At 38.2% G+C, this 72,089-nt stretch overlaps 4 protein-coding genes across 7 annotated transcripts; 1 reads left to right on the forward strand and 3 right to left on the reverse strand.

Annotated features, from left to right (window-relative positions):
- Positions 1-10,867: 10,867 nt before the first annotated feature.
- LOC103696033 (calcium-binding EF hand family protein) lies at positions 10,868-28,417 on the reverse strand. Of its 4 annotated transcripts, XM_088715191.1 has the most exons (11): positions 28,067-28,208; positions 27,357-27,441; positions 24,167-24,271; positions 21,765-21,832; positions 19,815-20,038; positions 19,575-19,658; positions 14,666-14,879; positions 12,314-12,490; positions 12,113-12,232; positions 11,424-11,752; positions 10,868-11,310 (listed from the first exon to the last, which is right to left on the reverse strand). In XM_088715191.1, exons 4-10 carry the CDS (start codon positions 21,783-21,785, stop codon positions 11,540-11,542), a joined length of 1,053 nt encoding a protein of 350 aa, XP_088571317.1. In that variant the 5' UTR covers positions 21,786-21,832; positions 24,167-24,271; positions 27,357-27,441; positions 28,067-28,208; the 3' UTR covers positions 10,868-11,310; positions 11,424-11,539. The 4 variants fall into 4 exon arrangements, with proteins under 4 accessions (XP_088571317.1, XP_088571315.1, XP_088571316.1 ...); XM_088715189.1 differs by lacking the exon at positions 27,357-27,441 and having other exon boundaries at positions 28,067-28,206; XM_088715190.1 differs by lacking the exon at positions 28,067-28,208 and having other exon boundaries at positions 27,357-28,050.
- A 7,734-nt stretch (positions 28,418-36,151) lies between these two features.
- Positions 36,152-37,810, reverse strand: LOC149768199 (uncharacterized). Its single transcript, XM_089929331.1, has 2 exons — positions 36,796-37,810; positions 36,152-36,387 (listed from the first exon to the last, which is right to left on the reverse strand). The coding sequence occupies exons 1-2, from the start codon at positions 37,808-37,810 to the stop codon at positions 36,152-36,154; spliced, it is 1,251 nt and encodes a 416-aa protein (XP_089785457.1).
- Positions 37,811-44,720: 6,910 nt separating this feature from the next.
- Positions 44,721-45,652, forward strand: LOC120112901 (uncharacterized). Its single transcript, XM_039133014.3, has one exon. The coding sequence runs from the start codon at positions 44,834-44,836 to the stop codon at positions 45,398-45,400; it is 567 nt and encodes a 188-aa protein (XP_038988942.1). The 5' UTR covers positions 44,721-44,833; the 3' UTR covers positions 45,401-45,652.
- Positions 45,653-48,155: 2,503 nt separating this feature from the next.
- LOC103696035 (Major facilitator superfamily protein) lies at positions 48,156-56,884 on the reverse strand. Its single transcript, XM_008777535.5, has 3 exons — positions 56,376-56,884; positions 49,020-49,921; positions 48,156-48,855 (listed from the first exon to the last, which is right to left on the reverse strand). Exons 1-3 carry the CDS (start codon positions 56,700-56,702, stop codon positions 48,369-48,371), a joined length of 1,716 nt encoding a protein of 571 aa, XP_008775757.3. The 5' UTR covers positions 56,703-56,884; the 3' UTR covers positions 48,156-48,368.
- Positions 56,885-72,089: the final 15,205 nt, after the last annotated feature.

Raw genomic sequence — 72,089 nt, forward strand, 5'->3', positions numbered from 1 at the left:
AACCTTTTACTATTAGACCAAGCATGACCCCTGTTAATATACTTTCCTAAGTTTTATTTAATAAAATAACTATGAGTGATTAATATTCTTAATGCATTTGATTAATATTCTTATTTCTAGCAAAATAATCATCTTAGTGAATCTTAGTCCAAGTCTTCTGTCAGTCAAGCAGAAACTAGTCTTGTCCGTGTTTCCTCTCGAGACAGTATGTATTAATGCAACTAGACTAGTAAATCATATAGTACACAGACCTTCCAAGGTACACAATTTAGTTATTTCAGGTGGATTTCCAATTGATTCTATCTTCTTGAAGAGATATCCTAGGCAAAATTCTTACCCTAATTAATTTCAATGAACAAAGAACCATTATCATTTAACTGAAAAAATCAACAGTCTTTGATCTCAATTGTTTTTGGACATTGGGAATGAATATTGAAGTCTCAAATTTTCTTGTCAAAGCTCAAATGTTATGAAATGCTTTTTTATGACATGATGTTATGTCATTGTTGAGTATGACATTGCATCATGTGAAAATCAAGGACAAATTTGATGAAGATACATGGAGGAAATCAGAAAATGAAGATAAAAAATTTGTTGGAAGTTTCCATCTACAAGCTCCTTAAATCAATCTTATATGCGAGATCCTTTTTCAAAATGAGGGATGTGATTCTTTTTGTGGAATCACCAAGACTAACCAAGTGTACAAAAGAAATGTAGAGATGATCATGTAACATACTAAGTGTTGTAATGTGCCATTTAAGAATCACAGAGAATTGCCAAGTATGGTGGGCAGGCTGATGCTAATCGGGTTGGTTTTGTGTTTCATACCAGTTTATCTCATGTCCAGCACAATTGTCTCGAAGACTGTGTTGATAGGGATTGAGCGGCTCCTTCAGAGTTTTCTGTAGGGCTTGCATGGTGGTGGCCAGGGGGTGCACCTACTAGCTTGGGAGAGAGTTTGCATGCCAATCCATGAGGGAAGTTTAGGAGTGCAGTCCCTCCTGGATAGGCGGGAGGCGATTGGTCGCCCCATGGTGAGGCTTGTCCTTGAGCCACAGAGGTTTTCGAGTCAGGTGATGGCAACTAGGTATGGCCGTGTGCGGATTGATGGAGCGGCTCCAAGCAATCGGAGGTGTTCCTACCTATGGCGGAAAATTTGCAGGTATGTGCTTACTGCCTTGGCAAACTCCAAATGGCTGATTGACAATGGGCAGAGTGCGGATGTGATGGAGGACCCTTGGGTGGATTTTCTTCCTTTGAAACTTTGGCTGACCATGGTCAGCGTCAAGGCGGCGGATGGACTCTTGGTTTGCCACCTGCTTCGGTCTGAGGGGGCGGAGTGGGATGACAACAGGATAGATCCGTTGTTTGGTGAACATCTTGTAGAGCGGGTCCAGTCGCTTCCGATTTCGGGGTTGGCTCAGACATGAGGGTTTGGAGCATGTCTTGCAGAGACAGTATGAGGGTGGGGGACGTCTTCCGCACCCTCCAGCTGGAGCATAGCCTAAGGCTGGACTTCGCCTGGATCTGGAGATTTGGTTCCACTCGCGGGTGGCACTCTTTTTGTGGAAAGTGGGCTGAGGGCGATTACTGACGAGACTTGAGTTGAGTAGGAGAGGGCTGGGTGTCAAACCCCAGTGCCCGGATTGCCAGGTGGATAAGAATGTGGAGCATACTCTATTTCAGTGCTAGGAGAGTCTAGAGGCTTGGCGGGATCCCCCTGGCTGCCTGGAGCCATCTGGTCCCCCTCTTGCAGGCATTCGTCGTTGGGCTGACACCCCTCAGACGCAACAGGTGGCCATGGGGGCGACCTATATTGTTTACCATATCTGGTTGGCCAGGAATACTTGGACATTTGGCGAGAGCAGCTCGTTCTTGAGGTTCGTTTTGGAGTGTGCCCGAGTTCAGGCTGTGGAGATTACTTGTGCAGACCCTTCGTATGGGCCTTTGACAGTTCGGGACATCTGAGGCTCTTCTTTTGCTCGTGCAGTGCCTCAGACGATGTTTTTCACTTGGAAGCGTTCACTCCTGAGTTTTCTCGAGGTCAATTTTGATGGATGTGTGTGTGATGGCGACAGGAGGGGTGGTGCTGGTTTTGTCATCAAGGGCCTGGACTATAGGGTGGTGGCTGCTAGAGGCTGTCAGATCTTCGATGTCTCAATCCCTGGAGTAGAGCTGAGGGCGGCATGAGCTGGCCTAAACAACACTTGGCAAGGGTTGCAGGCTTCCTTCGTCATACTTGAGGGAGGCTCAGCCACTGTGATTGGATGGATTCAAGGTGGCTTTAGCGACGGTGGAGGGGGCCATTCCTTGATTCGAGACATACAGGCTATGTTAGAGTGGTGGTGTGGCCTTCTAAGCTAAACACATTTTCAAGGAGGCAAACTGGGTCGCAGATTGGGTGGCGTTGTATGTGGCTACTCACTCTGGGGGCACCTTGTAGGTTGGGGAAGCAGAGATGCCTAGAGCCCTTCGAGATTTGTTGTGTTCTGATCTTATTGGATGCAACTGTACTATAATTGTATGAATCATCCATTATAGCAAAAGAAAAAAGTATCGTGTCAACTAAGAATTTTGATGTTGGAGACATCTATTGTTATGTGATAAGACTTCATAAAAAAAGTAAGAAAAAAAAATCAAACGGAGGAGATTCATAATGCCTTTGAGCCTGAAGCATATTGTTATGTCCACTGAAAATTATACTTGAATATTTCTTTAACTTCTGCAAGTTTGCTCATATAAAACAAAATTTTGGGTTTTAGATAGTAAACAGGTGATCACAAGTTTGTAGCACTTCCTAAGTTCCTTGTACGTAGACTCCATGTAAAATCAAGAATCTAGAAGACTTGGGAGTTTTTTTCTTGTAAGAGGTGTGCATTTTCTTAAAACTTTCTTTTATTGGTATCAAAGCTGTAACAATGAAATTTGGTTGCGATCTCATTTTGTTGCGCAAGCCTAATTCAATTTGTCTGGCAGCATGTTTTGATGCTTTTTCATATGCTTATATTTATAAGGTCATGTATTGTATAGGGGAATTTTTTTCAATTAATAACTTGCTGTATTTAGGTTGAATTCTGCAGTGTCACAACTAATATTTCTTCCACCTCTGCATTTGCAGAAGTTGGCTTTTTTTTCCCCATCTTATAAGCTTAAATTAACCTTATTCCTACCTATAATTTCTACATAAATGCTTCTCCTAACCTCATTCCCGAAGCCACTAAAAGCAAAATTTCTTCTTCTTTTCTTTTTTCTTAACAAAAATTCCAGCCCTTTCTTGGATATTTCTTTTTCTTCTATTTGAAGGATTATTTTTTTTCTCTTTCCTTGGCAATGGACCACATTGTCCTACTTATGCTTATTTTGCAAACTCCAGGATGTTTGGTTTGACCTACTTTTAATGATACTTAAATCCTCTTCTAATTGGATTCAAGCAAAATCCAGACAACTAATTTGTTTGCCAGTCGAAACAATGAAATTTCTCTCTCCAAATTCTGTCTAAATCTGCTTATAAATTTTGGAAATCAACCTATTTCGTATTTGCAATATCCTAGTTTCATCTATCAGAATTTGAGGCTTCTTTCAGAATGGAGCTATACTTGATCAGAACTGAATGTTGAGACCATCTCAATAAATTTGTGGTTACTATATATTATATTAGTGCTGATCGCAGTCCTCTTTAACACACACTGTGTGGTTGGTAGATTTGTTGTTCATCGATCTACACAACCTCATGTTTACTGGTACACATGATCCCATATTTGCTATGGTTATTTTAATCTACACCATAAAATTGGTCTTCTGCCTCTTCAAATCAGAAACAATTTTGGATGGACAATATCTGAGCCATAATTGGGGCCGATGTAGCTGGCTATTGTATTGTCGAACGATTTTCTTGGAACTCCAAGATTGATCATAATGGTTGATGTTTTTGAGTGAAATGCACCATTTCTTTTAGCAAAAAAATAAAGAAAAAGGTTTTTCTGAGTGTCTTGTCAGCCTCTTTCCTCAGCTCTCAGTGATATCTGAGGAATTTATTGAACTCCCTATGTGCAATCTCCAGTCATCTCTGTTCCTATTGTGGATGGTTTCATCTATTGCAGCTGTTATCTTGTGTCGCCTTCTCAATGTGATCTGCAGAAGAACTCATTTCTGAAAAGGAGTAATCTGCAGTATCAAAGATGTGGAGACCAAGAGAGCTATGGTTTTTTCATAAAAAGAACATTAACTCTGATAAGATTTCGGGGCCAACTCTTCCTTTGTTGCTTCACTGGCTGCTTGGTCATTTCTTGTGTAACTTTATTTTGATTCTTGAAATTGGCATTGCCTTATTGCTTGATCAAGCACTCTATAGCTGACTATATCACAAAAGGTTTCCTTGCTTTTCTTGTCAGATGTTTGAGGGTGTTCATTATTTCCACTGGTTTTATTTGCTCTGTGTTTAGCTTCCTGAGTCATCATTGATTCTGTTTCATTAATTACTCGTATCCCTTTGTCGCCTATGCCAAGTTAACTAGTTGCTTAGTGTGACAGCACCAGGCACTCTAATTCTGAAACAAGCAAGGAGACTTGTACACAGCTGACAAAGGGATAATGTTTCCTAAATTCTTGCTCCAAGTTTTTTTTTTTTTTTTTTTTGTCATATCACGTTCGAGATTTTATCAAAATTATAAGTAACACCTTATCCCTACTTATGAATCGACCCTGATAATATTAATTTAATTAACAAAAAGAACCTTGCGTTAGGGTTCCATCAGCAGCCCCAAAGAAGCTGTTACTATGGGTGTTAGTGAGGAATATTAATTTAAGAGGGTTTCATCGACAAGATCGAGAAGGGTATCGTTTTTGAACTCTCGATGAGAGCCGCGGCTCTTTTTAGTGAGAGGAAGGGAGGAAGGGATTGGGGAGCCTGGGCGGCGCGGCTGAATGGATTGGGGAGCCTGCGCGGCGCGGCTCTTTTTGTTCACAAGAAAAGAGGAAGGGAATATCTATGCGGTAAGAAGGCCGCATGAAATTAATTCAATATTGTGCGGCCAAGCGCATACAATTGCTATGCGGATAACGAAAATATGTATATAAATATTTATGCGGAAAGTGGGCACCGATGCCTGCAAAAAAAAAAAAAAAACTCTGCAGACACAAACGTGCATGGAAAGCGTATGCGGGCTTTCGCATGTAAAAGTACACCATGTGCATAAAATATATGCGGATGTAACCGCATAGAACAGTCTACGTGGAAAATGGTGCGAACGCGTGCATAAAATATCTGTGCGGAAGTGGCCCGCATATAACGTAAATGCGGTATCAATGACAACATAAATCCGTATAGAAATATGCGGATACCCCCTTTTGCAGTGCGGACCAACGTATGCAATATCTATGCGGAAAGAAATCTGCATATAACAACCTACGCGGACTACCGTATTCGAGACGAGTGTCTTCAGGGCCTAGAAAGAGGCGAGCACACGTTGGTCCAGATAGCAATGAGGAATCGAAGGCCGTGGCGGAGGACGAGCTTGTCGTCGGTGATCTCTCCCATCACCGTCGTGATCGAAGATGTGGTGGAGGCGCACGGTTCCGAGTGTGTAAAATGCCAGGCACGAAAGGATGGAAGGGCCGCAGTGCCACTTTATCACTATGAAGTTTCTATGCGAGGAATGGGACCGCATAGCTCGCCTAGATTAACCAACGAAGCATGTTCTCCAAGTCCAAGTTCCTCCTTTTTTTTTTTTGTTGTTTTTTTTTAATACGGTAGAAGATTGCTTCCTTTTTAGCGAGAGCCTATCTAGAGGTTGAAAATTCTATAACATTTATAAATTAAACTAGCAAAATTATAGAATTATAGATTAGGCTAGACTTATATTCATCAATATTTGGATTTGGATTACAGGCTAAGCTAGATTTATATTTATAGGATTAGACTGGGCTAGCTTAGTCTGTAATTCAAACCTACTTTTAGATATTTATGAATATAAATCTAACCCAGCCTGTAATCATATAATTTTATTGGTTGTACTGGCTTAATCTACGAATTTTGTAGAATTTTCAGTCTAATCATCCAAACAAATTTTTAGCACCCAAGAATTCCTGAAAGATAATAATTTGGGTAATTTAAAATAATCTAGATTTTATCACAACGGCCTATTTAGAATAATTTAGAATAAAGTCTCCTTGTGAGAGTAACAAAATGTTGCAAATGTTAGGTAATATAACCAGTATCCAGCGTCTCAACTTCAAACTCCCTCATCTGCATGCAACTCCTTTGGTTGGAGGGTGAATCCTTTGAAGATGATCAAGAGCCCATCCGTGCAAACTTCAGCTTTCAAGAAATTCACTTGAACTCCCCACGGCACATTCTCGACAGCATCCCTGTATTCAGTAATAGAATTTTAAATCAAGATAACTTCCAATAATCTGATTTTGAACATCATATTGCTCGAGGGGTTTCACCAGAGATTTCATTCTTCATGACCTGTGCATCTCAGCAATGCCCTTGAGATAAAAAAATCCATGGGAAGCCCGAATGTGATGATGAACCAGGATCACTAACTAGCCGGAGATTTGTCACCATCCACTGAGATAATTTATAAAAAAAAATGCAACTTGACGCTATTTTGGATGGTTGCTGCAATGCTAAGTTGACTATGAGTCAATCCGATCTTCTTGGTTAAGTAACCTGAACAACATTCTTGTAACTGCCGCTTAGGAGCAATAAATTTCTGGGAAGACAACTTTTTTTTTATTATATTCTCTTGTTTGCTCCAGGAGGATCGCCGGATTCCATATATATCATTTCGACTACTGTAGCGAGAATTGGACAAAAGTGAGATCCACTATTATAAGATGATTTAGAGAATTTATAGTACAATCAAGCTGTTCAGAATAGATAGGTTAATGAAACAAACTATTACACCATTCAATATCCCATGCATTTGTATCTCTAATGTTCAACTTGTTTCTGTCTCCTATATATTTTGTATTCTCTTGCCATGTTCTGTGATGCAGCTAATCTCTCAAAACCTATATGGAACTAATCTTTGATTAACCATATAATTGTAATACAGAAAAGTAAATAGTTTACTCCAATATCTCACTTTAGAAGTTAATATGCTATTCATTTTTAAACCTCTTATTTATATGCTTTATAAAAAATCTCTCTCTCATTAATATCAAAATCTAAATATACTAGACATAGATATTAATATTATAGATGAAAAGAAACAACTTCATACCAAGTGCATTGATTTCCACTCAGTCAATGATATTTCCATGAACTTGCTTTTACCTTGAGTTTTCTATATAACTTTGGCATACATGTTTATTTCTCTATCTACATCAAAGAGTACACATATTGAGCTGGCCAGCTCATGACTTGTAGATATGGGTGGAATTTGTGATGACCCTACTATACTGTTATTGGGTGGGCCTGGGCTACAAATTTAAGCCTATTACTGCAAAACTCTGCCCAAGCTTTTGTTTGGCTGACTTAAATAGATAATTGGTAAGCGTGATAATCTGGTCAATCCAAAGGCAGCAGTATATTATGTGTTTGAACTAAACCGGTCGGAGTGCCCAACACACGGCCATTTTTGCCCGCATCAAACATTTTCCTGGCAGGGCGGGGGCTCAGTGGAGGCTGCTACGTGGGGGTGGGCTTGTCCCTTCCTCCCCCCTACACCCTTTTCATTAGCAAAAAAAAAAAACTACACATGTATATCTATATTACAAAATCATAAATTATATAACATAAATAAATTTCTGACAATAAACAATCACGACCGTTAGATTTAGTATATGTAATCATGAACATCTGTGACTTTATCAAATTCTATAAACTCACGTTCAGATCTTTTTCACAAATAGTGAATTCATGTTCAAATTTAGATTCTCTATCCGGCCACAAGAACAGTTAGAGTCTGGGGCAACATTACGAAATTGGTGACTTTTGACTGGGAGTCAACCTAGCTAGGCAAGAACCCAGACCAAAAAGTAAGAGGACTAGTACTACTAGAATAGGTTCTTCCCTTGATAGAACCCTTATTAGTCATTGAATTTTTGTATCCTCTAATTTATATCTAATTTATTCTTTTTAAATTTGTTTTATATGATAAATATTTATTCTTATTGTATTGACTTGCAGGTTAACTTGATACTGAATAGAACAAATGACAAGAAAACAAGTGGCTCACTATTATGGGTCAACCTTAATTACATTTTGTAGATTTCTAATATTAAAGATCTATGAATATGTTCAATCTTTAGCATTATTTGTTATGAAATTATTATTTTCTTTTGTTGAAATTGTGGAATTTTTAATGAATTCAAAGGTCTCAACTAAAATATTCATGAAATAAAGAAGCGGTTGAGCTCAACATCCCTAACGAACTCAAAGGCTCGAACCACACATGGATGGCAATTAGGAGAATAAGTGCAAAGTGGGGATTAAGTGCAATGCAAAGGGGACCATGGATATGATATGCACCCTCCTAATCCTTGTCTTTGGATGGTTTGCACCATCATGAATGATTACCTTAAGCCTTTCCATAATATATTAATATGATAATTAAATTATTTTATACTACTAATTATATAATCAAGAAATCTTTTTAATTCGTGTATGGGTAAGGGTGGAAATTTATGATCCAATCCATCAACTTGTCCTGCAAACGACCCATAAGCAAGTTCGAATTTAGCATAAATAGGTTTGAGTCAAGTGTAATTATATTTGGCAGATTTCTAATATTAAAGATCTGCAAATATGTTCAATCTATCGACTATCTTTAGCATTATTTGTTATGAGATTATTACTTTTTATTGTTGAAATGGTGGAATTTTTAATGAATTTAAAGGACACAACCAATATATTAATGAAATGAAGAAGCGGTGGAGCTCGCCATCCCTAGCAACCTCAAACCACACACGGACGGGAATTAGGAGAATAAGTGCATAGTGGGGAATAAGTGCAACGCAAAGGGGAGCATGGGTTTTACCCAAAAAAAAAAAGGGGGAGCATGGGACTAGTCCTTGTCTGTGGATGGTTTGCAGCATCAAGAACGATTACCTTAAGCCTATCCGTAATAAATAGACATGATAATTAAATTATTTTATACTGCTAATTATATAATCAAGAAATCTTTTTAATTTGTGTTTGAGTCCGTATGCGTTTAAGTGTCCACTTTATTAGCAGTATTATAAAAGCTCCAATAGTCAGACTATTTCATTCAAACGGCATGGTTTCGATCCTCTTTGGATTTCCTAACCAATTCCTTTCACCACGACCTTGCACGTTACTTCCTCTCGCATAATGGGATAACCTCCATCACAACAATTCGTTCTCCAGCCGAGTCATCCATAACATCCATGCAGTCCACCAAACTTCAAGGAAAACCTATATCCCCCATAAGGTTTACCACATAGCCATGTATGCCTCCAATCATAGCCACTTGTTCCTATAAATCTTATTCATCAAGTGCTTATGTTGATGCATCATTACAAAAATGTCACGACGAAGCCAGCCTGCTTTTTTTTTTTTTTTTTGCTGGACCAGATGATTCATACAACACGTGTACGGATGCACCCAATAAAATCGAAAAACAAATATAACGAATCTCCCGAAGCAGCTCCCCATCCTCCACCCACAAAGTACTACCAGCATGATTAGCCATCCTAATGAACTTTTTGACTTAGTTCCTATTTAAAAAATGTTATCCATATACTTTAAAAAAAAGACATTCTTAGCCATTCCAAAAAAATATATATACAAGTTTTATGAAATGCTCGATAAGTATACAAGCACTACATAAAAATTAGTAAATAGTTTACAGAATTTTCTTCTGTTTGAAAAAATGATTCAAGGTCGAATAATGAGCTATCCATTCTATAAAAGCTTTGCATTTTTATAAAAAAATGTCTACAAATAACGAGAAGATGGAGAAAAAAAACCAAATATTAATGATAATCTAATAAATTATCTCATAGCATACAATAATAGATAAAATTAGATATTTTCTTGTACATTACCTCAATATAAGAAGAGACATGCAATACTCTAGGTAGGATCAAGACAATGAAAAACCTCTAGAGGTTTCTGTTGTCTAAGTCATCCCAATTCCCACCACATTTTCTTAAGGGCTCGTTTGGTTCGCGGGAAGTATTTTTCCTTCTAGGAATATAATTCCTGGGAATCAGATTCCTAGGAAGAGGATACCTAGGAAAGTACTTTTGGCATGTTTGGTTAACCATGGGAAAGTGACAAATTTCCAAAGTGCTTATGTTTGGTTGACCATCCACTTTCCTAGAAAAGTTATGTATAATTCCTATTATGCCCTTAATAAAAATTAGGTCTTTAATGCCTCTTTAATGCTTCTTTAATGCTGAAGGGTCTTTTTGGGAAAAAATAAAAAAAGAGTGATTCCCACCTCATGGGAAAGTAACTTTCCCATGTTTCTCATGGGAAAGACTTTCCCATGAAATGTGGAAATCATATTCCCATGGGAATACAACTTTCCCATCTCTCTCCTTTGAAAACTCCAACCAAACAAGAGGCATTTATTACTTTCCCGTTGACCTCACTTTTCTCCCTCCTTTTCCTGCGAACCAAACGAGCCCTAAAAGATGCCACGCCCCAAGCAAGTTTGCCTGAAAGTTTAATTTCTAGTGCTGATTGAACACAATAGCGTAATCTCACCCCCTCAGTTTTCAATTTGATTCTCCGGTAGAAGATTTCCAAATATCTGGACATTGTTAATCATAGTGGTGGGTCTCCCTCATTTCTCTCTCTTTTTTTCAATATACACAATGAGGGGAGGAGGAGACGAGAAAAAAAATAAGAGAAAAACAAAGATGATGATGATAACCCATGCGACATCAGTTGTATCTTCAAGAAAGGCAAGAGATGAAGCATTGAATAACAAATAAATTACAAAAAGATCACATATAAATACAGTTGAGGAGAGCCACAACCACCTACATAAGTAATATTTACAAAAGAGTAGGCATGAACTAGGATCCTTTATGGCGCGTGTTTTGCACGAAAGAGGGTTGCCTAGCAGCCACCATGTCATCCATCTTGGAAATGCACAGCTATTGCTCATCTTGCAACCTGCCATGTTCAGCACCCAATATAGTGCTTTCTATTCCCGAGGTAAGCAAAAGCCATCCATTTCCGAGATGGATGACCTCTAGATATTTACAGCTAAAACATATACAATTAGAGGATCTGAACTCGAGCAGGCATACCCCTACAGTGGTGCCAACTGCCAAAGAGGTTCCATATGACTTCTGGCGTCCCAACATTAAAAGCATCTCCTGACCCTAGATATGAACAGGATTATATGTTAGCCGTTAACAATAGGATCAGATATTTATTACTTAATTCTACTTCCAACAATCAGAACTACATAATTATTCTGCTTAGTTTCCCATACCTTGATACGAGATTATCAACTAAACCATCCCCCTAATCCACCAACATTACTGAAACGAGTGAGATCCTCCTACCCTAGTGAGTCCAGCTTGGTGCAACAGCAGACTGCGCCAAGATCTACATAGGGATTTGAGGTACGGAACACCTTTTGCAATTCAACCAGCAAGACAACAGCCCTGCAAGACCTGTTGCAGTTGGCTGGCGAATGGCACTTTCGCGCTTCTGTAAAGCTCTTACAAACTCCTCCGAGCTTAAATTTCCATCACAATTTGCATCAAATACGTGGAAAATGACGTCAACAACATTGTCAGTCACAGAGAGATTGCAGACCTATCAGCATCAAAACAAAACAATGGCATCAGAATGGTAATCCAAACCAGGAAGGCAACTAAACAAGTCATTTAAAAATAATAGATAACAGCTTATCTAGCACCAAGTTGGTACAGATCCATTTGGTCATTGGTAAAGCATCTCTTTATGGGGGCTAGAACTAAATCAGGAACACCAGCCAAATAATCTAGGCATTATCTAGAGGTTTGTTCGACAGGTCAACTGAACAGTTGAAACCAAAGGATAGCACATCAACTAGACGCTGAGATTGTCTACCCTCAGTTTAATTAGTACTAATTCTCGTATCTTAAAATAACAGAAATATGTAATGGATGGGAAAAGGGAACCAATGAGACTTACATGGGATGCTGCTCTTTTGAAATCTTGCTTTGTCAACAAACCATTTACTTTGCCATAACCGAATATTGCTAAAGTCAATGCTTGTAATCTGTCTCGTAGCTCCGCAAAAGTCTTAAATTCCTGAAAGTTTCAACATGTGTGAGGCATATAAGAAAATGTATATTAGGTCAGAAATGTGAAGATATGGAGGAAATGTCTGACCTCAAAGGTAATGCGCATATCTCGGAGGTGTGGGTTATTGTTCAATTCATCTACTCTATCAAGAAACATGTTTATATGGTTCATGTCAGCACAAGCTACCATAGACAATGCAAAATCCTTGGCAGAAATGGTTCCTCTTGACTTGAAGTCATAATGAGCAAACTCCAAGCGCACAATCTGGAGAAAGAAAATGTTCTTACAGATGATAGGAGTTTCTGAATAAAATTCTAACTAAATCAGCATATACATTGCAAGATGATTGATATTGCAAGATGATTGATAAACAGACAGCTCAAAGCAAGCATGAACAATAAACATGTCATGGACATGTAATTTTAACCATCTCTAATGCAATGATATTCATATCAACTGTTCTCAAAGTTTTTTTTTTTTTTTTTTGTGCGGATAAATGAAAAGAAACAGAAGGGAAATCTGCTAAACAAATTTTGAATGCTCAAAAACTTCGCTCTATCAAAAGCTCATCAAAATCTAACTTTTAAGAACACTCACAAATAAGGTGCCCCATATATATCTAGGCTTTCAATTATTTAAAAGCAGCGATGCAAACATCGGTGTCATCGCAGTTGTAGAATATTAACATACAAAATAATATACACTTCTCATGAAAGCAAACAGTTTTCAGTAAACAATAACCAGAGAAACAAAGAACATGAACAAATTAATCCCAATTGAATGTAATCCAGCTATCTTGAACCAGATTAATGGTTTCAGAATAAGCGGAATCTTAGTCCATAATGACTCACAATCTCGAATCTAATACTCCAGCACAATGACAAATATTGACTGGAATGATCAATCATCTGCAGCCGGATATTTGTCCATGCAAATCTGTCATTTACGAAAGACATATTGTTCATACTGACACCCTCAGCCTGTGTTTTGTTGCTAGAGAAAACAAGGAGAGAGAAATGAAAATGGAAGGAGTAAGATTACATCTGCAAATTTCCACCCATATATTCATTTCCTTTCATCCATTCTCTCATCAATCAAATGGAGTCTTATAAACTTTTGTTTAGAATCCCATATTAAATGCTCTGTAAGCCATCAACTCACTGGGAGAACAATTTGTCAGGTCAAATGGAGATTGCTGTGGAGGCTTGATGCAGATAGTACTTCAGATGACTCTCTGACTTATTTTCATCCACATCCATTCATTGAGTGGTTTTACAATCTTGAAACTTGTGAGGAATCAAGTCAATGAGCAGCTTAAATCTAGTAAAATGTCAGCAAGCTAAACTAACAACCAACCATGTATAATGTAATTCTAGATTCTGGTCTACATGGTTTTTATTGGCCATATATATCCGTTCTAATTTTTTATCTTTAAGCCCCAGCAACTTGTGTCAATCAACATAACCTAGAAACAAACACAGGTGCCATGCAATCCATACAATCTTACATCTATCATAGTTGAAATGATCATGGACTTTTAAGATGACCTTCAAAGAATAAATTATTTGCAAATTTTAAATATAATGAATTATTTAGATATGAGTAAGGCAAAATCTGTGTTGCAAATTTTGAAGAAACCTGACAGTAGGGTACTAAATGTAGCTAGAATTGAAATGGATTAGAATGAGACCACAATCAAATGATGTCCAAGAAATACCAGTTTGATTAGTTTTCTCTATCTTACATGAATTATGCAAAACAGAAAATAGACAAAGACAATACAAAATCCTTTTCTTTATTGCAGCAGCGGGTCATCAAACTCGGTCCTGCTTCAATCAGATATTTAATATAATGAACCGCATGACCATAATTTCGGAAATGAAGTTTTCAAGGTGAAAAAAGGGTCTGAACTACTTGTTTTCATCATTCTTTCCCTGCTTGCCTACTGAAATTAATCCTTACTCTCAGTTCTCATTTGTTCAATAAAGTGATTTAATTAAATAAAATGCATTGATATGACATCCTATCAAAAAGTCACTGGAAAAATAGTTAAGGGTGATTGTGCAGGTGAGACAACTGCAGTCTCACAATCATGTTATAACACCATCAAATGAAGTTGCAACTATTTAACATGGTTTTTGAAACCTTTCACACTGATTAATTCTACTAAGTTTTTTTTTCTTTACACTGATCTCTACATTATTCAGTAACATACATAAAGATGATAAAGACAATGTATGGCCATAAGAGAATCACAAACTTCAACCCCCCCCCCCCCCCCTCAAAAAAGAAAAAAAAGGAAAAAAAAAAACTCACAAAAATAGGGAGAAAAAAAAGGAAAAGCTCTATTTCAAAAGTTAATTAGAATCAAGAAGTCTCGGCATTATTGGACGTACTCTTTAAAACCAATCTAAAAGGGATATGAAAAATGAGAAGTACCTCATCATGCAAGTCCCTCAGAAAATGAACAAATTTATCATGTTGGAGGTGTCCCTTTCCATCCTTGCCAAAGAAATACTCCACTAGACCCCCATTTTCTACAGATCCACCAACTTTCAGACCAGTACGACGTCCATCCCTATGACTGGCTCCTTGTCTATTATATGAACGCAGCAATGCCATCACTTTCTTAAACTCTTCTCTTTCTATCTCTCTGAAAACAATACAGGATTATTCAGTTTTAAAGTGATTACTGGATAAAAAGGTAACTACAATGTGTTCATACCCTCTACTATCAAACAACAAATAGTGATGATGGAATATGCTGATATACAGCGGGTCTTTAACAGGATGGACAAGAGTTTAACTGCGCGCAAATGGTCACAAGTAAACCACAAAAAGGTAAAACTCCAACTTGATAACATATTTATAAAATCAAATAAAATAAAATGAAAAAAATGCAATAGAGTTCTGTATCTACCAAATAGTAAAACAAAGAAGACATAGTAATACAAAAAAGGAAAGGATTTAAGCTTCAGTAAAAAATAGAAATTATCCAGAAGTCACAAGTGAAATATTGCAAACTTCATGCAGGCATATCTTAATATAGGAGACTGAAAATCTTACCATTTGACACAGAGAAGCCATTTTAGGTTAGATAGTAAAGAAACATATAGTAGACATAGAAAGGACAATTTACTAATAATGTGCATGAAAGATTTCTTAAAGGGAAAAAGTTACTAGAGCTCCGAACCGTCCTGGTTCCGCCCCAATTCGGTTCGGTATGGGGTGAACCAGACAGTTCAGCATGCAATGGTTTGCACTCTTTCAATGGTTCATCCATTTGCATCAAGGTATGGACCACACTGGAACATGACCTATGAAATGGAAAGTAAGCAATCCAATAATGTGAATCACCTATCAGTCAAGGAGAAATCCTTCCAATTCAGTTGTAATGGGCATTGCCCTCACTTTGCTCCACATTTCATTGAGTAGGTCATGCTAAAAGCCAAAACATAATTGTCTTCATATTTGTAAGGATAAGAGGTGTCGAGATGTCTACGACTATCCAAGCCCTAATGCATCCAACAAATATCTTGGGTTGTAGAACAAGGTGATAACAAACATCCAACAAGAGAACAATGCTTATAAATAAACAAATAACAAGAAGCAAAGGAAATTGTGATTATATAAAGATGCATACATCCATGAGAAATGAGAAATCCACAATATAAATAGAAAGTGCAATCCAAATTACAAGAGCTAGAAGACTCGCTACTAGATTATCATAACAACAGATGAAACTAAAACATTTGAAGCAGAGTCACACCTAAGAGAAAACCTGCACAACAAAGACTACAAAAGAAGGCAAGATCAAAGAGACATGCACAGGAAAATGTCTGAGAAAATTCATGATATCAACAAGAGAACCAAACCATCCATCTCTCATCATCCTCTCTCCTCTTTCTTATCTCTTTATCTTTTTCTCCTTTTTTCCTGAGCAATCTCTCTCACACACATATTCACCCCCATTATTTTGCACCATGTGGGCCCTCCTTATAAGGATCTTGTCCTCTTTCATATGAGACAAGAGATGTCACTATCCCTCATTGCTCGCTGGATGGAGAAGAGTGCCACTTGGACTCAGCTTCTTTTAAGTGAAAATGAGGCCCTTCTTGCCAACATGCTTCACATCGGCTTCCATTGACAAGCCAACCTGAAGAACAAGTAAAAGCTAGCTTGGCCCATGTTTCTTCCTTAACGTACAAGCTAGCTTAGCTCCTCATAGAACACAAAACTGAGGTTGACAAAAATATGCTCTTCCTACCACTATACTCCTTCAGTATACTTGGAATATACCTGCAATTGTTTACATTCAAAGGCAACCCAAAGTGGCTGCCCTTTCACCATCAGGCAAAATATCACATCTCTATCCTAATATAGGAGCCATCAAAACCCCACCTACAATCAAGTTTACGCTTAGGTGGTATGCAAAATGCTGCTCTTCTCAATTACCACCAAAACCATAATGCTGTGTCGGCTTTGATCGTTGTGATAAGTGGGCTCAACCACCACTTCTGCATCCAAAGAAATGACTCTTCTTTTTGGTACTCATCATGGACCATCCCACCTAATGGTGATCATGTTCCTTGGAATGATAAGGTTGCTTCTTGCCCTTCACCTGGGTTATGGATCTTGATGGATCGGCTTAAGATCCGCTTTCAATTATCCTTGCCTTACACTAGCATCTTCAGATACAAGCAATTATCCTTGATCAAACCTCTAGCTAGGACTTTTCTGATCTTATTTAATGAAAGCTGTTACTTCATTTTATCCTTATCATAGGAAAATGATCACCATGTGGTCGCACAAAGAAGCAAGGTAGCAAATCAATAAAGCCTCATTTTCTTTCTCCATCTCAAAGTTAACACTTCGAAGATAATTCAAGATCCTGTTATGCTTCAAGAACAGTTTGTTGGTGAGAAGGCACAACTTTCCTAACTTGGATGGAAACCCATATCAGTTTCCTTGTCCATGATGTTGTATGTCACCTCATTGGACACACAATTGTATGGACTGCCTGAATCTTTTGAAGCTCCTGCCAATCTTCATTACTTGTTAATAACCAACCTTTTAAATTATCCTTGTAGCACCTTATGGAGAGTTGGGGACTTCGTTGAATATCTCCAGATGCTAAATTTTCCTTCCTATCAAATTTTGCATCAAACCAGGAGGAGGCTGCAAAGACTTCTAATATGTTCAGTAAATTTACCTAAACCTTGATCTAGTATTATTTATTGGGGTTTCTACAAAATACCTAGTACTGATCCCATCACCACATCCCTTAGGTAGCAAACAAAGTGATAAGTATGCATCCCACAATAAAGTCTTATGATAAATTAATAAACACAATTAAAAAAAACAAAGTCACTGGAATTCATGTGGTTTAGCAAAGAGACTTACGTCCACAAGCGGGTGACAGATCCAACACAAAATAATAAATAAAAAGCAATTACTTTCTTTGAAGCCATGCCTACAGTACTACTTTTGCTCCCACTGTCTTCCACCAACATGGCATAATCTTTGTCTTCAAGTACCAACTCAAAGGCCAACATATGTACGACTTATTAATAGTTTGAACTTTGGAGTATTAGCCATTTTCTGAAAATTAATTTAGTGCTTCCTTTAATAGTCAAAGCAGAAATGAAAAAAAATTGTCCAAGTTGTTCCTCCTCACTTTAAACCACCATTTTTCTGATATTAGAATTCCTCAGGCAGAGTCTCTAAATATTGCGTGATACTATATGGTCAAAAAATTTCGAATAGACTACTAAAAGAAGCAACTAATGTTTTTCTGCATCTCTAATCTGCCAAACACCATATCTCCAGATATACTTCTTAACTTATTCAGGCTTTGACATCACTAAAATCTGTTAAGCAATCTTTCCTAATCTCTTATTTGTAAACAAGTTGGATGTTGCTGTTCAGATATTTGATATATCATGCAAAGATTCTTAGCTCTTTAACATGTTTTGAATACCTTCAAATTCCTGTCCACTCCCTCTTCCTAAACATAGAAGCCCTAAGCCTCCTCCAAGGTAGGAAAAAATAACAAGCACCTTCTTGTCTAACTCCAAAGTTTTCTTGTTAAATTAGCGAGTCTAACTGCTTCTCCTTTCTCATAACTGCTATAAAGAAGTGAATCTTCCTATTAGCCAACAGAGCTTTTAGATATCATAGCAAGTTCCTCTCTTGTCCAGCATTTCCTTGGTCAAGAATTTGGAACCACTTCCCAGGAGGCTACTAGCAGGTTGACAACCAGTCATAACGATGTACTTGATCTTTTTGTGCAACTTTCTCAACATTTACTTCTATTCTGATGCCAACTCTCCATTTCATTGGCGAAAAGGATTGAATGATCATGGTTTGAGCAAATAGACATGATAAGTTCCTCAGAAAAATAAAAAATATTACCCACTAATCTGGCTTCCATAAGAAAAAATACACTGTTCAAGGAGAAAAAATAACATAATCAACAATCAATGACAAATTCTATAGCTGGATTGCATCAAGAAGATGTATACATTATATGATGCTCTTCTAGGACAATGCTCCTATATCCAACAATCTGAAAAAACATGAGGGCAAAACAGGGTGGGAGAAAGCTTGCTCCAAGAATTTTAGAGAAAAAGCTGAAAGCATACATAACAACCAAGTTTCAAACAAAAGCCATGACCTGAATCAGTATGAAGGTTTTGATAAACCCTTCTCCAGTGCAGCAAATCAGAAAATCATTTATCTATGTTATTCTTATAAAAAATCATTCAAATTAATAAAAAGTAAATACCAAATACAAGCATGGCACTAAGTGGGTTCGCATAAGGTGATGACAAAGGCATCAAAACCACTGGCAATCTTTGTTTCTTAACTTGGAAGTACTAATCACACATTATGTACGCATTCTAGGAGTCCCCCACAAAAATTTCACAAAGCGGACCATACACGTCCAAATCGGTATGAGGTTGAGCCATTCTAATACTGAAGAGACTAGTAAATTTTCCAATTTATATGCCTTATAAAGTTTGTATGTTAGAGAACCAAAGAAGATAGATATCTTAAATTAAGATATCAACAAAACATAATTTGTTTATAGTATAACTTTATATTTTTTTGCTATAATACTTGATATGAAAGTCCAACATCAGTTTTCCTAACAAATTAACTATATCTGCATAAATAAATTAGAAATATTTAGCACATGATACATAAGTAGCAAAGAACATCTAACAACAGAGAATAATGAAAAGTAGCATCTGGATATTGCAAGATTGCAATGAAGAAACATTCATTCTAACATACTTCAAACTCAGAAGATACAAATTCAAATAATGTAAAGAGCAAATCTTACCCATTAGTGTCGAGATCAAACATTTTAAAAGTCACACTAAAGCTTGATATAGGAATGCTAAGCAATGTCACAAAAAAGATATACCTGTTAGAAGTGAAAATGAAGAGTGTCAAGAAAGATCAATTTACATGTAGCGCTACCCAGAACTTTCAACTATCATAAAGTTTTTACAGATTGAAAATGTGGATACATGCATTTGAATTTTAGCTTGACGTTGCAAAACTAAAGTCCTCAACTTACTCTGGGAAGGATATCAGTCCATCATTATTAGTATCAAAAAGCATGAAAAAGGGAGATGGAGCACAGTGCAACTCGCTAGGATGACGCTCCCCTCTAAGATGTCCTTCTCTAATAATATTTGATTCTGATGGAGGAAATACAGGCACAATCGCTCTCATCAAATCTGTGGGTAACATAAATATTTCCCCTTCTGGACTCCGAACAGATGCAAAGTATTCAAAAATCTGGAAATAAGAAAAGATTTTTGAGTATGTTGATGTTTGCCCATGAACCATAACATATAGGATGCTATTTAACAAAATATGGAGTATAGTTAGCGAATATAATAAAAATTTAACGAATATTTTACAAATCATATAACTCTATTTTAGTCTTCATTTAGAAGAGAAAATCAAACTAAAACATAGCAAAACAAATAAAGCAATAATACTCAGGAAGGATTTTTTTCAAAAAAATATACCATGTGCATGCATTATTGCAGTGAGGTACTCCAACATTATCGTAAGAGTGACTCAGGTATAGCCTATTTCCCTAGATAGTCGCAAGTATAAATGTTGGATCAGCACATATATCATAGCAATAACACACTTAAAAGGGGATGAGCCTTAGTGCCACGGATAGGTGACTCCATTGTGACCCGAAAGTCAAGGGTTTGAAACACGAAAACAGCCTCTCTACATGCAGGGGTGAGGTTGCGTACATCTAACCCTCCTCAGACTCTACAATGTCAACTGCCTCATGCACTAGGCTGCCTTTTTTAATGGCACATGACAAATGAAAAATTGAAGTATATGATGCACAGCCAAGTATGGGTCAGAAAAAGAAAATGCAAAAGCAATAAAGGTCAAGTTTAATATCATGTTGAATGTAACTTAGTTTGAAGCATTGCATGCCTCCATCTTTATATCTTCTACATGAATACATAGTAAAAGGAAAATATAAAATCGAATACAAAGATCCTGTTAAGCAAATAATGGTGTAGGAAGATGATAAGAAAGCAAATATTAATGTAATTATATTGTTTCAATAAAATCTAATTTGAAAAGTATGAATACTTGCCACAACTGACCTTAGTTAAGAAGCTATCTTAATGCTTTTTTTTAAAACCAAATAAAGAAGGATTGACAAAAAGTTCTTACAAAAAACTTTAGAAAGATAATCTACCTGCTTAGCTGAGTGGGTGGTGATTAAAAATATCATTTTATAACACTTTTAACCGTAGATGTTGATGATCATTTTATAACCGATACCACTGGTTCGGCTTGGTTCACGCATCCAAAAGCCCCAAAAAAATTTGGAACCGGTACGGGCTGGTACGGTTGGCCGGCTCGGACCGGTACCGATTTTTAACACCGAATCGGACTGGTTAGAGCCAGTACCGGTTCGGTACAAGCTGAACCAGCTGGTACGGGCCGGTTCAACATTCCTTGCAAACAACCAAAGTTAGAGAGGCCAATAATTGATAGGAGGATGGAGGAACAACAGGCTGATGATAACGGATGTACAAATTTTTAATGACCAAAAACACCCATAGACTTCATATACACAGTTATATACACCAATTTAATTACTCCATGCTCTTTTTTTTTAATAGGGAGATGCAAAAGAAAATTTTATAAAACCCTGTCCTTGAGTTAGGACAAGATACATTGGAGAAAGTTGGCAATCTAAATTTGGAATAATAATTCTAGAATTTAAAATAGAAATTTTGAAAATATGCTCCTATAAAACCGGCTGCTTTGCTAGATAACACTTTTTTTCTAAATATGTATCAAAATACAAAAGTTACCAAAAAAAGATTTGTGCTGTTATATTTAAAAACCAAACGAAGATGAACACTAAACATGTTCAATAAGCTTATGAGTTCTTACCATTCCAAAAAAGAAACAACATGTACTAGAAACTCTCTGGATTACTTCAATGAACCAAAAGCAATATTCCATAAAATACCTTTTCAGGAGGACTTAGCATCCTTATCCGTCTCTCATAGTTAAAAAACACCCTTCTGCGATACGAATCTGTAAATGCAAACAAGAAAAGTATCATGTTATAGAGCATATATTAAAATTTTGTTGCATAAAAATTGGCCTGCTGAAGCACAATTTGACAAGATTAAAACTCAGATCAGATCATAAAGGGGGTTAAATTGAATCAGATAAGATTGTGGATTAGATTACAGATCAAGATTCTGAAACTTTCAAAAGAATTAAAATTACAATAACATGAAAGTTCGAAGAAAGAGTCAATTATAAGTTACATGGGAAAATGGATTCAAGTATCTTGTCATGCCAATATCAGTCCATACCATAAAAGTCCAAGTTGATTATGCTAGACTTGTTTGGAACTCAATGAAATGGACTTTGGCCACCACAAATCCACTTCATCTGGTAGAAATCCTAACATGTGGCTTGGAATTTGATTGGTGTAACAACCTCAAACCTCACCCAAAAGGCCTAGCTGCGAGTTATTATTTGAATTCTTTAACCCTATATAAGGATCCAAGATATCCTCGGCACACAATCAATGTGGGACTAAACACATGCCCTCATATGTCTTGGCATACTCTCCTTGTTTAAGACTTGGCATCCCTACCAAGCTAAATACCCAATCCAATCATAAGCAAATCACAAACACCACAATAGGCTTGTGGTTAGCCCCAAAAGAGCCCATGCTACAATGTCCCTTAGTCACACATGGGCCATGTGTCAGGTTTGATCTGATATCCTTTGTAATGGCCTAGGACCTCATCAAAAAGGGCTAAGCCATAAGATATTATATGGGTTCTTTAACCTTGTATAAGCACCCAAGATCTCCTTAACGCATAAAGGATGTGGGATAAACATGCCTGCGTGGTCCTGGCAACTAGCATTGGCACTACATGCAGTAAAATTCTTAGATGGAAATCATCACGCATAAAGATGAGAAGTTTCCACCACCACATGCTCATTTATAGAACATTTAGTGAAATGAATATCATGTATGTATGAGTAATTTTTAGTCTCGGTATCTGATGCTGTAGCAATAGCTTGAGGATACGGGTCAATTGGTACGATTCACCATCATACTAACATATGGTGAGTTATTCGAGGCAAGATACCAACTGTACCATGTCTTGGTTCAATACCATCGAGCCACCATGCCAACCAATCACTTATCAGGCTGGTACAATATGCCCAATATTGGGCCTAGGGGTTTGGTACAAAAAACTTTATATACGACTATAGAATTTTTTAGGGTATCCTCAAATGACTCGAAAGATTATGGAGACATAGCCTCAAAACAAATTAAAATGATTAACGATATCTCCATCATCATCATCATTTGTTGAATTGATATGTAAAACCAACTCCTTTTGTTTGGCTTCTAAAAGAAGAAATAAAATCTTCTTCCTCATCCTATAGTTTCACATTTATCTGGCACCATATAAAGTAAATTTTCATGATCCCGCAAACAAAATAAGCCATTATTTTGAAATTGTTCAATGAAATGCAATTCACCACTCCAAAAATATCAATTTAGTTATCCTTCACGTAAAAATTGTAAGGGAAACATGAAGAATTACCTTTAGCTTTTAACTCATCAAAGACCCATATTTTCTTCTCTTTAAAGCTTAGAAATTAAAAACCCTAATTGGAATACTAATATTATGCTCAACAAAGCCATTAGTGATAAAAGAAGTCAAGCTAAAAGTCAAAAAAAAAGGTCAAATGGATCTTAAGAGAATATGCTTTCCATAAGGTCACATGTGTATGATATGATCAAGTTGTATCCAATAATGCAAGACAATTTGCAATAGAAGTCTAGAATTTATAATACTCTCTGGTCCTCACCCAGGGATAGATCCATACAATTTTGGTCCATTTTAATTCAGAAACAACCAGGATCATGGATCATAAGATCCTGTAACATGAAAGCATAAGAGTGCATGATGCAAAGAAAGGAGGCAATAGATGCATCTTCACCATGAATATAACTAAACTAAGACAAACTTATAGTAACTTACATAATCAAATTCACTAAGTTGTAAATTTATCCCATCAGTCTATAACCCATAAAATGCTAACAAAGGATAAGACAAATAATTTCATTGGTGAAGCAAAACCTAAAAGTTTAGCCAACTCTCCAATGGATCATGAATCATGGGCTTAACTGTAGAGTTCACTGTACTATTCAAAATTGCCCCTATACTTACATCAATAAATTACATAAATTTAAGATCCTGTCATCAACAATAACCATAATATATGAATTTCTGCAGCACCAGTTGTATGAGACTGGCTGATTTCCCTGCCAGTAATACCATAATAATAACAAGATGAATCCCAGAGATATAAAACAAGCATACTGCATACCTATTCATCAAAGCATCATTCTTAGAATGAGTTGCACATCATATGGATTGAACATACGTGCATCATACGGATTGAAAATAGTCCAATGCTTAATATTCTACAGCCCTGAATATATTTATATTACCAATTAAAATGTTTGTTTAATAAAGAAAATATATGAGAAAAAACAATTATGATTGGGCATAATGAATTGTCATTTGCAAACAACTTATAGTACAATAAGATATCTAATGAAGGAAAGCAAAATGAAAAGGAATAAACATTTTATGCTGGTTACATGAGCTAAATATTTATATTCAACAATCTGATATAAGATAATTATATCGATGCATACCCAAAGAAAAAATAGAAAAAATAGAAAAAAAATTACCTACAACAGATCATGTAAGGAAGAATAATTTTCAATGAACATTTACTTTTAGACATATGGACCCTTCACTGTAAGACAAAAAACATTTCTACCATGAATAACAACATTAACTTCTTTCAAAAATCAGAGATGTCTTAAATTTTGTCACTGTAAATTAAGTTTATTAGATTATTATCAAACAATAAGTACAACAATCAACAATGTCTAATCTAATTTTGTAACTCAGATAAATATTTCTTCTTCTCTTATTTTCCTATTTTTCCTTTTTTATTTATTAAATATACTTTTTTCATATATTAACCACTATAATGATTTAGCTAAGAAGTCAATGCAAAGCCAGAAAAGGACGTGCATTCTAGATGTTTTCTCTAAAACATTTCATGCACTATCAAAAATGGAAGAACCCCTATCCAAAAAGCAGAGAAATGAAGAAGTGACATCCAAGCCCTTGGTCACAATGCCACCTCCATGCCCTCAGTCACCGAGCCAACCTTGTACACTCGGAAGAAAGAACCCCACCCAGCCTTCCAAGTTCTCCCCCCGCTACCACAAAGATCTGACAGCGAAGACATCCTACTCCTTGCAGAAGACACCATCATGGAAGGCATGGTTTCCTCTTGTTGCCTAACCATGGCTGAAGGAGGGGGCATTTCCGGGCAACGTTAGGGTAGCCGAAATAGATGAAAGGATTTTCTTCTTAAACCCAGATAGCCAATTCAAACAAAATCTAGTTAATGCTGATAATTTTAGGTCATTTGAGAGTACAAAAATTAGATTCCATTTAGCTTCCAATCGCATTCCATGGTAGTAGGTGTGATGAGATAAAGAGTTAGATACTTAAAAACAGATTATGTACACAAGATAAAGTACTCATTATAAGTTGGAAATATCCCTGGCTTACCGCATATTCTCCTCAACACAAGGATTATTGTTTCCAGAAAAGCTCCTCAATACAAATATTAAAAAGAAAATTTATACATCGTCATATCCTAAGGTACCTATAATACTGGAAGCCAACATGATAGAATGATGTCCATTGCTATACTATCCATAACAACTAGTATCATTCAATATCAACTTGTACGTGTGCATAGTGCTTTAGATGCAAAAGTGTGGATTGTTCATGATGGTCTACAGCCTTTCTCAGTTGTTCTTTTCTTTTGTAAAGTCTTAAAGTTGCAATCTATCAATAGAGTGCGATAATGATGTAATATGAATCAACTCAATAACTTAGAATCATGAATTTTCATTTTTTTTCCCTTCATAATGAGGATTTTAATATTGGGGTACAGACCCATACCAAATGTGACCTGGCATGGTACATATGCAATATGCTGGCCTCATGCCTCAGTACAAATAAGCATATTTTTTCATAGAAAAAGGTGTACCAAGCGGTAACAGGATCAATATCAGCAAGATACAAGGCGGTTCAGGCCTAGTTTACTTAAATCAGGGCACATAGGGGTCCCATGTAGCGGTCTTGGCCCCAAGCCAGTATGCTCAACTTTTCGATCACTGGTTTTAAGTCTATTCTTTTGATACAAATTTCAAATCTACCTAAATCAAAAAGAATATGCATACATCATATAGTATTTATTATTTTCCTAGTTGCTCCAAGTAACATTTCCATAATTTATTTCCTTTACAGTATTTTTTAATCTTTGAATTTGATTTCGACCTGTAGAAATCAAAAAGACCACGACATAAAACTAAGAAGCACCAAAAGGACATGGTCATTGATGACGAAACAGACTACAAAGGGAGTTTGTCATGCTCATGACTTCTATTGATGGATGTCTATACATTTTTCTGGATATATTTCTCCATCCTATGTATCTTCTAACTAATCATATATATATCATTTCATACTTACCATTTCATATATATACGAGCAAACAATCTAAGATCTCTATTGCCAGCAAATATCCTTCAGAAGCAACCCTACATCATAACATTCAGGAGTTATGTTCATTGTAACGAGTGTTCCATGTCTATTGCCATGCTTTGAAGCACATAGTATGAGACAAGGAGTTCGTTTCCATATCCAAAGAGTTCTTTCCATGTCCTCTCTCATAATTTTCATCCATGTTAGTTTAGGTCTTCCCCTCCTCTTTCTGCACCCGTCATGGTCATTTGAACCATCACGATCATTAATATTCAACTTTGCACAGCCTACTTTGATCCTACTTAAGACATTTAGCTATCTTCCCATCTTCTCTTGCAATAAAAACAAAGTAGCAAATCAAGCGGATTTAGTGACATCATGTGCCTTAGTTGAATTGCATTTTGGTTCTACATCTCCACATGCTTTCATTACATAAATCGTATAAGTCATAATTATGCCTTATCACTTCTGCATAGACTAAGCCCTACTGCTGAAATGGGTTATTTCCGGTTGTTTTTATTGTGAATATATTCATACAGCATTCATTTTTTTATGAATTTATGAGGTAGCTCTGCAACTCTAACAGCGCCTATAGTAAAATGGTTCCATGAAACCTTTCTAACTTTACATGATGCTCATTTTGCTAAGAATTACTACCTACATGAATCCTTCTAAGTAGACAAAATTTATTGCACCTATTAGTTTTATAATAGATAGAATAGCTTTCTCAGAGACTAAAGCACATTATGCACCTGCATAAACTCCATCTACATATATGCATCAATCTCACTACTCTTACATGTGGAGTCACTACATCAACTATCATAACATCATCCACAATAATTATTATCCAAGAAGGCTCTTAAATATATAACTTAACCAATACTAATAAAATGGAATATAAAGAATGCAACTAGTCTTCTTTTCTCGCATACCAAATCACCTTAAGCATTTGATCTTTCTTCCTTGAGCTGACCACAGCATCATTTGTTCCAGTTGGTTCACAAGAATAGTTGTCATCTGAATTCAACAGACCATTTCAATAACTTCATAGTGACATTCCTACCTTTACAACGATGATAATCAATACAATTTCACATGGACATCAGATCACAACTCATTCATTCACTCAAAATTCCACAACCATAAAGAGCAGCCCAATCCGACCACACCCCTTTCTTTATATATCAATATTTCCTTTTCTTTTTTCTTCCATCGAGTGAATAGACAAATACAAGAATGCCACATTTTCTTTCTTCTTCCTTGCCTCCCATTATTTAAATGTTAACAAACACGAAAATAAGCAGTATCCCCTACATCTTACGCCATCTTTGTGGCTTTCTCGTGTATAATTCCATTAAAGAGTCATCTTCTCTTATCTAAGAGAAAAACGCATGGCAAGATCAAAAGATAAGAAAAAGAGCTCCTTCTCATATACAGATTCCATTAAGGGGCTCCTTCTCATATACAGATTCCATTAAGGGGCTCCTTCTCATATACAGATTCCATTAAGGGGATATTTTTTAATAGTTCCACACAACAAATTAAACAAGAAAAAGAAGTAAAAACCAAGAAAAACAGAGAGGGAAAAAAAAAGACATAATACATCTCTTTAGTATAAATGAACAAAGAGGAAAGAAATGACCTCCGAGGAGAAATTTAGATTTCTTGTCTTGCTTTGGCTTCCGAAACACGATCTGATGCTGGGGATCGCTCCGGTCCGACGCGGATTCAGCGAAAGATGAAGAAGAGAACATCCACAGGGCCAGGATAGACCCTCCGGCAGCCAAGATCCCGGCCGCCGCCTTCCCGAGCACCCCGGGCCCGACGCCGGCCGGCCCCCCGCCTTTCTCGCCGCCGCACGCTCCCCCCGCGCCGCCGCAGAACACGGTAGCAACGCTGCGCCGCCGGATCGCTGATCGCCGGATAGCCGATAACATCGCCTTCATCGGTGGAAACAAGAATTTGAGAGGCGGTGGAACAAGACGTGGGGCACCGAAACCGCATGGTTTTATAATTATTAATTACTTGGAAAACTGTGGGTGGGGTTCGCCGACTAACTGCTTTAGATAAATATATAATTTGCGGATAACGAATGATCTGCCGTCGCTGGTTCTTGATTTGTACACGTGTGCGTCTCTGCATGGTGATATCATTTTTTGTCTCCAGACCACCTTTTTGCGAGGCTGGTCGGTTCCGCCACCGGGTGCGAGGGAAATGGAACGAGTGTGGTGCACCTGTCCGAAAAAGAATGGAAGGCCATGGATGCTGAAACCGGTGAGATATCAGGATATCCCCTATACTTATTTTCTTTGGTAGAGATATACAAATTAAGCATATACAAAAAATTATATTCATATTTATCTAAAATAATTATAAATAAAAATAAAAATTTAAGTTTAAAAATAAAAATATAGATATAAATATGAATATAAATTAAATAATTAAACTTTATGACCATAGAATTGAAGGTTTATTAAAGACTTGATTGGACTGAAAATTTTATAAGATTCATGAATTTGGCCCGCCTATTTACGCATGGCATTGTATCAATAGAACTCCATCTAGCCCATATTCTATAGGAAGAAAAAAAATGTCCATGTATCTAAAATCTTAGCTGAGTTTGGAGCTAGATGGGCCAACAAGTTTGATTTATATGGAATTTTCAATCCAATCCTATATAAAATTAAGAAGAAGTTTGGTTCGCCAAAAAAGGATTGAGAAAAGTATGATCAACAAGAAAATAAAAAAATATTATTGGACATTTTAAAGAAGAGAGATTGAAAAGTAGCTTTTCCAAAAGAATAAGTTTTCCATATTTTATGGAAAAAAAATCTATGGGGGACATCCATATCTCAGCATTCTTCTTCTGTTCATATTATTGACGAGTCTTCAATTAAATTGTGGACAAATGATGGCCTTTTTGGTGTTAAACTTTCAAAACCTCCAAACTTTGGTATTTCAAGTATTTGATTTAAAAAATTATGAATGTGATGTTTGTTCCTTGTGGTCCCTTTATTAAGGATATAACATGTATTTTTCATAACTTTTCTAAAAAATTAGATGCTCGACCAAATATAAGTCACTGAAAAATGTATTTTATATACTACTTTCTCATGGTTTGCCAAATATGCAAAAACTATTTTTTGAGATATTATATATCTAGGCATTAGCTTCTCAGAAAAAATAATCTAATAGAGTAAAATTCTTTCTGCAAACTAAATGAGTCCTAAATAGAATTACAAATAGAGTCAAATATTCAGATACTGATTGGATAGTTATTTATCAATATCCATATTTATTTTTTTTGATGGATATGGAAATGAATACGGATATTAATTGGATGTTCAAATTTCTATCCATATCCGGATAGATTTAGATAAAAAGGTAGATCTGAACAAATATTATCCTGTCCACTTTCACCCCAGTCGTGATAAAGCAAAACAAGGTATTAATAGCTGTATTTTGTTATTAGCTTTTATATTATATAAATAACATTAAATAACAGCTCTCATATGAAACATAAAGTATTAATAACCAAGCTCTCTATTTAATGAATATATATTTTTTATTAATCAATGTGTTTATATAAATGAAAAATGCTAGAGATAGCATGTTACTTCATCATTCAGTTTACTAGCAATTGGTGATGGGATGTGGGGTATCTACAGCCCCAACTAACACTACTATCTCTCATTTCCCAACTACCACATTGGACCATAGTCACATTATTCTTCAAATTATTAAAAAAATTAAATTATTTTCAATTTTCTCTTGACAATATCATTTTATTATTCTTCAGTTTTGTGAAATATTTTTGACTGATTTCAAAAATTTTGTGTTACAAGTTTATGATACTATATATCGTTGCTAACAATATTTTCCTTGCTATCATTTGTTGCTTTTTCCACTTCTATAAAAAACAAAAATCTTTTAAAAAATCTATTTTTTTGTTTTTCTTATTCTTTGATGTCCAAACTCTTTCTAAACTTTTGACAAATTTTTTATTTTTTTAAATTCTGAATAGTTGCATCCAACCTAATAGTTTCCAAATGCTGAACATGTGACTATGTATCGGACCAACAAACAACCCAAATGGGTAACAAGTAGTAGTACATTTTTGTTTATCTAAAAGAAAATAATTTAAGGTGGTTCATAATGTATGAAATGTTCTTGGTATCAATCTAATAGCTACTAGAAAACTCAGTGCTTAAGTTGCACTAGCCTGGTTGGAAAACTTATTGCGTGCACAACTATAAGGGTATATAATTCTAAGCCAATATTCATGCGAAAGCTTTCGCATTCTCGAAAGAAACCCTCATAAAATACCAATGTAATAGCTAAATTATATCTTTCCTCTTAAAATACTTTTCAAAATACCTAATATTCACTGGATACGGCAAACTCATTAACTAAACATTGCAAACTTCTAATCATAGCATAATCATCTTCTCAAAGTGCTCTTTTATCCTCAAAATACATGTAATTGATCAACTGAATATTCCATTAACTGATATGGCTACCACAACTATCGGTTGCTTGTTTCCTTCTTCAGGTCTAATAGATTGGACAAGTTGATCATTTTTTATTCCTCAATAACTCTATTGTCAAAATACTACTAAAATTTCAAGATCCATCAAACTATTCAATTTAATACTTCATCTGACACCCTTCCTCACATTTTTGTATATAACCCAATCCATACCGGGTCAATGAGAATCTTTTAATTGACATAGTATGAGCCTTCCACCAAATGGTATTTTAACTATAATATTCACAATCCAATTCGGCTAGCATTCGAAAAGAAAACATATGATTTCACTTGAGATGACCTTAATACCTCTTAATGGAAACTCTATCTTAAAAGATCCCTATTTTATGTTCCTTCTGTCTCTCCTGCCTCCCATAAGCAAAGATTTTCTTTGTAACAAACCTTTCCTTTTTGTAGTATTATTAGAGGATTTGTTGGGCACTGAAGATGGAAGCATGTTGGTTCACCATCCCATGCCTCTAGTTGCTTGGAATGATCTTAAGATAGTGATTAGAGGTCAACTAGCAATGCTTATGATCTCTGGCAGTTTACACAATAGCTACAATAAATGGGTGCTAATTTTATTTTAGTTTTTATAATTTATTCATAAGAAGCAATTATTGATAAACTAAATATTAGACTAAAAATTTATAATATACTCTTAGCATTACCGCCGCTGCTGCTGTTGCTGTTTTGTTGTTAACATTGTTGTTCTTCTTACATATTTCTCATTTGTATTATCAATATTTTTAAATTTAATAGTTTAATTATTCTTTTGATTTTTTGGATCGAATTAACTTGTCCAAGTTATTGATCTGCTTGGAAAAGTTGGAAACCCTACTCAAAACTTCTTGCTAGCTCCACAATCTAAAAGCAGCAACCTAAAGCACATATCTTGCCTCTATTACACATTTTGTCTTTATTGCTTGGACTCTTGATGGAGCCAATGATCAAATCTAAGCAAAAGAATGAAGTATGGATAAGAAGGAAATCCTTGATGAAATGTCTAAGTTGATGATAAGTTTAAACTAAGGGTAAATGGTTATAAATCAAAGAAAATTGATGACATCATAACATAGAGTATGACCTCTTCAAATGCAAGCCCAAAGGAGAACGATGGCTTTATGGTCAAAGGTTTTCTGGGTTGCTAGGTGTCACGCCCCGGATCCGGATCCGTGACACGGCCGTGCTATTGCCGACTATCGCCCACAGTAGCACGCAGCCTCATACAGGGGTAACAGGTAGCCAAAAAGGATTCATCCTTATATATATATTAAAAGTTTGCAGTACAACCTTCAAGTTTGAAACCAAAAATACAGAACTTCTATGCTATTCAAATGTACAGAAGTATATAAGCTTCTCCAAAAATACGAAGCTCTGTAACAAAATAAAAACATATCTGATGGCGATCACTGGTGAGGATCTGAAAGAAAACGAAACATAAACAGATGTGAGCTACACGGCTCAGTAAGTAATCCTGCATAATCCTACCGGATCAACCAGTAGACTAAACATGTAAATCAGGGTTTTGAGAAGCTGACATGCATGTTTATCTAATAATCATCCTGGCATAATAAGTATGCAATTTAAACGAAGCAGTAGTGCAAATCACAAAATTTTCATATTATATGCATATGAAACCGTGCCCCCCGGCATGCCGTGGTCCTTTTACTCTCGGATGCTACTGCGAAGTCAGACTCGGCCACTGGCGGGGCCAGCTCAGTTACTATTCAGCCATTGGCGGGGCAAGCTCAGTTACTATTCAGCCACTGGCGGGGCAGGCCCAATTCCAATTCAGCCACTGGAGGGGCAGGCTCAGTTACTATTCAGCCACTGGCGGGGCAGCTCAGTTACTATTCAGCCACTGGCGGCTCAGTCATTCTCAGTAGCATCTTTGAGCCCATTATAGTGCCTCTGGGCTAGCTAAGACTTTATAAACTTACATGCATGATTATAATATCAGTATCATCATGTTGCATACATAGCCATAGCTTCTGGGATCATTAAAGTTACTTATGCATTGTAACATATCATGTATGAAACATATATACTTAAAATAAATGCTTAGAAACCATTAATAACATAACATGATCCATAACAGGATTAGGACAGGTTACTTACAGTGATTCGTTTTCTCCCAAGTTTCTTACGTCCTGGTGACGGATCCTGAGTCACCTAAAATCACATTATAATGAGCATATTATTTCCTTTTACTTGTTTGGATTCTACCCGAAATTTAGCCCAAGTCTAATGTGTTCATATTGGAGCCTTGATTGGGTCCATATGGTTTAATTGGCCTTCTAATTGGTCATTAGGCTTAATCCCAAGTTTAATTTGGGTTTAATTTTGGTTAAATTTATAGTCTGGCTTGTCCAGACTTAGCCCAAATTTGATTGGGCTCGGGTTTAGTCAAATTTGGCTAAACCCTTTCCCCTTTTTTTTTTTCTTTTTCTTTTTCTTTTTCTTTTTCTTTTTCTTTTTCTTTTTCTTTTTCTTTGGGCTTAACGGGTTGCGGGTTCGGATTCGGATCCGACCCGCGAACCCGTTATCAGGTTTTCTTCCCCCCTTCCAGAGGCTTCCGCCTCTTCATCTCCCGCTCTCCTCTCTCTCCTCTCTTTTCTCCTTCGTCTCCACCGAAACCCACGCCTCCGGCCGGTCCTCCGGCCCCCTTCTTCTCCTCCGGCCAGATCTGTGGCCTTCTCCCTCTCGATCACTCCCTCTCCTTCTCTCTCTCTTTCTCTTTTTTTTTCTTCTTTGTTTTCGCCGAGACCCTAGCCTCCGACCCCTTTTGTCCCCCCTCCGAAACCCACTGTCTCCTCCCCTTCTTCTCCCGCAGGCAACCGGGGAGACGAGGCTCCCCCCGATCCACCGACCGAGGCGGGGGTTTCCCCCCGGTGCACCGGCGGAAGGGAAGGCCAGCCCTTCCTCCCTCCAAAGTGATGCCGGAGAGGGGAAGGGCTCGGAGGTGGGTCGGGATCCGGCTTTACCCGAGAGCCTCCACCCGCTCCGTCCACGGCAAGGCATGGCCGGAGGGGATGAAGCCTTAAGGTCCGGTGAGTTCATTTTATATTATTATTATTATTTTTTTTTCTTTTCTTTTCTTTTCCTTGGTCCTTCCTTCCGGCACCACCACCCCTTGCCGGAGAAGAGGTGGTGGTCCGGCCGGGGCTGGCGGCCCTGTGGCCGCCTCTGTTGTCGTCCCGGCCAGATATGGCGGCCTGGGTTGCCCCCCCCCGAACCCCAAGGTACCCGCGGCCGAGGCCGCGGTGTCCGGTTCGTCAACAGGCCGAACCCGGTTGGGTTCGGTCCGGATGGTCGCGGCCTGTGAGTCCGGCCCGACCCAGGGATTGTGGGTTTTTCTCCCTCTCCTGTGCCGGCCTCCTCCCCTCTATGTCACTGTTGACACAGAGGGGAAGAGCACCCCACAGAGGGGTTTCTCTATGCTTTATAATTTTATTAACAGGGAGTCCATACCTGGTTTTAGTCGGGTGTAGTCGGGCAGTGCTTCCTCCCTGGTAGTCCCCCCTTCTTCAGAGCTTCAGGGCTCCTTGGCCTTAGGCTCCAGGGCTTCGGCTCCCTCTCTCTTTCTCTCGTTCGGTGTTTAGGGGGGTCTGTGATTTGGGGTTGCCGGCAGAGGCTTAAATATTTGTTTAGAGGATGAAACCCCCCTCTGAGAGGTCCCATCCTCTCCTTTCCTCCATACTTCGGGACTGGCCGCCGCCCCCCCTTGTCTCCGGCGCGCCGGCATCGGCTGCCAGCAGGGGGTGCGGTAACCTCTCCCTGTCGGTCTTATCCCTTTGTTTTTTTTTTTTATTCCTGATAATAAATATGCTGGCTACAGTGAAATTTGGGCCCAACCCTTAACTGGGCCTATTTCTTATTGGGCCTAGTAGGTTGTGGGCCCGGACATTACATCCTTCCCCCCTTAAATAAATTTCGTCCTCGAAATTAAACATACCTCGGTTCTCGAAGAGCTGAGGATAGCGTTGTCGCATCTCTTCCTCCAATTTCCAGGTAGCTTCCCTTTCAGTGTGGTTGGTCCACTGGACTTTAACGTAGGGAATGGTGCGCCTTCGGAGAATTTGCTCTTTTCTGTCTATGATGCGCAGGGGAGCCTCCTCATAGGTTAAATCTTTATTTAATTGCAGAGGCTCATGTGGTCGGTGTACACATCACAGTGTTCGCCATACAAATAATGTCTCCAAAGTTTCAAGGCGAACACTACTACGGCCAACTCTAGGTCATGTGTCGGGTAGTTCTGTTCATAGGGTTTCAGCTGTCTCGAGGCATAGGCTACCACCTTGCCATCTTGCATCAGCACACAGCCTAGCCCGTTCTTGGAAGCATCACTGTAGATGGTAAATTCTCCAGTTAAGGACGGTAATGTCAAAATTGGGACAGAAACTAACCTTTGTTTAAGCTCCTGGAAGCTCCTCTCACACTTGCTGTCCCAGATAAACTTGGCCCGTTTCTTAGTCAACTGGGTCAAGGGGGTAGCTATTTTGGAGAACCCTTCCGCAAATCGCCGGTAATACCCGGCTAATCCCAAAAAGCTTCTTATTTCCTTGGCGTTGGTGGGACGAGGCCAATCCACCACCGCTTCTATCTTCTTGGGGTCCACTGACACTCCTTCCTTGGAGATTATATGGCCGAGGAACGCCACACTGTCCAGCCAGAACTCACATTTGTTCAGCTTGGCGTACAGCCTCTTCTCTCGAAGGATTTGTAGCACCACCCTCAAATGGTCTTCATGTTCCTTCCGGCTCTTTGAGTATATCAAAATGTCATCGATAAAAACTATCACGAACTGATCCAAATATTGTTTAAAGACTCTGTTCATCAAGTCCATAAATGCAGCCGGGGCATTGGTCAGTCCAAAAGGCATAACCAGAAATTCATAATGCCCATACCTGGTTCGAAATGCAGTTTTTGGCACATCCTCAGATTTGATCTTCAGCTGATGGTAGCCTGACCTCAAATCTATCTTGGAGAAGACTTGGGCGCCTTGCAGCTGATCAAACAGGTCATCGATCCGAGGTAGGGGATATTTGTTCTTTATGGTTATCTTGTTCAATTCCCGGTAATCGATGCATAGCCGCATACTCCCGTCTTTCTTTTTCACAAATAGGACAGGAGCTCCCCATGGCGACGCACTGGGCTGGATGAACTTTTTATCCAGGAGTTCTTGTAGTTGTACCTTCAATTCCTTAACTCAGCAGGGGCCATCCGGTAAGGAGCCTTGGAGACTGGCCCCTCTCCTGGTGCGAGGTCGATTGTGAATTCGATCTCTCGGTCTGGGGGTAATCCTGGTAATTCCTCCGGGAAGACATCCGGATATTCTCTGACTACTGGAATATCTTCCAGTTTGGTCTCTTTCTGGGCATCCATTACACAGGCCAGATAGGCCATACACCCTTTTCTCACAGCCTTTCCAGCTTTCAAGGCAGAAATAAAGTGTAGTGTAGGAGCATCTTGAAGGGGTATATCGCCCTGAAAGAAAAATTCTTGCTCCCCAGGTATCCGAAATACCACCCTCTTGTGGTAACAATCAATGTGGGCGTGATACTGTGACATCCAGTCCATGCCCAAGATAATATCAAAGTCTTGCATGTCAAGCTGTAAAAGATTTGTCTCTAATTCTTTTTCCCTTATCTGAATTATGCAATCTTTATATTTAGTGTCAACAATTGCGGTTTTCTGAAGGGGTGTAGCAACATGCCATGGTTCCACTAATTTCTCAGATGTGCTATATAATTGTCTGGAAAAGCTAACCGACACGAAAGAATGCGTAGAACCAGAATCAAATAGAATGAGGGCAGGAACCAAGTTGACCAGAAGTGTACCTGTCACCACTTGATCGCTAGCACTGGCATCCTGTCGAGTCAGTGCGAAAATCCGAGGGTTACCCCTCGATCTCTGGTCCTCTGGTGCAGTATGTCTGGGCTCGTCCTTCTTTCGGCTAGGGCAGTTGCGGGCGATGTGTCCTGTCTGCCCGCAAGAATAACAAGCTCCGGTCTTCTTCATGCAGGTACCCCTGTGGTTTCCGCCACAGGTGGGGCAGCCTCTGCTCTGTCTCTTCTTGGGCACAGACCCCTTGCTGCCTCCAGCCCCACTACTCGGTGCTCTTGATGACCGGGTCCTCTTCAGGTCCTCCCTCTCTCTCCCGGACCGTATCAGGTCAGCCTCAACCTGCAAGGCTCGGTCCAGTACATCTTTGTAGCTTGAGAATAAATGGGAGGATATTCGGGACCGAATCCCGTACCTCAATCCCTGCTCAAACCGGTTCACCTTACTTCTCTCATCCTCCATGAACTGGGGGCAAAATCGTCCCAGTTCGTTAAATTTATTGGCGTACTCCAGAACGGACATCTGGTCAGTCTGGGTTAGTGTCAAAAACTCATTCTGCTTCGCCAGGTGCACTGAGTCCGGAAAGTATTGATTGTAAAACATCCTCTTAAAGTCCCTCCAGGTGAGTCTGTCAACGGCATAAGCCGTCTCCATGGCCGTCCACCAGTATTCGGCGTTTCCTGTCAGCATAGAGGTCGCCAGCCGGACTGTCACCTCATCAGGAAAGTGGAGGGCTCGGAACATCTTTTCTATCTCCCGGATCCATGTTTCAGCCGCCATAGGGTCAGACCCACCCTCAAAGGTCGGGGGGTTCAGTCGGCGGAACCTCTCATAGCAGGAGTCTGCTGATGGCATAGCGGCCAACTGCATCATCTGCTGCTGTTGCAGCACTTGCGCCATAAGCTGATACACTCCGGCTAGGCCTGCCTGACCTGCTGCAGACCGTGGAGTATCCGGGGAAACTGACCGCTCGCTGGGCTCCGGGGAGGGTGGTCTCCGGTCGTCATCCATATCTTCCTAATGATCACCTAGCAGTCAAAAATTTTTAAAGTGAGGTTATGATAAACTAGCATATTATAACATTTTCTATGACGGTGACATTCTTAATTACCCTTTTCCTTAGGCATTTTATGGTTATTCTATTGTTTAACCTAAGGCTCTGATACCACTAGATGTCACGCCCCGGATCCGGATCCGTGACACGGCCGTGCTATTGCCGACTATCGCCCACAGTAGCACGCAGCCTCATACAGGGGTAACAGGTAGCCAAAAAGGATTCATCCTTATATATATATTAAAAGTTTGCAGTACAACCTTCAAGTTTGAAACCAAAAATACAGAACTTCTATGCTATTCAAATGTACAGAAGTATATAAGATTCTCCAAAAATACGAAGCTCTGTAACAAAATAAAAACATATCTGATGGCGATCACTGGTGAGGATCTGAAAGAAAACGAAACATAAATAGATGTGAGCTACACGGCTCAGTAAGTAATCCTGCATAATCCTACCGGATCAACCAGTAGACTAAACATGTAAATCAGGATTTTGAGAAGCTGACATGCATGTTTATCTAATAATCATCCTGGCATAATAAGTATGCAATTTAAACGAAGCAGTAGTGCAAATCACAAAATTTTCATATTATATGCATATGAAACCGTGCCCCCCGGCATGCCGTGGTCCTTTTACTCTCGGATGCTACTGCGAAGTCAGACTCGGCCACTGGCGGGGCCAGCTCAGTTACTATTCAGCCACTGGCGGGGCAAGCTCAGTTACTATTCAGCCACTGGCGGGGCAGGCCCAATTCCAATTCAGCCACTGGCGGGGCAGGCTTAGTTACTATTCAGCCACTGGCGGGGCAGCTCAGTTACTATTCAGCCACTGGCGGGGCAGCTCAGTTACTATTCAGCCACTGGCGGCTCAGTCATTCTCAGTAGCATCTTTGAGCCCATTATAGTGCCTCTGGGCTAGCTAAGACTTTATAAACTTACATGCATGATTATAATATCAGTATCATCATGTTGCATACATAGCCATAGCTTCTGGGATCATTAAAGTTACTTATGCATTGTAACATATCATGTATGAAACATATATACTTAAAATAAATGCTTAGAAACCATTAATAACATAACATGATCCATAACAGGATTAGGACAGGTTACTTACAGTGATTCGTTTTCTCCCAAGTTTCTTACGTCCTGGTGACGGATCCTGAGTCACCTAAAATCACATTATAATGAGCATATTATTTCCTTTTACTTGTTTGGATTCTACCCGAAATTTAGCCCAAGTCTAATGTGTTCATATTGGAGCCTTGATTGGGTCCATATGGTTTAATTGGCCTTCTAATTGGTCATTAGGCTTAATCCCAAGTTTAATTTGGGTTTAATTTTGGTTAAATTTATAGTCTGGCTTGTCCAGACTTAGCCCAAATTTGATTGGGCTCGGGTTTAGTCAAATTTGGCTAAACCCTTTCCCCTTTTTTTTTTTTCTTTTTCTTTTTCTTTTTCTTTTTCTTTTTCTTTTTCTTTTTCTTTGGGCTTAACGGGTTGCGGGTTCGGATTCGGATCCGACCCGCGAACCCGTTATCAGGTTTTCTTCCCCCCTTCCAGAGGCTTCCGCCTCTTCATCTCCCGCTCTCCTCTCTCTCCTCTCTTTTCTCCTTCGTCTCCACCGAAACCCACGCCTCCGGCCGGTCCTCCGGCCCCCTTCTTCTCCTCCGGCCAGATCTGTGGCCTTCTCCCTCTCGGTCACTCCCTCTCCTTCTCTCTTTCTTTCTCTTTTTTTTTCTTCTTTGTTTTCGCCGAGACCCTAGCCTCCGACCCCTTTTGTCCCCCCTCCGAAACCCACTGTCTCCTCCCCTTCTTCTCCCGCAGGCAACCGGGGAGACGAGGCTCCCCCCGATCCACCGACCGAGGCGGGGGTTTCCCCCCGGTGCACCGGCGGAAGGGAAGGCCAGCCCTTCCTCCCTCCAAAGTGATGCCGGAGAGGGGAAGGGCTCGGAGGTGGGTCGGGATCCGGCTTTACCCGAGAGCCTCCACCCGCTCCGTCCACGGCAAGGCATGGCCGGAGGGGATGAAGCCTTAAGGTCCGGTGAGTTCATTTTATATTATTATTATTATTATTATTTTTCTTTTCTTTTCTTTTCCTTGGTCCTTCCTTCCGGCACCACCACCCCTTGCCGGAGAAGAGGTGGTGGTCCGGCCGGGGCTGGCGGCCCTGTGGCCGCCTCTGTTGTCGTCCCGGCCAGATATGGCGGCCTGGGTTGCCCCCCCCGAACCCCAAGGTACCCGTGGCCGAGGCCGCGGTGTCCGGTTCGTCAACAGGCCGAACCCGGTTGGGTTCGGTCCGGAGGGTCGCGGCCTGTGAGTCCGGCCCGACCCAGGGATTGTGGGTTTTTCTCCCTCTCCTGTGCCGGCCTCCTCCCCTCTATGTCACTGTTGACACAGAGGGGAAGAGCACCCCACAGAGGGGTTTCTCCATGCTTTATAATTTTATTAACAGGGAGTCCATACCTGGTTTTAGTCGGGTGTAGTCGGGCAGTGCTTCCTCCCTGGTAGTCCCCCCTTCTTCAGAGCTTCAGGGCTCCTTGGCCTTAGGCTCCAGGGCTTCGGCTCCCTCTCTCTTTCTCTCGTTCGGTGTTTAGGGTGGTCTGTGATTTGGGGTTGCCGGCAGAGGCTTAAATATTTGTTTAGAGGATGAAACCCCCCTCTGAGAGGTCCCATCCTCTCCTTTCCTCCATACTTCGGGACTGGCCGCCGCCCCCCCTTGTCTCCGGCGCGCCGGCATCGGCTGCCAGCAGGGGGTGCGGTAACCTCTCCCTGTCGGTCTTATCCCTTCGTTTTTTTTTTTTTTTATTCCTGATAATAATTATGCTGGCTACAGTGAAATTTGGGCCCAACCCTTAACTGGGCCTATTTCTTATTGGGCCTAGTAGGTTGTGGGCCCGGACATTACACTAGGTATGGGCCAAAATGATATTTAATAGTGTTCAACAGAATGCCCAAGGGAGACATAAGATCATGGATCATTCTAATCAAGGAAATAAGATGCAGGAAAGAAGACTAACCAATTATTATAATAAACATAGAAAAATTAAGTTAACAACTTAAATGGCTAAGATGACGAAGGGTGACTTACATATACAACTAATATTAAAAATAAAGTGCAACCAATTAGGGCTATATGTTCTTCAAATTTCTGGGTATGGTAATCCATCAATACCATGATTTTCCAACATGCATGATGGAATTCATATCAAGGCCAAATAGCTCAAGCTTAGCAAATATATATGCATCCTCTCCATTTGGGAGAGTTCCAAGGTTTCATCCATGGTGATGGTATCCTTACCACAATTCTTAATAAAAAAATGAATTCATGTCAATCATTTATTTAAAATGTTACCTTGTACATGCCCATCAAAATTCCCTTCGATCTTTTCTCTATTAGCTGGTCATGGTTTAATGAAATATTTTGACCTTATTTCAAAAGGAAGTTTTCCATTTCCAAACTAGAATGCATTCCTATATATGTAGGTCTTTAGAAAATACTTCAATTATAAACCAATCACTATATTTTATTTACACAATCTAGCACAGAGGAGAGTACAAAACTTATTTGTTTGTAAAATTAATTTGAACTCTATGATCATCACATCGATCAACTTGAATTGTTTTTCTATTTTTTTGATACTTTCTTTAAGAATACTTTTACTTTGATGAAATTTGAAAGTGTTTGTTAAACCATATGGAGTGAAAATATTAAGTGAACATGAGATATACCATTGGTGCATAAAGAATATATTTTTCTACACATTTTTTCTCAACCATTAACAAGGTGAAGCTTGATCTTTAAATCAAACCTAAAAGAAAAGTGCTTATTAAGCGTTAAAATGATTGTTAAACATATTTCTCGTTTAAAAGGTCGAGGAACCTCAAATTAATCTCTCTCCACCATCTTCTTTTTAACTTTGTGTTAGTTGTTTTTTCTTCTTCTTTTTTTTTTTTGCTAGTTTCACAGACATAAGCATCTGAATCCTAACTAGTCCAAATGAAATTGTTGAAACTATAAGAAGGAACTATCGGGGTTCATTGCATGAACATTGCAGATTTGCCCAACCACCTACATGGTAGAAGAGGATCAATGCAATAGATTGGTTGTGAGTTTTTTTTTTTCAAAAGATGCTACTAATCATCCATCATGGAGCTAGCAGGGCTTTGCCTACTGTTCAGTGAATCACTGACTTCCACATCAGACCAATGAACTGAGTCGTAATATGACGGGTGATTTCTAGTTTTTTTTTAAAAAAAAATAGATAGAATGTAATTGAGCACCAAATTGTCGAGCACGAGTTGGTATCGAGAATTTTTTTTGTGCACAAAATAGAGACCCCAAGGCATTTTCCTTCAATAGATATACATGAGTTCCGACAATAAACTCAAGACAACTGCATTATAATAGCAGGAATGATCACATCAGCCTAAAAATATGCAAGAGTTCATCATGCCTCATCATAAACCTTCCATCCTTTGAGCATCATTTTTTAAACAGTTTGAATCAAAATAATATATTAGCGAGTAGATACAAACCGGTGGACAAAGTGATTAAATTATAAAAACACTGTGAGGATTGTTGTTGAGCGTGGTTCCACAGTGCTTGGCCAATCTATCTACAATCATGGTTTCTATCCCAGTCACGGGAGCAGTTTGGACTTAATAGAACCTGTCTGACTTTTGATTGAGATGGAAATATTTCTTTTGAGCAAAGACAGAGACTAATTTTACTTGGTAGTAGGTGCAGGATCATGTAGGTATGTACGTATCTTTATGTAGGATAAAAGATGTTTAGGTGTGGTAAATTGAACTCTTCTTCTTTTCTTAAACAAATTTGACTATTTTCTGGAGTCAAATATGATGTAGCATACGTTCTTGCATTTCCTGTTTTATTACCTTCATGTATGTTATGGTTTTATATCTATTTTGAATGATTGCAATAGATTTGGGAGTTGAAACAAGCTAAGGGTTTGAACAGTCCTGAAATCATCAAAATGGCAACCATGAATAGAAAATAAAGAGAATTCATAAAGCCGAGTGCCGCCGAAAGATAAGTTTACAGTCTGATCCAAATTGAAAGATCTCATGGACCATACAGTCTCTGTCGATAAATTTCGGAACAACAAAGCAACATTCATAAAGTGAAGAGGAATTATTGCCATCTAGATTCTTGTTGGAACCTAAAATTATGGTTTAACTATCCCACTGAAGGGGTTTGTTATGGTAGTTCTCAAGGGTGCTTTATGACTTGTGACCTACCTACCCACAAGCATTGGCAATGAAAAGGAGGCAACTTTTGGACAAATCAAAGCATGAATCTGCCCTTCCCCTTGACAAAGGCAAGCCTGGACATACTATCCCTTTCATTCCCTGCTCACACCCACAGGGCATTCATCTTGGTGAGAGGGAGACCCACACCCATCACCTTTGTTCAGGCCGTGATTGTAGCTTGGGGTTCACTCTTAGTCCTCATGGCCTTGGCACCCATCTCACTTTCTAGGTCATGTCTTTTTGCATGGATGTGAGAATCTTCCATAGTTAAAAGACAAGGTCGTCACTCTCACAAACCATGTTCTAATGTTGAATTGCAATACCTTACTTTGTCTCTTGTAGGTTATATTATACCACCGCTTTCCCTCGACACACGGAAGGTGTAATGGATGTAGACTGTGATCTTTTGCCATGACTGTCTAAGCTAAAATCAACTTGGTGTTAGCTGCAGCGAGTCTCTCATATGGAATCCATCATATGAAGTGCTCATGTCTCACACCATATATATTTACCTACAATACAATGAGGAAATAAAGGTCTACAACTTATCTCATATGTAATCTTCCTCCAATTTATGAATAATATACATCTACCATGATATATTTTAATGGTCAACTAATGGAAGCTAGTCTTAGAAGTTGACCGAAAGATAAATAAATCTTAATTTGGCTTGATTAAAGAAAAGAAATTAGTTCAACTAAGGTTTCAAATTATTGATAGTCGTACATACAGAAGTTGTTTCAACTTCTAATGAGGTATCATGATGGCAACAACTCTCCAAATTATTTGCAAAAATGATATATCTATATGACCATATCAAGCTAATGCTTAGTAGATGTGTGGTGGATTGGAGAGACGATATTCTTTAAGTATTTCTAGAGATACATATGTTTACCAAATGGCCTGCCTTAGCTTAGCTTTGTTTCTTTTCCTCTTTATTTTTTTTTTAAATAAGAGAAGCATAACATCCGAAAGTGGGGAAAAGTGCATTAATAATCAAAAATAAAATTTTAGAATATTAGATCTTAATATCATAGCTATCCTTGTTGCTCCTCAGATATATGGCATGTACTAAATTCTAGAGGCAGATGATAAAAGGAATTCACAGTGATATGATGACCCCAAGTGAGGCTAAGTTTATGACACTGTTTTGAGGCTCCAAACCTTTTTTTTGTGATCAAGATGTAGCCTTATTTCCTGTCTTGAAAGGAACCAAGCAGCAGAAGATCTCTACTCTCCTTGCATCTCGTTTGTTAGATGGTAAATAATAAATTATGATCTCTGTTACATTCATCAATGGCCATGCCCGGCGACAAAGAATCACAAGACACTAGATGCTTTGGAAGTGACATCCCATCCCTCAAAGATTAACCACAATATTTTACTCCCCCAAATGAAAAGATTAACTGCAATCCTGTCAGCTTCTGTTATCCTCCAAAGAAAAGTAGATTCCATTCCCTCTCATTTTAACCTTAACACCAGACACAGAAACAGAGACCTCCCATGAGACCCAATCCATGTGGGCCACCACCCACCTCCCATTGCTTCCACCACACAACAACTGCTTACAAATTCCACAAAGACCAGAGATGAAAGAAGAAATAAATCTAATGAACCCACCACCTCCTCCACAAGCCCTTCCCCTTCCTCCCTACTCATAAACCTCCATCCTCCACTCCCCTCCCCCTCAGGAAACCCAAAGCCATGGACTGGTACTCTTGGCTCTCCAAATCCAATCTTGAACATGGCCTTATCTATGAGTATTCGCTCCTTTTCTCCCATAATGAGCTTGAGGAAGAGGACATCATCCACTTCAACCATGAGTTCCTCCAAAGCATGGGGATCTCCATAGCCAAGCACAGGCTTGAGATACTCAAGCTAGCCAAGAAGTCCAACTCTCCACAGCCGGTCGCTAGGCTCCTCGCTGCGATGAAGAAGACCAAAAAGTTCCTGGCCAAGTACATCCACTCGTTGGTCCGTCGAGAGAATTCGGCCATCGTGGTCGTCCCAAGGCCTTCATACGGTGGTGCAAGGTGGAAGGGAACCATGCTGAAGAGGAACAAGAGGCTGGCGCTACTGAAGCAGGGAAGGCTGATGCTCACCGAGGGCAGTGTCAAGGTTGCCAGACCAAACTCTGTCACGCATAGCGCAAGCCCGGTGGCGTACAACAATCGGGAAGGTGAGAAAGGTGGTGATAAAGATGGATGTTGGGGGAGCAGCACCGAGGCGATCAGGTGGGACTCCATGTTTCAGGACTTGAAGCCAACTTAAGCACATGGAGAAGAGCTTTTCCTAGTGTCTTTCAGCAGGCTTTTGTGCCTTGGCTTTTCAGGAGCCATGAGAGTGCTTTACTTTGGAGGTTTGTCCACCTTGCATTTGTGCTTTGCTTTGGTTGTTTGGTTTTCTGATTGTGAGGAAGATAACAAAATCTCAAAGTTGTGGGAGAAATGATTAGAGGTTAGGTATACATGTATGAACATATGTATGCATGCAATATAAGGGGGAAAGGTCTGTTCTCATGAATTCTTTGATGTATAGCTTGAGTCTCCTCCATCCCAAGAGTCCAAGTCAACTTGATGGAGTCAGTCACCCACCTCAGAAGGGCTTGATTGATAGAAATGGTTGTGGAGAGCATCCAAGCATCCATACATTAGGTTTGGTATAAATGTCTCAAACACTGTCTTCTTGCCAAGAACTGATGGCTGTGAAGGTAGGTGAAAGTGGCTACCAGATTCCATCAAAGCTCTGCAATTAAGCATGCTTGGACAAGAAGTATTATACATTTGCAGAACAGTTGATGCCCATAAATTCTCAAACCTCAAGCCTAGAGACTCATCCATTCATGTACATTGGGGTCAGATCTTTAGAAATCATTCTAAAGTGGGCAACATTCAAGTCAGAAGGAAGAGGAATATGTATTTTGCTAAAAGGGGTCTGTAGACAAACAATTATATGGGAAAGTATTTTTGTTGGCTGTCCTCTAACATCATATGGGATATAATGTGTAGTCTCATATCATGAATCATTCCAACCAACTTAATTAAGGAACACTTTGTTTACATAAAGAACTCGTTGATCGATTCTCTTTGCAAAAAGCAAGATCATTGGGAGTGAGGTCCCTGCAGATCCCATGTTTAATTTTTTTTAATAATTGACTAAAAAGCTACATGTTCCTGCAAACATCAATAGACCACCATTATACCAGATCATGACCACTCCACTCGAAATCTTTGCGTCAGTTAGCAATCAGAAAAGCAATTGAAAGATTGCCCCGAGATGCCGGTGGTCCGTTAATAAACGGTGTCCCATTCTAGATGTGACTTCGCACTTACTACTGAATTGGGGAGTCTGACTTAATTGTCCACTGTAAAAATTTATAGGTCAGACCTTCTAAAGTTTCTGAAACTTCAGCTAAGAACCTTGAGCTATAACAGAACCATATTGAATTTGAAGACCAAATGCTACTTCAGCAGTTCCTACCAGAAAGGTTTTGATCTGTACCATCGACCAACCGGCTAAATAATTTTAGAAAAATGCCCACCACCAACATCAAGAATTCAAATGCTTCCAAGATGGATTTATTGCTAAAGTTCGCATACTGCCAAACCTCTAATATCAACATGAAGAGGCTGTAGGTCATCCGACTTTGGGATTCAAGCTCATAACCACCACTCCTGGTTTTTCAGACCATTAGCTCAAATCAGAAGACATCAAAATGATGGGATTTCTAATGATAATCCCCCTGGAATTTTGAGGATGGCATTCAGCCGAATATATGCCAGTGACTACCAGGGACTAGACCTCCTAATGATATGGTACCACATTACAGGATAGGCTCACGCATGGGGACTACATATAATATTAAAAATGTCACAAGCCCATTCAAAGGATAAGAGTACATGTAAACAGTAAGAAGACATGCATTTATCATGATAGAATAATGGTCTACCAGTTTTCTACATTCACTCTATCTGAACATAACCTGCCATCCATGAGAGAGAATATTTGATGACCGAGGATGGTGATAAAGGTCTATTATAAGAAAGGCATGAGAATTTCTTCGAGGTATCTATAGTTCATAACTTAAGAGAAGTGTGATGGCATATATAGCACCTTAAAGTGTCAGGTCATTTGCATGGATTTGCAGAAAGAGCATTTGTGAAAACATGATACTGGGAACTAAGGGCATAATGTAAAACAGCAAACTGATGAGGCTAAAACATAGGGTAAAAGATGGTCTAGAAGTGAGTAATTGAGCAGCAATGCAAAGGTACAACAGTCCAAGAAGATAGCCTTGCAGTGAGTTAGGGAGCAGCAGCGACAAAAATATAGGTACAACAGACAGAGACAATGGAGGACGATCCCCAAAAGATGCTCGGTCTGGCAAGAAGCGTAGCTGAGTTTCAAGTCAATAATTTCTTGGTGATGGCACATATATGGAGAAAGGGTAAGGGTTCAGAAATCGATGCAGACAGCAGAGAACAGAATACTTCATCCTTCCCTGAAAACAAGACAATCCTTCATCCAAGTATGATGAGAAGACAAAATGCAGTTCATAAAGTCCCAAGAATGTATTAACTCATAAAGAATATAAACTAATAAGAACCAGCATACGTAATCATGAATCACGAATTCTATTTTTAACAACTCATAACTAATCATCACTTAAGCTTGCATCTTAAGCTAAAAAAGGATCAGAAAGGATCAGAATACAACGATCGTCATAAAAATAGGACTGATAGATCAACAACTTAAAGGATTGCTTTACCGCTGATACATTTTATTGAAAACTATATGTATCCTAGAAAACCTCATTTGAAAACTTATCAAATACAGCTTTCACTAGAATTATTGAAAGCTTAAGAATGAAAACGACACAGGTAAGGAAAATAGACTAGATGCATTATACTATTATGATTAAACACAAATATGCTTCCAGCTTTAAAATTGAATTCCTAAAATTTTAATTAGGATTTTGATTTTAATTGTAACATTTTTAGTATTGGATCAATGAGTCATCATGTCATGTGCAAAGATGTAAGTCACGTTTAGTCAGGTAAAATACTTCAATCTATAAGAAGCTTCTTTCCCAAGATTAACCAAATCATTCATTGGGGCAGAGAAGGCTCCTGATAACTGCACGATATTTAAGTACACAAACCCATTACAACACAAGAACAGGTACCAAAGAAAGGGCCCCAGCTCAAGATGAAGGCCATGTTCATTCGGGTCACTGCTATCAATGATTCAAGCTCCGAGGCTGCCTGAATGACCCACCAGCATAAAGCATTTGGTATACTGGCTTAAGTCTCACCGTCAAAATTATGCTCAACAGAGTGCCTAAGCTACAGACACCAGCTAGAGCTAGAAATGTGATCCTAAAGCAATTAGGCCCCAAGCAAGAATTGCTCAAAGCATCATGAAAACCTGAGTTCTGCTTTGCTGCTTCAACATCATACAAATACCCTGCAAGACCAGCTGAGAATAGGAGAGCCCCAAGCGGATTTCCTAACAACATGAAATTATAGATCAACCCAAAGTGCTTCAACCCAAAGAGCTCAGATGCAGTTGGCACCATGACAGAGAATTGGACCCCATAGCAGATACCAAGTAAAGCGGTTGAAGCATATAGGGTACCATTTAAGCCAGAAGCAAAGAGAAGGTAAGTTATGATCATGATAACTTGGGTGCATGTCATCCAAATGGGCCGAGGAAACATCTTAGACCTGCAAAAGATAAAATCTTGTATAAATCTTTTTTTTCTTTGAGCAAGGGTTGGAAAACCTCTCAATAAAACCTTGAAATTACTCAACATTTTGGCCATGTTTGATCATATATAGCTGCAAAATACAATAACTGGGCAATAAAATGAAAAGGAAAATGGTTCCACCTGACAAAGTACTCAGAAACAGCACCCCCCGCAAGACGGCCGGCAAAATTGCAAAAGCTGAAAAGACACAGCAAGATAGTTGTATCATCAACACCTGCTGCAATACCAATTTGTGCTAGATTATTGAGCACAGTGACACCTGATCCAACTCCAAGAAAGTATACCAAAAATAGAAGCCAAAAATCAGCCTTAATTACAGCTTCACGGAACTCAAAATCCTCTCCCCTCTTAGGTCTTCTCTTCTTTTTCACAGCTCCCTCTCCCTCTGCTAAAAGTATATCCACATCAGAAACATCATCAGCTTCCTGAATACTCCCAGCATTCGTTGTTGATGAAGATTGGGCTAGCAATGGTTCTGATTTATCTAAATTTCCTTCAATTAGACAGTCTGATGAACCAGATGGGCCAACAGAACCAATTTTTTTGCTCTTTTTTGGATAAAGTGTCATCTTCAGAGGGATTGCAAGGGGAGCCAGGAGTAAGAGAACCATTACAGCAAACAAACTATAGGCTACAGCATCACTTGGTGAGGCAACATCATCCAAGACCGTAGTAGCGCAGAGGTAGAGACCTAGCAATATGCTTGAGATTTGGGTAAACAAAAAATGGCCATGTTCTGATGAGTCTTCCTCTAAAGATGGTGTGCAAGGCCTGACAAAATACATCATTGCTAGGCATATACCAGGAATCCCTAGTGTAAGAAATAGCAACAGTTTTGTAGATGAATCACGGAGCAGTCCAATATATATTTCAGTGTACACTGCAGCACTAAGCCCAATGTAACCCTTGAGAATGCCAGCCACAGGGCCCCTGCTAAGAGGGAAGTTCCTCATGTTGGTGACAAGAACACCTGTGCCCAACCATGCACTGCTATTTGTAGCAATACATAATGCAATCCATAACTGCCATAACATCAGAAACAGTACTACTATTACACATAGCAGTGGTCACAACAGTTTAAAACCCAATAAACCAAGGTCTAAGATATGAGGCATGCTTCTGAATAATGTCACAAACAGTAGATCAGCATCTGTCACAAAGTCATCTAGCTAAATTTATTGCGAGAAAATTACAAGTTTATTTACTGCTCCTGAAGGACAATCAAACTCAAAAGAGTTACAATAAAATATTTAAGAATCATAAAGTAACAATTAAATAAGCATTGCTTATGCTTGCATCATCTAAGATGTGCCAACACAAATTCATCTAGTGTCAAAGTAAATAATCTTCAAATTTTAGATTTCACAATTCAATTTTGAAATATATATTTCTCTTAGAATTTACTGTTTGGAAACTTTGGAGCATTCTTGTCATTTACTATATTATCAATTGCTACCTTGTAAGGATATTTTAGTAAAAGAAAGTATTTCAGAGTGAAGTATCAATGTAATTCTTGAACATCATGCTCTCTTTAAACACCCTGGCATACCGTGCCACCCAACTATAAATAAATTTCACAAAACCTCATAATCTATCTCGCATAACCTTTGCTAGTTTCTCTTTAGTATTTACTTTCATGGGTTCCTCTCACCTAATTTCTCCAAGTATCTCCTGTATTCTTAGTCATCTGAGTCAAACAGGAGATAACTCTTAGTCACAGTCAGATAACAAATCTTCCTTCATAAGAAATGCAGCCAACCCATCACCGCCCCCCCCCCCCCAAAAAAAAAAAAAAAACTCGCTGTTCCCAGCCAATCCTTCTAGTCACTCGCTCGCCCTACAGTAATTGCTCTCTCTTGCTATATTTTTCTACTCTCTTGCTTCTTTGATCACCAAGTATAGCTTCTTCTGTTTCCTATGAATGTCTTATTTCTGTTACAGACCACAAGGTTTACGCGCTTAGTTGGGAAAAGATATCCAAGGGATGTAGACCTTTTTAATTTGGATAATTTTTGCTTCCTTTGCATCAGTCTTAACTTATTATCAGGCAGACTTGGAGAAGTGTTTCTAACGTCTCTAGGTTTCATTGTACCATACTAAAAGTCATCTTCATTGCTGGTACAAAAAATAGGTGTGATGGAAGGACTATCAAAGAAAATATCATAGCACTCACCAATGTCAATGGAAAAACCAGATAGCCTCAAAGGCTATCAAAGATAAGATTATAGCACTCTTTGGAATGGCAATCTCATCATTAAAAACATTGTGGCTTCAATAAGAAACTTTTTCAATATAAAATCGTTCCATTGAAAGAGATCCAGAATTAAGGTTGATACACAGCCAACAAATTAATCGCATAATCAATAAATACAGATTTCCAAGAAATTTATAAGTCATAGTGAGATATTTGACCATTTCCTGAAAACAAAATTTTTTATGTTGATATCGATCATTATACACAGTACCAAATCAGTCTCGTAGACTTCACAAGATTATCATACTCGAGTCTGAGCCACTTTAGAAAAGCAACCTTCAGCCGAGAGAGATTCAATTACAAGAATAATAAAATTACAGGTTAAATTCTGTTGAAATCATTAGTTACGGAAAGCAGAATTGTTTTAAGATTTGCTGTGAAATTTATCTTACCAAACATTCACAGCAGTACATCCATTCAAATGATGGGTTCCCTGTAGCAAATGCCTCAAAGAGTGGAAGTAGTATGAATTTAGTTATTTTTGCATATGATTTTTCGAGAAAAGTTTCAGTTTACACTTCATATATACAAGCATCACATGCTCCCTATTCTAAAGCAGTGGAAGTCTATGCTGAAAGTAGACAGGATGAAAAGATCAAGAAGCTAAATCGGTTACTGGTGGAATGGTTTTCAGATGAGTTTAAGCAGTTTGTAGAGATGAAGGCATCATCTGGCACTACAACACACCAAAGGGATGCCCAAGTTATATTTACATGTATCAGACCTTAATGGAGGAAACACATGGTGTTGGATTTCTACTGGTCTTTCGAGGACTTTCACAAAATTTCTCAACACATCAGCTTTCATGGTAAGCAGATTGCCCTCCATAACATCAGAGTGCACTCTTTAAGAAGTATTTTCCAGCCTATCTCTTGATTAGTAATAGCCTAAAAACTTGGGTTGGCTCCCTCATGTTGATGTTAAATCTAATAAACTATCCCCTAAAGCATAAAATTGCACCTTTTTAGAATACATAGACAGAGTGAAGGTGTACAGGATTCCATGTTATTGTTGTTGATGTGACATTTAATGGGTCTACAATGATGAGGAATAACAAAAAAGATGTGGATGCAGATGGCATACTTATGCAAGAACAATAGGAAGTGAAGTTTCTTCTCCCGAGTATTCTCTAGATATTACTAAAGCACATTGCTTAAGAGGAGACCAACAAAACCTCTTAGCGAATCTATTAAAGTAACATCTTCAGAATGTGTAATTGTGGAACAAGCATACTTGCTTAAAAAAAATAAAAAAGATAGAGGCCAGGGGTTTGGGTTTGGCTAGAGCAAGAGAACAAAAATTGAAAAATTAGTAAATTTAATATGCTGACAATAAAAATAAAATAAAATTTTTGCCATTATTCAGATTAAATTTAGCTTCATTAGCTTTTTATGGTTCCACGACAAAAATCATTTCTTGTGATAGCTACATACCAAGTTGAAGATCATTAAATCATGAAGTAATTCGTGGCAACTTTCCTATAAGAGAAGACATAGATCATTCTTTGAGAGAAGAATGGGGCGATACCAATCAATTCATTTTAGGGAAGTTGAAATGAGAACCAAGTTAAGAGAAACATAAGGTTTTTTTATAGGATACAAAGCAATTTGGAGCTTGCTGGGAGAATCCTAATACCATTCTAGCCAGGATCAAGTTCATCGACAGATGAACCCTCATGTTGAAAGATTCTTCTATTGCATTGCCTCCACATTAGCCATTAAAGCACCATAATGATGAGATCCCACCCAATCCTGGAAAACTTCTTAACTCTCCCAGGCCTTCAGAAAGTCCAATTGGACGAAAGAACCAGGACAACCTTTGATACGCATAACTTTGTCATGTTTCAAGATCCTCCTGTGAAATGATATTGGCAGAAAAAATGAAATCCATTCTCAACCTATGTTATATAATTCGTTAGTTTGCTTGTATGGTTTCGAGTTCATAATTCAAAATTCATAGCAAGGTATGCTGAATCGGTATCGGTAGGCGTACCGGTCGCCTACCAGACCGGTTCGCATCGGTTCCTAGCCGTACCGGACCGGTGCCAAACCGGTCTGCATAGCACACACGCGCACTGCCCAGCGCGCGCGGGCGGCATGCTACCCACAGCGAACCGGTGCAAACCGACCGGTTCGCACTAGTTCCTAGCCGTACTGGACGGAACCATCCGATTCCGTCTAGTATGCATCTAATATCGGCCGGTTCCAGTCCGGTACCGCTTGGTTCCGGCCAGTTCCGGCCCCATCAGTACGGGTTGAACCGGCCGATACGGGCCGGTTCAGCATACCTTGATTCATAGCCAATCGATGAACCAAATATGATAGAACTAGGATTAGAAAATATATTTTCATATTAACAATAATTTTAATTTTAATTAAAATAATTGATTTTTCAAATATAATATTACTTTAAAATTTAAGAAAAACTAATGCTCTTTCATTATTTCTTATCGGAATACATGTTTTATCTTTAAAATAAATTTTATTTGAGAAATATTAGGAAAAATTATCTCCTTCCCCATGTTGGTTTTTTTTTCAAAAAGAACTTCCTCTTTCCTACATTAAGATAAATGTTTATTTGAGAGATACTAGAAAAGATTCTCTTTACTTTTCCATGTTTCCTAGTCATTCTAGATTAGAGTCCCAATCTCATCAGCCCACTCACGTTTTAATTACTCTTTCATTAAAACTTTTATACAAGCAAGCATCACAAAATCTCGTAACACAGAGATAGACCCCAAGCTTTATCTAGTGGAAGAAAGGTTTCTCTATCTTCCTATCTACCATATGATATTGAGTCATGTTGCGAATACGTTTGATATGTACCAATTTGCAAAACAACCATATGCCTGGTGATTTAGGTTGTTCTCAACATCTGAGCCGCAAAGGACATGGGCGGGTTCCTTTAAAAAAGATTCTCCGATGTCAAAAGCCTTTCTGATGGCCCACCAATAAAATGTCTTTGTTTTCAAGGAGCTACAGAATTACATACTGGAGTGAATTCTTTCAGATAATTCAATCAAAATTTAAGAAACAATAATTGGATTTGACAGAGAATGCAGTAATGCACCATTACAATTCCATCTCCAAACTACTCTATCTGGATTAAGGAAAGGACTGTAGAGGGGTGAAGAAGATAAGAGATTAGATGATTCCAGAAGAAGGTCACTTCCCAGCTCTTTTCTGAATTTTATATCCATGAGAGGTCCCCCCTCAGACCAACAGATCTGAGAGTCCACAATGGAACTTCTATCAGAGTCTAAATATAACAGATTGATGTTTGCTTTTGGAGGAATTTAATATGAGCTCATTTTATTGAAATGTTGTCTTCCAATTTCTGAATGAACACTGACACATTTACCTGCCTCATCTCTTGGAGTGTGGATATAGATGGAACATGATGAAGTCTGGATGAGTGTGGGCAATGCACCATCTATCTGTTTCAGTCCTAAGTATGGGGCTCTAAGTGTGGTACTGAAAATTTGTTATAAAAAAAGTTAAACAAAGACTCAACATATGGCCAACTAAATCCTCTCAATTGTGAATAATGTCATTTTGATAAACTTAGTTACAGCAGCCATCCCAGTGAATATAAAGTCCGATTCTAGAAAATGAAAAGTTACTTTAAAGAGCTATCAAAAAGGATGTCAGGATACTTCTTCTGATTAAACAGGCAGTGAATTGATCCAGGGTACTTCGATTTGCTCTCAAATCCCAGAACAAGCTCACTCAGCAACACATTAATGGAAGCAGGCTGGTGTCTGACATATGAATTGGATAATCAGAGATTTTATAACTAACATAACAATGATCTATGCTTCCAGACTAACATGTTTTCATTACTCCGAAGGAGTTGAGGACCTGAAGCAAGCTGCTGTCCTCTCATCATTTTTACAACCACTCCCTGCATATCTAGCTTTGACATACCCACCTAGCCCTGAAGGCTAACATTGCAATCTGATTAGTTTTCCTTCTTTTATGAACATCATAGTGGGCATCAAAGCAATGAAAACTATGCACACTGATAGATCTTAAACATGTAATGAAGGATTATGCCATTTGGTTTCACATCTATGCAGCTTATCCTAGCAGTTTTAAGTTTATGAATAGACATCTAGCATTGCATTGATTGGATGAACTCTTCATATGCCATAAACTTTGCAAAGTCATGTCTGCTTGTTGCTTTTGTGTTATGATATCATCCTTGCCCAAAACTCTTACACCTTCACTAATTGACATTAATCACTTAATGTCTTGGAAGAGTCTAAGGGTAAACTATCCAGTCATCAACATTCCTTATCTCCATAACATCAACTAGCTTGTTATCTTCAGCATCTACTATATGTTGTTTGTCTCTTCTTGGTGATCAATTAAAGAATCTAACTATGGTTCCTTTCTTCCATACAAATTGATGGAAACAATATTCCTGCGAAAGATTTTGTAAGAAGTTTGGCCTGTCTTCAATGGAGAAAGATCAAACGAGGAGAAGATCAATGGAAAAAGAAGAGACTGCAACCAGAGTAGAGCACACTTGAGATTAGACAGACATTTGCCATAGATTCTTCCTTCATATAAAACCATCAGCACATGGACTTATATAAACTTAAAACCAACTTGACATGACCCCAAGGATTCAAAAATATACTTTGACCCAAATGATTGCCCCCCAAAAAATGAAGAACTTCACTGCTTTTTCACAAACACTTTTGTACAATTAACTGCCCCTACACAAATCAGCCTTTACCTCATGCATCTCTGGCATGTCATCAATCCACGGGCCACTTAAACCTCCAAATCAGAAACTAATAACTATCTCTCTTTTGTACAATGATAACACAAATTATAGCACATAAGCATGAATTTATCATAATAACTCTCCGACCAAATATGCAAGCGCATAATTAAGATACATAGAGAGGCTACTTCTCCTCCTACCAACCGCCCAGTTCCATTGAATCAAAAGGACACTCCATCTCAAAGCATAAATTAGATGCCTATAACATTCATATCTTTCTCCACATACACAGAATCAGAATTTTTTAAAGTAAACGGAATCAATAAGTATATCAAAAAACAGATAGGAGTCAATAACAATTGCCGAAACAGTAAAACCGTTAAAAATCAAATCTTTAAACGATAGTTCATCAGAAAAACATAGATCAGAGAATATAATCAAAGATCAAGAACCCAAGAGTAAGGAAATATACAAGAGAGCTCACTCACCACCCAGAAGGGCAGGCCGGAGACGGTCTGGCTCACGCCGAGCCAGAGGACGCCGAAGCCGAGGAAAGAACAAGCGCCGCCGATAAGGAGGACAAGCCAGGGCGGGAAGCGGTTGCAGACGACGCCAGGGATCATGCCGAAGTTCTCGCCGAAGTCATTGGCGACGCCGAGCATGGTTAGCTGCCGCTGGTTGTAGCCCAGCACCGACTTGAGCGAGTGGGAATACAACGGGAAGGTGTAGGCGCTACCCGCCGCCACCTGCACCCACACCGCCGCCGCCAGCCCCACCCATGGCGGCCGGCTTCCGGCCTTCACCGCCGGCGGCATCTCTACTTCTCTTTTACTAACCACCTTCCCCTTCCGACCTCCTCTTGAACCCTCCCTTCCCCTTCTTGTTTATTAGTGCTGGCGTGTGAGTCTTTTCTACCAAATGGCGAAAAGGTAGTGAACCGGACAACCATGACCGGAATTGCCTCCTGGCCATGTCTAAAGATTATTTAGATTCTCTCACTACAAAAATGTGATGGGGGTCTTAGTTTAGATCGGTTAGCACGTGTCCTGAGTTGTTTAGTGTTAGTTTTTAATTACCGTATAGGGAATCCAAGATGCCCACGGAAGAGTTTTTTTTTTTTTTTTTTTTTTTTGTTGCTTGGAAGATAAAATTTTTAGTTGGACTGAGATAGTAGAGTAGCCCAATTGTGAAGCAACATGCACAAATCTTTTGTACATATTGCTTTACGATCCAATGGTTTAGTGGTGGATCTAGTTCAACGATGATTTGCTATAATAGTGTAGGCATATTTATTTTATATAAAAGTTTATGGCAATCATGCAGTTAGCTATTATCATGCAATGTATGAAATACTATAATTTTGAGACTAGAACTCTCTAGATCAACCTTTTCGAGAAGATTCTCTTCTTTATTAAAGGAATGATTGAGTCGGAAGCATATGAATCACCTTCTGGCTTAAGATAGACAAGAAAACCTTCTTCCACCTCTATCCTTGGCCACCATTCTTTTATGTATGTATGTATGTATGTACTTGAGAAGAAAGAGACTGAACCAACAAGACATAGGCTTGCTTTGTGAGGATTTTGATATTGAAAGATGCTGATATATTTCACTCAAAAGAATGAAAAATGTCTGGGGATCAGTATCGATTAGTTGTTAATGTTAATTTTTAACTGAGATTAAACTGGAGTCAAAGATGTTCTTAGAAAGTACATACCATTAGCAGCTCGTTTTATATCCATAATCGCAGTTGATGATTTAGAGGAAAGGGGCATGTAGTAATATACCAGGCCTTCTATAGAAAAGATGAACCCTCTACAAAAACATTGAGCCAGTTATAATGGTGGCAAATTTTAATTTGATCCAAGAACCTGACCCATCTTGATCTAATCCTAGTTTGGTGAAGTTTGAAGCCTTCTTCTTGTTGAGCGTAGATCGGAGCTATTAAATTCTTAGTGATAATGTGCCACCACTAAGATTTATATTTTGAGCTTTCTCCGGGAGCAAACTCTCAAAAATGTAATGCCAATCAACGGAGCTAACAATTGGAGCTTGCAGCTAATCGAATGACCTATACTTACATGTATTTGCATGATAAAGAGCGAACTAAGCCTATAATATTCTATAAAAAATCAAGATAAATGAGGGTGCAACCCTTTGGGATACACCAAAAATGATACAATATGATTTTATTTATTTATTTATTTTTTGATGCCAGCCACCACTAGAGGATATTATAGCGTTCTTATTTTAGGTTGGTTTCCGCAGGCCATGAAAGCTGTCGTCCCATTAAAAATTTGTCAGAAGAGGGGGGACCCACACCATGCCAAACCTGGCGTTTGTAAATGAGCGAGTCCTTGCTGCCGTTGTGACATGGGAGGAGTCGCTCCAAAGAAACTACCACTAGGGATTGGGCGGTCTGGAATTTGAAACATGAGATCATGGCATTTGACGGTGCACTATTGTGGGTCCCATGAGTCAGCAGAGAACTCATTCAAGCGGAGGCATGCACCATAAAGTTTTAGGTGGGGTTTTTAAATAGGGTCACATAGTGCTTCGTTAATGAGTGTGTCCCTCTGGTTTCAAATGGGTCTGGCGAGGTGCGGACAAGTACCCACTTTGCAATGATTACAGGACAAACGAATCCCTCTCTCTCTCGTGGTCGGTGGCGGGGGGTGCTGCACCTTTGCCTTAGTAAATGGAGGCAAAAGCACCTTTAGGAAAAGGGCAAAAAGATGAGGCAAAAATTGTCTTGGGCGCCGATTCGGGAGATAGGGATGACCTACTATGAACCACTGGACTGGGCTCGGTCAACTTGACTAGCCCAGCTATTTTTTAATTCAAAAAAAAGATCGGCACATACCGCACACGTGTCTGGAGAGAAAATGACTTTCGATGGGATTCTTCTTCCTCCTTAAAATAGTCGGACAGAATCTCACTATGAGTCGAATTCTGGTCACGGCCGATTTCTATTTAGAGCTTCCCCCATTTCTCCTCCGCTTCCCATCGGAGATCCAAGCTTGAACGGAGCTCTCGCCAAAGTATTTCTCCGGTTTCCTTTTAGAAGCTCGATCATCGTCGCTGCAGCCATTCGCGGCCGAGAACCAATTAAGGATCGAACTAGCTTCGATCTACCTTTCTTTCTCTCTTCTGGATTCTTTGAAAGCTCGGTGCTGGTTGGTGATCGCTGGATTTTGGCCGAGAAGAACGAGTGCCCTGTTTTTTCCTATTTTTCTTTAGATATTTCCAATTTCGCTCCTTTTTCTGGCCGGTTCCTCCGTCGGTTCTTGCTACTGAGACCTCCCTCCATTTCTCCACAGTGGCTTGTGGCCTTAGCCAGAGTTTCAGCTATCAGGATGCCTAGATCTCCATAACTATTCTAGACCCCAAAATATCTAAGTTTAATTTAAAGTGGGTTAACCTTGGATTTTCTTAGCAATTTGATTAGACAATCTAAATTGATCTTCCTTCCAAAAGAATTTACTCCAAATTCAATTGGTTAGAAATCTTCGAGCCAATATCATTATGAGTAGAATTAACTCTATTAACCTCCAAATCTTTCAGTAATTAAAATTTCTAACATCTATCAGCAACGCTATATGCGATAGCTCATATAAGCATCTCAAAATCTTGGTCTCTACTCAATATTTTATTTTACTAGCAGCTTCATCACAATGGTAAAAGATTTAAGGTCGAATCATAAACCTAGACTTGAGTTTTATTTGAAACATCCAATATTCTCCAGCAATTATAAAAAAAATCTAGTAGCCCAATCTAAACATGAAAATTTAAGTTACTAGAATTTTCCACCAATATGCTAACTCTATGGCTTCAAAATAAAATCAAATATATCAATATTAAATACACCAATTTGTAGTATCCAAAACTTCCAATTCCAAATATACTCCACATACAGATTTAACCTTGAAGAACATTCCTTTCTAGTACTATGAAAAAAAATTTAGCTCACTCCAACACAATGAAAGATCCACATATAAATTTCACTCTAATAATTAGCAGCAAAAATAAAAGTGCAAGAACATCTAAACCCATGTCATGTTTGAAATTCTAAGTTATTTAAACAACATATGAATATGGTACGTTATAATTGGTATACCATGGTTAACCTTCCTATACTTATCTATGGTCAAACTGCTCTAATCATGATTAGAGATATAAATCATCTAGTCCTTCCATACTCATCATATACCAACACCAATGCATACATTTTAATACAATGGATAGTGATCTTACACCTATGCTCTGAATTTAATTCTATTACTTTTGTCATGTCCCAAGTGATTATACTCCTAAGCTCTGATATATTTTTGTCACAATCCTTAATGATCTTAAACCTATGCTCGGATACTACTTCTGTCATGCCCCAAACCTATCACCTAGGTCAGCCATGTGACATAACCGTATATTTTCTAGATCAAGAACCTAGAGAATATGCAAGGCCTAAAAAATTTATTACAACCTCAATATATATCCATGAACAATAATGACAATAATTCATAACTAGTATAACAAACTTGTACAAAATTATAAAATTTATTCATCCAATTGGTAACAAGGATGCTCTAATAATTTATCCTTTCTAATCTCAACCATAGCCAAGAACTACGCAAACTACAACTCTAAAAAAAAATGAAGAGTTGTGAGCTTTACAGCCCAGTAAAAATCTCTGCACATTCACACCAATAAAATAATATAATTTGAAAATAGCAATACGCGACACCAAAATAAAAATATAAATTAGAAAAATTCTTTTCAAACATCCAATATAACTCAATTAAACCAACAAATATGTGTATATACATACATCAAATTTTTTGGGCTTATCAAAAGAGACATATGTTACAAATACTAACAAGTAAAACCTTTTATTTAACATTGGTTTCATGTGTCTTATCAATTGTTTCTCATTATCTCAATTTCAGATTTCTTAGCAATTACTTTTTCAGCTTTGGACTAACCAAAATTATGACCTAGTCCAAGACTGCTAATTAAAATTCTACGCATAAGCTCGTAGAGGCTATCCTACGTATAAGCTCATGGAGGTTGTCCTACGCGAAAGCCCATGGAGGCTATCCTAAGCATAAGTTCGTGGAGGCTATCTCACGCGTAAGCCAATAAAAGCTATCTCATGCATAAGCTTGTGGAGGCTATCTCATGCATAAGCTCATAGAAGCTATCTCTTAATAAGGTTAATCTAAACCATATCTTATTCATTTGATTTGCATGTTATAGTTATCAAATCAATTCGATTACATAGTGTATTTTTCACAATTTTTTGATATTTATAATCATTGTTCATATAGTCATGTTTACATATAATAATCATACAAGTATGTTCATATTGAAAATCATATAAAACATATTATCTCATACAAAACCAAATTCAAAAACACAAATCTTATGATGTGAAACCAGCGGTGTAAATCAACAAGCATGTTATATATATACTAGTGATTAGGTGCTGGGGTTCTTACCTCTATCACAATCCAACACAACTACAATGCTACCAATCCACACCTAACATGTTCTGTCAATTTAATATCAATATAAAACTAACTTATTCCTCATCAATCACTTGTAATATTAATGATCAATTATTCAATAATTATATAATTTTAGAATTCTAATATTTGAATTATCTATACTCTCTATCCTTCTTTGATTAAAATTAAAATAAATAAAGGGTTTGGGCGTTACCTCAATTTAGAAACTAGAATATAGAATCTCGTTGGACTTCTTTCTGTTTGGATGACTGCAGCACCCCATACAAAATCAGGGCCGACTATGAAAAAAGATTCATAAAAAAAGAAGTATGAGTTTGACTATATGATAACGTCTAATTGTTTGAATCGGTCAGCATAGTATAATCCAATTCATCTGATCAAGAAACAATATATCCAATCAAGATAGTAGATCAAGAATTTTTCGTTATGGGTTCAATGGTAGCTGACAAGGTCAGAGTGAAGAAAGAACATGATCAACTAGGTAGCAGCATCCAATGATCTAGGTCAGTTAGCTCTGGCCAATCAAATTAGTTAACTCATGAAAAAAGAATTAGACCATGGTATAGGTAACACAATCGAGATTAGTGATAATAGAGTTCAGTGGTGCCCGATCGCCCAAATCAGTCAAAACAGTGTTTTCCAAATTATTAGATTAAGGAATAGGTATCAAATACAACAAAGGTAACATGCTAGGTTGCGGATGGTGGGGGTTCAAGGAGGGCTGACGAATGCCGGAGTGAAGGCTAGCACGACGGGTGGTCATAGTAACACTAGCCCAGGACCCTCAACTAGGGTTAATCTAGGTCCACAAAGAGAATATCTGGGACCCTCCTATTGGTCCATTAAACCATATAAATAGGGAGGAAGAGAAAACAAAGAGAGAGAGAGAGGAAAGAGAAAGAGAGAGACGAGAGACGAGAGACGAGAGAGGAAAGAGAAAGAAGAGAGGGCTCTCTTCTTCTTTTTCAAAATAGGGGGAGAGCCCACTCTCCCTTTTCTCTTTGGTTAGAACTAGGGGCAACCACGACGGCCCAGCCCCGACAACGATGGCCATAGGTGGGCTCTGCCGTAGTCATCGCCATCGACAAGGGTCGAACAATGCAAAGAAATGTAAGGAAGAAGAGAGGAAGAATTCATCAAAGATAAACCCATCAAACTTAGCCTAGATCATGGTTGTTCCCCCCTAACCAACAACCACACGATCACAGGGGTTCTAGGAGATGGTGAATCTCGGACAAATCCGGCAGCCGACGGCGAAGAATATGAAACAAAGAGGTCGAAATAGTGCATCCCTATTTCGAATGAAATTTTGGTGATTCACCGGCTCAAATTAAGTTGGCAGCAACCATAAAATCAAAAAAATAGAGAGGAGACATACGACAATTATCTCGGTCTAATGAGGTGGTCCGATGATGTTTCCTGCGATGATCTGAAAGGAAATCTCGAAGAGAAAAGCATAGAACTAGCAGTGATTTCTTAAGTTTTCAACGGTGGAGTTCGTAGTAGGAGCTGGAGGGCCTTTTATAGATGAGATACTAGAGTTTTAGATAAACTTAGATTGCCCTAAATTCTCGGATTCTGATGAGATCGGGGAGAAAGAAGACTCCCAACCGGAGTCTTCAAGCCGGCCCACCAGCCCAAGAAAAATTGGGTTATCATAGTTAATGAGTATCTAGTATGTTATATGCACATAACCAATTTGAATGTGTTTATTTGGTCAATAGCGCAACCTATAACAAGCATACACTGCACCATATTGGAATTCTAGTGGTAGATTTCTGATGGATGCCAAATACTTCAATTGTCATTACAAATATCATTTCGGTAATGGCTCATTGAGCATGCAGTACGAGCGTAAGCTTGTATGAAGGCAGCAAGGACGGGAATAAGTCAAGGGATTATGAGCTATCTCTCAATTAAAGTTAGGTAAGTGTTCAGATGATGAAATGGGTTGGCTTGTGAGGTGACATTCAAGGCAGGGTTTAGTGTTTGTTTTAGAGAAGTAAAGTTTCATAGTGTTGCTCTAGAGCAAAGGATTTTCAGTGTTTGTATTCATGGAAAAGGTCTTTGCATCTCCATCATGAGTTCTTAAACAAAGAGAAGTCTAATTATGAAGATACCTTCTGCTGAAAACATATTTTAACATGATTTGATTCTCTATCTTCAAGGGAGAAGCAAAACTAAAATGGTAAATGGAGTTGTGCTAAGAAAACACAAATTGAACACTAAGAACAAAACATGGTTGAGCTAAGGGTATGGTATCTCATTTTTTTTGACTTTTTTGACTACCTTACCCATAAAGAGGTCAGGTCGTATCTTCCCCACGAAAGAATAATTGATCTTCTTTTGCAACATCAACCATTGGATCGCATCTTACACAGACATCAAAGCACTCCATTCTATTTCTTCGATCTGTCTGCATAGATCTTGAAGTGGCCATTGCACAATCTAATGGTTGACATCACGAGAAAAAGTGAAACATTCTTTTGTGCAAAAGAGACAACCCAAACCCAGCCCAATAAGCCAAGATTTGATATGTTGGATCAAGACTGGCCTAATCCTAGGCCGCATTGATGGGTAGCAGTGATCCACCGGCCCAAATTTCTTTCCAGATTTTATCCTAAAATTATTTCCTGCTTCCACCCAAAGGACTAATCTTGCTAGGTTCGTCCCCTCTTATAGTTCTTCAAAGATTAGGCCTGCCCTTTCCCTGCACTTTCAAGTGGTTTTAGGGTTGGACTTCCATTCTCAACCCTAGACAAAGTAAGGACTTCCACACGGGGGTGTTTGTAGCTGGGTTAGAACGCTCCAATATCTCATCTCATGGAGGAAGACTGCGTGCATCTTTATCCCACTAATTCCGTTGTTATATCATATATGGACAAAGCAGCAGCCAGATTAGTTGCTATCCCATAGTCCGAAACTGGTCTGAGTACATGGATTGACCACCTTTCTTCAAAGAGTTACACAAGCACACAATTCATGTGAAAGATGGGAGATTAAGACCACAAGTTTGTAATCAATATCAAGCAATTAACAAGTAAGAAATTAAAGAAAAAGACTTTTTTGTTCTGTAGATAGTTTACTTTCATTTTAATAACGAAGCAACCAATAGTCTCATGTCTGTATATATATATATATATATATATATATACATGCATATACTCGTGCACATATGCATACATATATATGTGTGTGTATAAATATATATATACACACATACATACATAAATATATATGTATGTATGTATATATGTATGCATGTGTGTGTGTATTTTCAGATTGAAGTTGAGAAAGGGAAAAAGCTCACGAAACTCTAGATCTAGACAAAACTTGCACTCAAGTCCTCCAAGAGGAAAGGGAAAGAGAGCTTTCAACCAACATTACAATTTTGTCTCAGAGAGTGACTTCTGTTGAAAGAATATGGCAGAGGAGCTTGTCGGGTTATAGTCCAAATTAGTAAGCAGGGATGCAAGTAGATTGGATTGTTCCACTTCCGATCTGAAACTGATCCAAAATTAATTTGGTATTCGATCCAATCTGAACCGAAGTTACTTGGATTAAACTTGAATTCACAAACTTGCTCTGTTTCAAATTTAGATTGAATATAGATCACTATATACTCAATCCAAACCTGAACCATTCTCAAATTAGTATAATATATATAATTCAAATTCCTCCTTGAATATAAGAAATTAGTTTTTTTTATGAAATATAACTAGTCAGTAATTTGTGTTGTAAATTTTAACCATATATGGTTATTACTCAAAGCTTATATAGAATATATTTTTAATAATGTTTACACATTGTATACTATTATTTTATGCTTGATATGTTTATAATATAATTGGATAATCAATTTACAATGTATATTATCGTTTGTGTCATGAATATTGTTGATCTAATCTAATCCAAAAAAATCTAGTGGATTGATAAAATTAATATTATATCTGATCCAATCTAATCTGAATAGAATTGGATTGGGTTGGGATTCAATTTTTTGATCAGATTGGAATATGGATTGCATTTGGATTTTGCGTATCCCTATCCAACCCACTTGCAACTTTTGTGCAAAGGCAACAAACACCTGGTTGAATTGCGGATAAGCTCTAATTATTTATGGAATAAAACTTTGGTTGTAGCCCTCTTAACTCTTCTATTGGAGCTTTGTTCTATGGGATAATGGGTTCTTTTTTTTTTGAAGTTTGGGTACCCAATGATGGTTTCCTCTCTAAGGAGTAAGGATTACTAGAAGGAAAAGGTTATGCAGAGAATCTATTTGATCTTTGAAAATAACATCTTGCACACCTAACTAATTGCAACGCTAAATGTGATGGCTTCAAGACTTTATAATACAAAATCTCAATGTTAATGTCTAAGCTTCACTTGATTAATTAGTAGCATCCATCAATTAATAATTCACAATTTTTGTGGAAAACGAGTGCATATCATTAGTTTTCCTTATCATGAAAGACTTTTAAGAACAGAAGACTCTAGAATTTTCGTAAAACTAACCCACACACTTAAGACTTATTGGTTATGTTTCCCGAAAATATGTTATTAATTAGTTCCACTTGATGATTGAGTAGTGACATCATTGAGATAAATGACCTATAACCCAATTTGATAACTTAGTTGATCAGGGGAGTTGTCAATGTTTCATATGTATGACTTGCTAGGTTATCCAACTTGTTTATAGTGTATCTTTGGTGCCATTAATCAATCAAAACAATGGTTGAGAACAAAGCATCATAGGCATGAAAAATATGTGAAAATGAAGAGATGTGCCAAGATGCACTTGCAAGGTTAGAGCAGCAAATGAATAATTAAGTAATATCTAAATATAATAGGTAAGACTAGATATAAATAACGAAGGTGAAATGAAAGGGGGAGATAAAAATTAAGACTCGGCCTTTCTTGTTGTTTATTGATTAGGGCTTAATGACCAAAAATTTTATGTACTTAATCTGCGTTGCATCATTTTCATGTAGGCTTTGTAGGGAGGACATCTCTCCCTCTCCCTCTCCCTCTCCCCTTCCCTCTTTCCGAAATTGTAGTATTAGTTTACAAGAGTTTCACTATTGTTTGTAAATAACATTTTTAACTATAAATGATTATCAATCTTACTTTTGTCAAATCATTCTATCCATTCTAAATAGGACAACCATACAGCTTTGTTTAGACCAGATTGGATTAGATACTATTTTGGTTTGATCTCCTATTAAACACCAACCACATGAACCTGTACCTCTACGACTCAAATGTTATTATCTTTAGCAGACATGGTCGAATCTCATATACATTGCAAGCTCAGACACAGATATTTCTTCCAATATGCATGTGCTAAGAAATAAGAAGGATGCGAACCAACGAACACGAAACTTGTTGGCTAGTTCTAATCGATATCATGCTCTGAATAATTACATTTTTATTCATCAAGGATACACATATAGTCCAGAACTGTATATACCAAAAACAATACAAATTAATCCAGACCAGCATTGTGAATAGAGCAGGCATGGTTTAACCTCACATGCAACGTAACCATTATATTTAACCCTGGAGCACGACATGCGCTATCCCACTTACTCCATGAGTCCATGCATATCCACTTCTAAAACGTTCCAACAGCAGACATCCAACAAGGATAAAAGGTGCAATTATTCTCTCACCAATACTAGTTCAGGAGGAATCACCACGGTGCAACTATATCCCATCTGATTGCTTGGGATATCTTATTCAATGTAGAACAGCTGATATGAAATCCTGCAGATATCCATCCACGGTACCAGCTGGAGCTTGTACGCCGTCTAGTCGCGTATGTCATCACGTGTGGAGCGACATCAGCTGTCTGGGTCTTCGATGTTAAAGCGGTCGATCTTATCCTGGATAGCGCTGTCCATAGCCTTATCCATGACCCCGCCACGTGGGACCGGGTATCCGTTCCCCTCGCCATTGCCGTGAGTACCGGAGGTTCGGAACCTAACCATGTGGAACAATTGGAGGGCTAATGAGTTGAAACTTGGAAGGAAGGTTTCTATCCCTTGAAAAGGAAGGATAATGCTTGAGGGGGGTTGCTAGGATGGCTCCATTTCTTGTACAACAATAAAAAACATGGCTTTCGCTATCCATTAGTGAGAACTCGTTTATTTATACGTAAACATTGGGGATATAGGATAGAAAATAAGAGAGATCAAAGAGATAAATAGATAAGAATAGGAATAGAGTTCGAAGATGACGTTCTTATGAGCATTGAAATATTCTTAATGCATGCATATGAGCTTCTATGCTCTTATCATCTGCCTCTTTGTCAACGACTGAGGCTGTAAGCTGCAGCATGGGGGTATACTAGAGTGAAGCAGGTAGCACACAGGGAGCCCACCGGAAGATTTCTACGCACATATTTGAAAGTAGCATTGAAAATTTCCACTTGAAACAGGTAGCACTTGAATATTTCTTAATGATTGTTTATTGTATGATTTACACTGGATGTGGGACTCAAAACTATGAGCACTTTAATAGGAATTTAATATATTAAATTCTTGTTGAGCAAGGGGTTATTCAAATTCTTGCTATGTCATTTTTGGAGAACCAAACAGTCTTTAGTTTGCCCAAGAGTGATTCTACCATGGGAAATGGTAAAAGCCAAAGATAAAGGGTTTTCTAACGATCGAGGTATGATATTTGTGAGACATTGTAATGGTATGTTAAGAGGTGGTCGTATAACATTGATTTGGTGTTCTACTTTTTAACCACAAACAAAATTTTCATTTCAGTTAAAAGATATTTCATAGTGTTCCAAAGTTCATTATATAAAGGATTTTTCATAGGGTACGTACCATTCCAGTCATCTCACTGGATTATTTCTTAACCATGGATAATTTGTAGCTTATGAGAATGTGAAACTTGACAAGTCCATAATTTCCATGGTTAAGAAACTTGTGGTTTGTTATGCACCTTGTGCATATAAAACATAGTGGTTGTGGCTGACATTATATTGGATAATCGGATGGTCCAATGGGTGATGGACTTATTCTGCACTCGTCCAAACTTATGCAAAGGAAGAAATGCCCATGGGGTTGAGAAATTATTAAATGGATGGGGTCCATAGTGGACCTAGGATGATATCATCCTAGGAGTATTCATTTCATCTTAGGATGAAATTATTATGTGGATTTTTGTCACCCTAGGTCTACCATACCTGATCCACCTAATAATTTCTTCATGGGGTTAATCTAGTCCAATATAGAATAGAATGGAGAAGAGTTATGCTGTCTTACCAAGACTTTGAGGTAATGAGCAATTAGATCCTCTGAAATCACCATGGATAGTAATGCATGCATTTAGATTATACACCTAACCTTTCAGCAAAAAAAAAGGAATGGACCAGCTTGGGGAAAAGTCAAGGAATATTAGGACGAACCGGCACAAATGGCTATGGAAGAGCAAAGGGTATGCACCCAAAGAACTTGGTGGGGGCTCCCATGCATTTAAATTGGGTGGTTGGGAGAGACTCACGCTGACGAAAAGAAGACTCGAAGCTTTAGCTCGTCCTCGTGACACCGCCAATATTGTCGGCCAAAGAGACCAAGAGAGTGCTCCATTACTTGCTATGATAAGACCCATCCAAGAAGGCTTTCCCCTTTGGCTCTTTTGGAACATGAAAAGCCAATTAAAACATCAAATATATATAGTCAATATACCCATTTCTTTCTTTCTTTTCTCTTTCATTTTCGCTTTCTCAGAATGCAAACCAAATACTCGGTATGCCATTATACATGGCTAAGATGATTTTAGCTCTCATATGGCACATAAAACCATAGTGAAATATTATAACACCTGACATCAACAAAACAAAAATGTTACATTTAGCACGTCCCTGCCTATTTTGATGTTGTTTGTGAATAACAGCTGCCATAAGCCTTGGTATTGGCTTTGAAGCTAGTGTGACCACTTCAGAAGCTTCTTATAAACTAACTTATCACCAAGGCTTCTTGAAATTAAGTAGATATAAGGTTTGCCATTTCGGTACCACATTCCGTACCAATGCCATATCCGTACCGGATACTAGTACCAAATCAGTACTGTACAGTATGCTCCATACTATTCGATTCAGACCAGTATGACAAACCATGAGTGGATCGACTTTGACTTGGTGCGATTAGACATTTGACCATTGTTTCTGTTTCTTCCGTAGAGATGTCAAATTGCATTACTTATCATCCAAGCAAGCTCTCATCTACAAGACTCTCCTTGCTCAGAATTTGAATCCTCCACAATTTGTGATCTTGGAAATTCCTAGACCCTAGGTACGCCAAGGATTGTAATTTGTGGGTCCCGAGCTTAAGGTTGCCATGTAACCAGCTGGGATTATGCAGATCATATATATAATAGTAAGCTGAACATATAGCTGTCCCCCTTCAACCAATTAAACTTATCATATGTAATTCTTTGATATAAAGGATTTATTATAATTGGCCAACAATTCTTAGCATGGTTGATCAGTACCTCCTAAATATTTGACTTTTATGATGTCCACGATGAATCTTTAATATTGCTTAAAAATTATTATTATTGAGATAAAGAAATATATAGTTTTTTAATAAAATCTATTAAATGACCAAAAATAGTATCAAAATAGATCCGGTCTATAATCTATATAAATCAAAAGATACTACAATACATAATTATTTAGATTGACCACGAGCTTATCGTCGTGAATTGAATTTGAATGAATTCAGACTTTTAGCTCGACGGCTTAAATGGAGGGAGTATGTAAGAATTTTTGCATACATATATTTAGCACTATAATGATTATTAGTCGGAAAAATTTTAAATACTTATATAAAACTAAAAAAAATAAATAATATTTTTTAATTAGTTTTGTTTTTTTTAGCTGAGACGGTGGACTGTGACCTCTTCTTTGTCACGGCTCTCACGGAACTAGGGGGATTGCCCAACCCACTTCACACCAACCCCTCAACCTCAAACTGATAAAAACCGTCCTTACCTATCCATAAACGAGCATGGAGAGTAGAATCCAAGGAATCTCTATTTCCAATGGGCTACGAAACCCACCGATTTGGGACATATCATGTGATGCGGCGGCATTGGCAGGCCACCTGTTAATGGGACACTGGAATTAAATAAGGTGGCAGATTAGATAATTTAATTATATAATGATATATGTGGAGTATTAGGTTATGTTTGCAAACCATAGTTTCGCACAAAGCTCTAAAATATTAATTGACAGCTATGAGGTACTTGTCTCTCATTATTAGGCTTACATGTGCTGAGCCAAGAAAAAGAGAAGCTGCCTCGGACACTCCGTGAGCTAATATTTTTTGACTTTATTAGATATATTCGTACACACATTGTATGATAAACGCGTCATAGCAAAAAAAAAAAAGAAAGAGGATAGAGCCTGACCTCAAAATCTCTAGGTCGGAAAAGAAGAACTCAACCAAAAACCTAGAAGTACACTGGATTTATTTTTGAAAACTATAATCTAGTTCTTGGTGAAAACCATGTATCACTTGGAGATATATTTTTTCTTTGAATTATTCAAGAGTCCGCTTGTTAGTTATTTAAATTATTCCAGAAGAATTTAGTAACACCTTGATGTTTATTTAGCTACATCTTTTACATGCTAATGAAGCATTTGTATTATCTGATACTGAATATTAGATGCCTTCTGTTATTCTTGTTGTCACTATAATGCTCATTTGATATGGTCTCTAGTATCTCTTGCTTCGAGGTTTTTCTTAGTTGTTTCACATTAGTTTAAAGGCAGAGATTTAAAGTAAGGGCATTCTTTTCCTTGATGTACCGGTTAAAATTAGACTTCCAACATAAATAAACAAAAAATAGATGCGCAAACTTTTCTATTCCCATATGTGAGAAAAATATTGGCTCCAAAAATTAAGGCATATGTTTAGTTATTCTTTTTTTAACCTTTTTTTAAATAATTTTTTGCTTCTTCTTTTATTCATGGGCAAGCTGGGCTATAGATCATCCCTCCTCTTCCTTACTTATATAAATGGAACTGAAAGAACAAAAATACTAATGAAGATTCCTTTGAAGAATACTAATAAGTGATCCAATTATACTCTCAAAATTGTAAGAAAATGAATTATCTCATAGTTCAAAATTTTATTTTAAAAGATTAGTAGGTAGATATTATTCAGATTTTTTAGTTCTATATAAATATTCAAAATCTATATAATATATATTTGATGCAAAACTAATTATATATCCGTATAGATCTCTATAATTAATTAAAAAAATATTATATACTTTTGGTTTAGGAATTGCTTTATTCTCTGCGGATTCTAGTTTTTTTTTTTTTATTTTGTTTTATTTTTTCGGTCTTGGATATAGTTCATACAAAGAACTAGAGGAAACGTCTTTTCATCACTTCCCCTGTTCACGATTCCTTTGCCTTTTTACACGGGAATAGACAAGTTCGGATTTGTTAAAAGACTTTCCAACTCTTTTTCTAACGGCCGCCTCTTTTTAATTACTTCCCCCCTTCACGATTCCTTTGCCTTTTTACCCGGGGATAGACGACTTCAGATTTGTTAAAAGACTTACAACCTCTCTCTCTCTCTCTCTCTCTCTCTCTCTCTCTCTCTCTCTCTCTCTCTCTCTCTCTCTCTCTCTCTCTTCTTTTTTGTT

This window comes from Phoenix dactylifera, chromosome 2, assembly GCF_051530095.1.
Source record: "Phoenix dactylifera cultivar Ajwa chromosome 2, Ajwa_hap1_PhDact_Kaust_v1.1, whole genome shotgun sequence".
Taxonomy (NCBI): domain Eukaryota; kingdom Viridiplantae; phylum Streptophyta; class Magnoliopsida; order Arecales; family Arecaceae; genus Phoenix; species Phoenix dactylifera.

Excerpts from the sequence above, each read along its gene's own strand:
- LOC103696035 (XM_008777535.5), bottom strand. The coding sequence starts at position 56,702 with ATGCCGCCGGCGGTGAAGGCCGGAAGCCGGCCGCCATGGGTGGGGCTG. Across the intron at positions 49,922-56,375 it reads CCGGCCTGCCCTTCTGGGTG|TTATGGATTGCATTATGTAT; the intron begins GTGAGTGAGCTC and ends ATGTTATGGCAG. Across the intron at positions 48,856-49,019 it reads GTTTCTGAGTACTTTGTCAG|GTCTAAGATGTTTCCTCGGC; the intron begins GTGGAACCATTT and ends TATCTTTTGCAG.
- LOC149768199 (XM_089929331.1), bottom strand. The coding sequence starts at position 37,810 with ATGGATGACGACCGGAGACCACCCTCCCCGGAGCCCAGCGAGCGGTCA. Across the intron at positions 36,388-36,795 it reads TAGCGATCAAGTGGTGACAG|CTGGAAAGGCTGTGAGAAAA; the intron begins GTACACTTCTGG and ends CTGCCTTGAAAG.
- LOC103696033 (XM_008777532.5), bottom strand. The coding sequence starts at position 28,370 with ATGAAGGCGATGTTATCGGCTATCCGGCGATCAGCGATCCGGCGGCGC. Across the intron at positions 19,659-19,814 it reads GGACTGATATCCTTCCCAGA|GTATATCTTTTTTGTGACAT; the intron begins GTAAGTTGAGGA and ends CACTTCTAACAG. Across the intron at positions 14,880-19,574 it reads TTTGATCTCGACACTAATGG|AGAGATAGAAAGAGAAGAGT; the intron begins GTAAGATTTGCT and ends TATTGTTTTCAG.
- LOC120112901 (XM_039133014.3), top strand. The coding sequence starts at position 44,834 with ATGGACTGGTACTCTTGGCTCTCCAAATCCAATCTTGAACATGGCCTT.